General features: G+C 31.9%; 7 protein-coding genes across 9 annotated transcripts; 2 read left to right on the forward strand and 5 right to left on the reverse strand.

Moving 5' to 3' along the window:
• Window positions 1-3,346: 3,346 nt before the first annotated feature.
• On the reverse strand, window positions 3,347-5,743 carry LOC112527320 (axial regulator YABBY 5-like). The gene is made up of 7 exons (XM_025137900.1): window positions 5,621-5,743; window positions 5,339-5,503; window positions 5,123-5,243; window positions 4,140-4,188; window positions 3,932-4,007; window positions 3,600-3,680; window positions 3,347-3,424 (listed from the first exon to the last, which is right to left on the reverse strand). The coding sequence occupies exons 1-7, from the start codon at window positions 5,741-5,743 to the stop codon at window positions 3,347-3,349; spliced, it is 693 nt and encodes a 230-aa protein (XP_024993668.1).
• A 24,157-nt stretch (window positions 5,744-29,900) lies between these two features.
• LOC112528189 (auxin-responsive protein SAUR36-like) lies at window positions 29,901-30,734 on the forward strand. The gene has a single exon (XM_025139154.1). It carries the CDS (start codon window positions 30,106-30,108, stop codon window positions 30,601-30,603), a length of 498 nt encoding a protein of 165 aa, XP_024994922.1. The 5' UTR covers window positions 29,901-30,105; the 3' UTR covers window positions 30,604-30,734.
• Window positions 30,735-33,342: 2,608 nt separating this feature from the next.
• LOC112527527 (vacuolar-processing enzyme-like) lies at window positions 33,343-38,460 on the reverse strand. Of its 3 annotated transcripts, XM_025138212.1 has the most exons (10): window positions 38,306-38,460; window positions 37,924-38,089; window positions 37,683-37,847; window positions 35,009-35,165; window positions 34,816-34,901; window positions 34,480-34,679; window positions 34,346-34,394; window positions 34,055-34,258; window positions 33,754-33,960; window positions 33,343-33,652 (listed from the first exon to the last, which is right to left on the reverse strand). In XM_025138212.1, exons 3-10 carry the CDS (start codon window positions 37,776-37,778, stop codon window positions 33,467-33,469), a joined length of 1,185 nt encoding a protein of 394 aa, XP_024993980.1. In that variant the 5' UTR covers window positions 37,779-37,847; window positions 37,924-38,089; window positions 38,306-38,460; the 3' UTR covers window positions 33,343-33,466. The 3 variants fall into 3 exon arrangements, with proteins under 3 accessions (XP_024993980.1, XP_024993978.1, XP_024993979.1); XM_025138210.1 differs by having other exon boundaries at window positions 37,924-38,457; XM_025138211.1 differs by lacking the exons at window positions 37,683-37,847; window positions 38,306-38,460 and having other exon boundaries at window positions 37,924-38,265.
• Window positions 38,461-42,367: 3,907 nt separating this feature from the next.
• On the reverse strand, window positions 42,368-47,186 carry LOC112527457 (vacuolar-processing enzyme beta-isozyme-like). Its single transcript, XM_025138128.1, has 9 exons — window positions 46,947-47,186; window positions 44,641-44,805; window positions 44,372-44,528; window positions 44,196-44,281; window positions 43,901-44,100; window positions 43,625-43,673; window positions 43,270-43,479; window positions 42,854-43,054; window positions 42,368-42,753 (listed from the first exon to the last, which is right to left on the reverse strand). Exons 1-9 carry the CDS (start codon window positions 47,169-47,171, stop codon window positions 42,574-42,576), a joined length of 1,473 nt encoding a protein of 490 aa, XP_024993896.1. The 5' UTR covers window positions 47,172-47,186; the 3' UTR covers window positions 42,368-42,573.
• Window positions 47,187-48,389: 1,203 nt separating this feature from the next.
• Window positions 48,390-49,513, reverse strand: LOC112527459 (21 kDa protein-like). The gene has a single exon (XM_025138129.1). It carries the CDS (start codon window positions 49,197-49,199, stop codon window positions 48,588-48,590), a length of 612 nt encoding a protein of 203 aa, XP_024993897.1. The 5' UTR covers window positions 49,200-49,513; the 3' UTR covers window positions 48,390-48,587.
• A 2,551-nt stretch (window positions 49,514-52,064) lies between these two features.
• Window positions 52,065-54,602, reverse strand: LOC112527175. The gene is made up of 8 exons (XM_025137636.1): window positions 54,392-54,602; window positions 54,164-54,310; window positions 53,520-53,617; window positions 52,979-53,051; window positions 52,833-52,893; window positions 52,661-52,746; window positions 52,449-52,538; window positions 52,065-52,312 (listed from the first exon to the last, which is right to left on the reverse strand). The coding sequence occupies exons 1-8, from the start codon at window positions 54,533-54,535 to the stop codon at window positions 52,250-52,252; spliced, it is 762 nt and encodes a 253-aa protein (XP_024993404.1). The 5' UTR covers window positions 54,536-54,602; the 3' UTR covers window positions 52,065-52,249.
• A 13,507-nt stretch (window positions 54,603-68,109) lies between these two features.
• On the forward strand, window positions 68,110-70,225 carry LOC112527374 (protein ODORANT1-like). Its single transcript, XM_025137983.1, has 2 exons — window positions 68,110-68,372; window positions 69,625-70,225. The coding sequence occupies exons 1-2, from the start codon at window positions 68,110-68,112 to the stop codon at window positions 70,148-70,150; spliced, it is 789 nt and encodes a 262-aa protein (XP_024993751.1). The 3' UTR covers window positions 70,151-70,225.
• Window positions 70,226-72,089: the final 1,864 nt, after the last annotated feature.

The raw sequence follows: 72,089 nt of genomic DNA on the forward strand, positions 1-72,089 counted from the left end.
GGTGAGACGAAATTAAGCCTGAAGGACACGGCAAAGGGAAAGGGTCGCGCGCCTGCTTTAGTCATATGCTTGAACAAATCATGTGGTTTGGAAGCCATTGCATGTGATTAAAAACTATTTATGATTTACACAAAATAATTAATAATTGAACAAACGTATTTCAGTTTCTATGCTTACCATCATATAGATTTTGTAAAATTAAGAGTCTTGAAAAAATATATTGATTCAAGTTATAAGTCAAAATTATGAATAATTAAGTAACTATACACCAAAATACTAAAAATAAATAAATATTATGAATGTTTATTTATTTTTATACAGGTTGAAGATGTCGAGCGAGATTAAATGAGAAAGAGATTTGAATCGGAAATGTCAAGTGAGATTGAAAGGAAAAGAAATGTCAAGAACGAGGGATTAGATGTGAAATTAGACAGTACAAGGGCCTATTTTGCCAAATTTGCAAGACTGGTGGAATAGAAAAATAGAAAAAAAAAAAAAAAAAAACCAACCCAAATGCATCGGCAGAAGAAGTAAAATTCGGCATCGTCGCCTGGGAGTTTTATCTGAATAACATACTCCTAAAGTTACTTATTGTTTCGTTAGTAGTCGATTGAATTTTGTATGGATAAAACAGTTTATATAAATTAATTTGTTTGTATAAATTTGGAGAGATAAGTTAAAAAAAAAAACTTAATTTTCTGCATAAAACTTCTATAGAAGTTTAATGAATAAGTTATTTTTTATATCATTAAGTCATCATCAAAAAGTCATGTATAATTGACTAAATAAGATTTAAATCCTATTAAATTTATTAAGCTACTAATAAACCGGTGCTTGCAAGTAGTGATGGCCAAACCGGCCCGGAACCGGTAAGGACCAGTTATAGAACCGAAATTTGGGATCAATTATGGATTTGGGGTGTTTCGCGGGATCAGGACCGGTTATGGACCGGCCTGGCCTGACCCGATTTTTAAAAAATGTAGTTATTTTTTTTTTAAATGTAGCCGTTTTTGGCTCTTTTTTGTATTTTTTGCTTTCTGAACATTGTATATAAGTGTCTTGGTTGAAAGATTTACATACCAAGTTCTCAATTCGCAAAAAACGCAAAAAAACGTTCACAATTATCGGTTTTTCGCTACATTTTGTAAGACAATGTAATTTTAATGATAATAAAACGTATTTTTAAAGTGTATATGAGTGACCCAATTACAAATTTTATAATGTATTAAAAATATATATAAATTAAAAAAATAAAAATAAAAATAAAAAAAAAATAAAAATATTATTTTTTAATGACCGGGACCGGCAGCCCGTAACTAGTTACAATAAAGCTTCACCGGGCTCAACTTTTTAAACCGTGACCGGTTATTGTTGGTTATGAAATTTTTTGAGACCGGTTGGGACCGGCCCGGCTTGACCCAGCACCGGTTTTTGGCCACCACTACTTGCAAGTTGCATCTAATGAATTTTTATTTCTGGGTTGTTAATTAGTTTACTGTTGGGCTGCCACTCACGGTCCTCTACTGAGTAATGGGCCGTATGTAAAATGCATGTGTTGTTTTCATCTACCATCGGTTCAGTTTCAGTTTAAAAAACTCTCCACTCCATTTAGCAACATACATGTTGCTTCATCATCCATAACATTGGCTTTAAATATTTAATGCTTCATACCAAGTAAGAGATGACTACCCAGTCAGAGTCAGAGATGATGGTATTTACTATTACCTAATTAGTTAGTGTTTACAGAGTAAGAGACGATTATAGTATGCCATTTTGATTACCAGCAAATTTAACGGGATGTATGATAATTGAAGTTGACGACTAGTTCTTACTGGGTAAATGATTACCCTGTGCCGGTAAACGCTCCCTAATTAAACGATTCCTAAAGGTCATATATATGCTATTAACCAACATTAATATGAAGGTTAAATCTAAAAACAGTAGCGGTATAGGTATCTTCTTAATGTTTCACACCTTCTCCTACTGTAAATGCAAGGACAACTCCGATSGAGCTCTTTCGAGAGAAAAATATCAAACTACTTGGAATGGCCAACAAAAGCACACTGCGSGCAAAAACAAAAGATCTCAAATGGGTTCTTTAGTTCTTGGTTCATTTGTTTTTAAATTATCCAAAAAGCAACATTATGATAATGACAATTGACACCATGAGCATATAAGGGTGGACGTGTTGGGATAAATATGGGCGAATTAAAATCCGATAGAATAGGGATGCTCTTTTGCAGGAATTTACTTTGTGGTGGGGGAGAAGAGAGGAGCTTTAACAAATTACTTGAGTGATGATAAAAGTTGGTGTTATATATATATATATATATATATATGGGGAGGGGGGGAGGTTTAAAGCAGATAGAAGAACCCAAAATCATGTGCAAAATCAAATGTGCTTTTACATTAATGGTCAGTGCATAAGGGTGTGCATGCGACGTGACCCGCAACCTCAAGTTACGATCAAAAGCGCGTTAATCACATGTGATTTTATACATGATTTCAGTGTAAAATCACAAGTGACTCGATTGTTTTCTTAGACTATTATTTGATAACTATTCTCATATAAACTTGACTCTTTCTCTCTCTTTATATATATAAATCGTAATATGGTTGTTTTTATGTGAGATCATCATCCTACTTATATTAAACTAGTGTTTTGTTAGTTAAAGGAATTCTAGCTATGTGAAAAATGCATAAGAGTAACAATCCCCACTATGTATGAGTTCGAGTTAAAATATATTACTTTTTGTCAAAAAAATAAAATTTAATTGATAACTAATGTATTAAACATGACAAAAAAAAACTATAATATTGAAAAATATTGTATTTTTAGTAAATAAAATTATTTGTTAGATTCTTTCAAATCACTTCTAGATAAGTTGATTGATATAAATGACACTGAATATACTTGATATACCATAAAAGTATAACAATTTTAATCTATAAATTATCTTCTTCTCCCTCGGAACATAAATGCACATACAACAGTTGTCGTTGTTGTCTTTTTTGCTTTCACACAAAATGATTTGAAACAAATCAACACAATGCAAAATTTCAATCGGTTGCATTCGCTAGCTTCCCGATCTCTGTCTTGCTTGCAAATATACCTCATCTCGCTATTAATAAGTTGCGTGATTGATATGAAAGAGTTTGCAGGAGGAGAAGAGATGAAAGATTCATAGTTTCAAAGACGTTTCCATTGATAAGTTGGGCATGATAATTGAAGGTACAATTAAGGTAGATAAGCTCCATTAAAGCTAATTAATTAAGTAGGTAGATATTTGAGTAATGTATAATTCAACAAACAGATAGATAGACATATAGAGAGATACTATATATGCTAGTAAGGAGAGACACCCACATTTGCAGAAGCAGCAAATAAACCATCTTTCATGAAACCACGGTCTGTGTGATAATCCTGCAATATTCATTAAAACCCTCATCATTTCTAATGCATACATACATACATATACGTTTAATGCAATTAACATATCTTTAATGAGATTATTATGCTATTTAATTTAATTGAGAGCCATGACCATGCATGTAATGAAATGGAGGAGAGTGATCCAAGAGGTATATGAACAGTGTACCTGTTGGCGCATGCTGGTCTTGTTGGCAGCATTTGTCTGATCAGCCATCAGACCAAAGTGAATGTGTGGAAAGTGGGCCCACTGTTGGATAAAAACCAAATACATACATGCATCACATTGTAACATATAATATATAGCTTAACAAAAGACAATTAATTACGTACGATCAAGAGATCTTAATTTTAAATCTTACAGACAGAATCTAATGTCTCATATATACCAACATGCAAATCCTAGTTTTAGATACTAATTAAGGGGGCTTAATTAAAGTTGTGTCTTTTTATGATATAATGGTAAAAACCCTAAAAGTAATAAAGAGAAAGACATATTACATTCTTAGCAGCAGCACTGAAGGCTTCTCTATGACTGATGTCAGGGTTCCCAGCTTTGATCCTTTGAATCTCTTCCCTGCATTTTGACTGATTGATTAATTTCGTATTAATTAACAAGCTTCTTGTTTTTGTTATAATTAAGATAATTAATCTTACACAGAACAATATTTAATTACTTATAATTAACAAAAAGGAGATGAAAGCTGACTTGATGAATCGATTGTAGGCGGAGGGGACTCTCTGTCTCTTCTCTGGAGCTGACATTATAAAAAACAAAACCATCAAATTTCACTTTCTACTGTGTTTTCTCCTTCAATCCCCTATTTCTTTGTCTTTTGTCTCTTTAAATTTCATCCAACAATTATTTATTTTTGAAAGTTTAAGGAATATCTATAATGTCACTTCACACATCCTTTCCTATTTTTTCTACTTATGTACATTCTCTACCTCATTTACTTTCTATATTAACTATACCTGTATAATTCTTCATAAAATCTCAACATAAACAATTTTATTTTACTTATCTCTCTCTCCCTCTCTCTCTCTCTCTCTCTCTATATATATATATAAATGAATGTTGTTATTGATTAGGGATTTGGGGAAGAACTGAATGGGAAGCAAAAGAAACTGAGTAATTAAAGAATGAGAGAGAGAGAAAGAGGGATCACAAAAGTGGCTTTTGATTTTTAACATGAGGAGCTGAGCATGGAAATATGTGAAAAAGAAAGCTTTCATTGTTGCCTTTAAACATCAGTAATTCATCAAACATTTAATAGACCAGCTCATTTTAATTTAACTTTTACAGAAAGAAATTCCATACTATCAAGAAATTAATTCCTTTAACCATAAGATTTACTTTTGTATAAATGCTATATTCACATTTTCTCTCAAGAGTACGTGGGTAGAACTTCTTTCAAAATGTAGTATCTTTTTTAATTTCCTAAGGTTTGAAGGTTTTCGTTTAAAGAAAAATACAAGTTGATGATTAAGAAAAACTGCAAAAAGGGCATAGAAATTACGCTTATATTAATCTTTTTTTTAGTGGGGGATCATATATAGAGGTTTCAATAAAGAATTCATAAACCAAAAATGAAACAGAAGACCGGAAAAAACGATGTGAATATGTGTGATCAAACGAAATCAAGAAAAGATGCAATATATATTGACAAGAAAATGAAGAATTTCACTTACGTCTATTAGTCACAGGGGGCTTTGGAAGCTCCCTAAATCCTCCTCGGGCGGTCAACGAAAAATCATTTGCGTAATTTTGATTGATCAGAAAGTTTGATTCCCCATTTGGAATTTGATCATCCTACAAAAAGATTGAAATTTTAGATTAGTTGTATATCTACCGTACTAACAAAAAAAATCCTGAAGAAAAATGATGAATTCTATAATACAAATTACCAGCAGAGTATGAGTAGAAGGAGAGAAGAAATTAGTGTGACCAAAATGAAATTGATTCACGGGTGGTGGCAGCAGCAACCCAGGCATGTTCAACGGCAGAAGGTTGGTGCAGTGACCACATCGGACTGTCACTGTCTTGAACAAGCTGGTGCAAGGAACACTCACCTATATAAAAAAAATTATATAGATGAATTAAAAATAAGTAAGTAGAAATGAAACCCTAATTTTAAGAACCTAGAAAAGAAAGATGATAAGCAGCAGGGGCAAAGAGCTAGAGAATACGGCGAGGACGGTGTCGCAGTGGGTACAGTGAACATAGCAGAGCTGATCGGAGCACGAAGGAGGAGGAAGGTGGTGGAAGAGCTGTGGTACGGTGGGAGAGGTGGTGGAGGAGGAGATTGACATGTTTTGTTTAGTTTCTGAGGAGATTTATGTGGGGGTGGGGATGCTCGTGGTATGACTGATTGATTGATTTGAGTTGAGATGATTGATTGTAATGAATTGACAGATTAACAACCACCTTGGATCTGCTTTTGGGGGCTTATGAGTTAAGTTGAGCAAGAGGGGGGGGGGGGGTGTGCAGTAGAGAGAGAAATAAGAAGCCACAAGGGCCAAATTGCCTTTTCTTCTGGGGTGCTTAATGCTAATAATTAATGGGTCGGGTATGTATCCATGCATGAGTTGCATGTTATATATATGTGTGTGTATATATATATATAATGATAAAATTCATGGCTTTTACTCTACTAAAGTATAGTAGTTATACTCATCCTCAATTTTAAGAGCAATCCATAATATTCACCTTTATCTTTGCAGGATTAAGTTATTTAAGATTTAGAGTAATATCATTAAATTATACACACACTATATATATATATATATATATATATATATATATATATATATGTGTGTGTTTAAGCGGTAATTAATTAACAACTAATGAAACTGAGGTTGGTTAGTTTTGAAGTGTGGACAAGTAATATATATAAATCCACAATTACCATTTTCTTTCTTTAGGGTATTCTCCGGTTATCATAAAAAGAATAAGATAATTGTTAGGCATTAATTTAAAACGAATTACAAGTTAGCGGGTGTTTATGATTGTTTATAAAAACAACTTATTGACTTATTCCGTTGTGACACCGGTAATAAGGATTTTTGAGTGTTTTGATAAACAACTTATATCGGTGCCAAACCGGTAATAAGAAGTTTTTGAATAAGTTAAACCATAAGGACTTATAATAAGTTGATAAGTGCTTTTGTAGAAAATCATAAGTCGTTTCAAATAAGCAATCCTAAACAACCCGTTAAGAATACAATTCAATGTTGATTAATTATGGTTTTAGTGTGTGCATCATCTTATCTAAAATAAATATGTAGGTAGCATCTAGTGTTCAGGCCTGGTGAACCTTCTCAGCACATTATGTTTTAAATTGTATAACAAATTGGCTTCATGTCTTTATCATCCCCACCCATAAGTCGGTCGAGGTTGTATAGTATAGTAGCTAGCAAAGTCCCCCTACTTAGGTTTAGTGAATATATCAACCACCAGCTTAATATCCTTTGTAGCAAGCTAGGACTATGGTAATTGGTTGTACAAAGTACAATAGAATCTTTTCATGAACAAATTAAATGGCTTATCAAACGCAACATCAAAATGGAATGAACCTTGACTTTTCTTGCTTCACACAAAAACTAGAGTCTGCCAATTGCACTAATAGTATCATTCATGGATCTATACTGATCAATATAGTGTGTGTGTGTATATATATATATATATATATATGCATCTTAACTCATTATAATAATTAGTGTTCTTATAATCTTTTTATGAATGCGAGCACCCTAATATACAAGCGACTGCAACCCCCCTTGGTATGAGGTGATCATGAGGGCTCACTACAACAAATTATCACCCTCATCGCTACCACATCATGCATACATGTCGAGATGGTGTGAGTTTGCTACATTGGATCACTTTAGAGACCCTATGGGGTTACTTTTGACAAAATGTATAATTCCAACAATATGTTTTGCGTGGTCTTTTTTGCTGGAATGTTAAGACTGGGCCTTAATTTTCTCATGTTATATATGACACGTTTTCAAATAATAATCTCATTGAAATATAGATAGAGGTTTATAAGCATTCATTTCCTCATGACTATAACACATAAACTACTAATTGAACACATATTTTCAAGGATTATCATATAAAACATAATAGAAAACCCTTAGCTGAACTTTAAATCACCTATACTAAGGTTAGGAATAGTAACAATCAGTTTTGGCTTATTTTTTGAAGTAATTCATTAAAGGTGTTTGATGATTAGGCTATATACTAGCGTTTCAAGTAATGTTTCAAATGACGTTTCAAAAAGTTCTCGCCTTGAAGGTTTTCACCTTTTTCAATGTGCTTCTTTTATTTTTACTTAAATGACCAAAAGTTGTAGCATTTTACTTATATTTACATTTTTATTTAGCTTGTCAACCAATTTTTACTAAATGTGACTCTGTTGTTAGTCAATAACTAGGTTATCACATGATTTATGAAATATAGATAATAAAAGACAAATCTTACATTCTTATCCTTTCCCAAGACAAGCATTTACAAATCATGAAACCTTTCACTGGTGGATTCCACGGTGGTGCAAGTTTTCCGATTTAATTAGCAGCTGCTCTTTTTCTAAGTAAAGGACTGTATATGTCCAAATACTATACGACATATATATGTTTACATATAGATACATATGTGTGTATATATATATATATATATATATATATATATATATATATGCATGTATACAAATATCACAAGTCTAATAAGAGAGATATGTGCGAAAGGGACGTTTGCATGAGATCATATATCTTTACTCTCATTAGTCATCTGTTGCTTTCTCTGAATTTATTAATTAATCAAAAACCACTTTCCTCCATTTTTTTAAATTTTTATTATGAAAAATGGATTTTAGCTATACTTCATTTCAATTTTATACAAATTTTATTTTATTTGATTCTAATTTAATATATTGTACCCCAAAATATTATTTCCAGTGTAATAATTTTGATCGGTTTTAACATTACGTATCAAACACATACAAACTGAATTTCTGACCAAAAGCTCACTTCAATTCATCCAACAAAATCCACAACAGTTTTTCCTAAAGATTTTATTGTTTGAGATTTTCAATTGGTGAATCTCAAAATCATGATTACGTTCTATCTACTCAATTATTTGTTATGGATATTGGATGGGGTAGGCAACTCCTCTGGAAATAATTAATAAAGTTTTTAATAGATTTTGCAACTTTGTACCCCCCCGGACATTAAGCCCACTGTTGATCCCCTTCTTCTTAGGGTTCTCTCAGTCATGTGATAAGCAGCACCATCATTATGTTTCTATCTCTTCTCTCACAATTAGCTTATGTGTTGCATTTTTCGTTATCTAAAAGTATATTTTTTGATCATACACCCTTTTTGTAACAATTAGACTTTGTTACATGTTAAAACTAATAACTCAAATAATTAACTTCACATTATTTTGTATAGGGTAAAATTAAATAATAACGTAATTAATAAATAACTAAGTAACTTGAAGTCTTGCATCATTGATGACAATACTAATGTTATTTTTAACTAAAAATATCCACAATTAACATTAAACATTCTAAAAATATCACAAGTTATGTTAAACATTCTAGAAATACTACGATTTACATGAAACATTCTAAAAATGAAGGGATGGAATGTAAAATATTGTAAATAATTGTGTTCCTCAGAAGACATGAACAAAAAAGCTGTACCTTTAAATGACATGACCATTCAAACTCTCACCTCTTACACACGCAGAGAGAAGATCCAAGCTCAGTAGAAACATTTGCAGTTGACAGTCTACTATATGAATGAATTATGAATGCAAGCCAGTAGAAAACAGTCTATTAAATAAACCACTTTTTACCAACTGAAATTTTGTCCAATTTTTTAACATTCACGGGTTGTTTTTTTTATTTATCATTTATTAAGCATAAACACATGTGTGTGGCATAATATCATAATATTCCTCTTTGGATATTTATATTTTTGGCACTCTTAATTAATTGAAAAATCTTGTTTGGTTTAATCGTGCATAGTGACAGACTAGAGCTCGTATCTTATGAAACTTGATTTTGAAAATATCACTAATAAACAAATTCCCCAATTCAAAAAATTCTATTTTCTTTCTACTGGTGTTGCTAGTTTAGTTAGGTCCACATATATAGTTACACGCATTTCTAGGGTTTCTCTTTCTTCTTTTATGTATAATACCCAAAGCGTTGCTTCAACTTTAGAATTCCCACAATTACCTGTTTTATTCAACTTTCTTCAAATTTAAACTGTTGCCCTCACTTCTTCTACCGTGCCTTTGTCATTAAGTATTTGGCCAAATTATCAATCTGAGTCACAAGAACCATACTAAACAACCTTCATATAAACAATATAAATTTAGGATTCGTTTATCAAAAGTTTATCGGGTAAGTTTTTATCCTCAAAAGTCGTCATCTTTACTTACCTTATTTGGTAGCATTTTCGATCATTATATCAAAATGAAATGTTGGTTAACATCTTTCATCCGCTAAACACTTAATGGGTAAAAGTCTTATCTCTCACTTATTGGGTAACATTCTTGTTCCTTGTTATGCTTTCTACCGGATAAGATTCTTGGTTATTGTCAAGTTCACTCGGTAAAATAAATGATGCCTAATAAGCGTTTACCCAATAAGAATCTAGTAAACGACCACTAAGTCTAATTAAATAAAAGATATACAAGTTGCAGGTCTCGTCATTTAGGGTATATGCAAGTCTAAAAATATAAAAGATATAGACATATATATATATATATATATGTGTGTGTGTGTGTGTATGTAGAGAGAGAGGACTTTGATGAGGGAGGGAGATAGGGTGTCTTAGAATGAACCCACAATAGTGCCGCTGTATTATTCCTCCATCGAAGAGAAAAAAATTTACGTTCCTGAAAGCTGCAACCGTATTAATTTGTTGTGTGTCATCGTATGTATTTTGAAATAACAATGAGACAAGTTTTATTTGGTAGAGTTGGTTTGCAAAACTTTTCTTCCACCTCATACCCGAGTTTGAATTATGTAGTCTCATATTCTTAGTCAAACAGTGTCATTGCACTACAACAAAATTGGGTTTATAGAACACCTCCAATCTCTAAGTGTCCTAATAAACCGCTTTTTAGGACCAAAATATAAAGCGTCCTATCTAAAGGTGTTGTAATAAGTTTATACGACACTTTTGAGCGTCTTAACAAGTTTTTAAGGACATTTCTAATACAAAGTGTCGCATTAGCAACTTTATACAAATTGTCCTATAAACTCAATTTTTTATAGGACACTTGTTTTTATAGGATATTTTTTCAAATAGTGTCATATAAAGTTGATAATGAAATGTTTTATATTTAAAATGTCCTAAAAAACTTATTACGACATCAAAAAAGGTCATATAAACTTAATACAACACCATTAGATATGATACTTTATTTTTTTGATCCTATAAACTAAGTCCTATAAAGAGGTCTATTAGGACGCTTACAATTTGGGAATGTCGTATAAACCCGATTTTGTTGTAGTGTTGTTTAATTTTTTTTTTCCTATTTTGTTTCTTTTAGTCAAATGATGTCACAGTCTGATTTTTTTTTCTATATTTGTTTCTTATAGTCAAATGGTGCTACATTTTAGAAAAAAAAAAAAAACTATGGTCCGTAGGTGTTTCTAAAGTGTTTATGCAAAATGCAATATAAAAAACGTATTATTAATGATTGTATCAATTTTTGATTTGTAAGCTGAGTTAGGCGTTATTTATCTCTAAATTATTAACATCTGGTGGATTCTTTACCTTTGGGTCTGGAATTGTTAACTCAGGAAGTTTAGTTTGTTCTTCCTTTACTGTACAATTACATGTATCAAGGATCTTTTGTTTGTAGTGATAGGATCAGCTGTGCGCCTTACTTGGTCTATTTGATTCACTCATTAATTAATAATTCATGTTCATTTTAATTTAGTACTTCAATTCCAATATATATATATAGATCAGCAAGCAAAAAAAGTTTTATTATTGGTCAAAATGGCAGCGTTGCTTAAAGGCATAGTGCAGCCATTGATGATGATTCACATGCCTGTGGGGTACATAGTTACTGTGTAAATCCTACACAATATTAATTGTTTTTGCTGTTGAATGAAAAAAGTTGAAGTTATGTGTTGGGGGCTTTATAGACCATAAACATGGCAGATTCAGTAACTAAAGAACACACTGGATGGTTAGGTGATTTAGCTAAGAGAGACAAAGCATGGATAGAAAGTCAAATTTCCATAAGAGACATTATTGATGGATGCTCCCAAAGTACATTCCTAATATTTCCTTTTTATTTGATGTGAAGTAACATGTGTTTTTCCTTTTCTCTTTTCTTCAACATCTATAAAAATGAATTCATTTTCTGATCATTTAGTCATAAACAAACAAAGGCCTGTACTTCCCTCCAACCCCAGGACAAAACCATACATATAATTAATGACAACAAGATAAGGATATATGTGGGGCTTCTCAGTAGGAATCTTATGGATTACTTCTTCTTTTTTCAAATTTGAAAACCATTTATATATATATATATATATATATATATATATATTAATTAACAAAACATCTGTTTAATTGATTACACTCAGTAGTAATTAATAACTTATAAATTAATTAAGGAAACTATATATATAATCAGATGAAAAGCTCAACCCACCAGAATCATCAGAACAAACACAAACCATTTAAGGCCATAGTTGTTAATACTTTTAATTTAAAGATCAAGGAAGTTACAGTTGAATGCAAGTAAACTAGCTAGTGGGGAGTAGAATTATGTCTTCATTAGTAATTTTTCCCACAAACCCACATTTTAAATCTAACATTTACTCAAATACAATTAATATATACTGTTAAATTCTTCTAAACTATAAACTTTTCCCACCAGTCAACATGTACATCTTTCATTCTAAAGCTAATAAGTGTGGCTTCAATTTAGGGTTCTTGATAAGAAGAAGTCAAAGCTGATTATAAACTTGCACCTCATTAACTGCTAGCTGTAATTGAAGTTTGAAAAAGGGGGGGTTAAAAGCCAATGGAGAGAATCTATGGAATTATGTAAATTCTAAAACTAGTTTAATGACCAGAAATCTGACAAAGAATATAACCATTGGCTCAATTTAGACCATCTTCTTGTAGGTTAGATCCCAGACACTGATCCCTACACACCATCAGCCATTGCCAAGACCTGTTTTCAAAAGTCAACATAATTTTATTTGCATTTCTAATGTGTTTTTATGTTTCTTTTATGATTTTCGTTCCTCAATCTTCAAATTTGAATGGTATATATTCCGAATATCTACATGTAACTATAGATTTGATAGAACTAAAATAGTGACTTCTTCGATCGAACACATTATCGATAAAATGGATATCGAATGAAGCTAATATTAAAACCATTATAACTTTTTAGAAACATACAAAAATAAACAAAACTAATATGTTTAGTTAAAATAAAGAAAATGATATAGTTTATTGGGGCATCAACATATAGCTTTGTCTGTCTGTTGTTTTGAAGGTTCAGCTAGCAGCTATATATTACTAAAACAACCATCTACATGATATATTATACTTTAACGAAACATAATAAGCAAACCAATACATATACTAAAATCCAATTTACGACTAATTACTTGAAAGTTATCACATTAACATATTATAACATAGTTAAATTCTCTTAATATGTTTTTGGTCCATTCGATCGGTTTTTGGTTTTCAACGAGTTTCGCCTATCAATTTAAAAATGATAACTTAGCCAGCATCATTTGTAGATAAACATTCGAAATCAATCTATCCCTTCAACAAACGGTAACTATTAATCGTTAAGTGAGAAACATTGGAGTCTTTTCTTTCAAAATTTTATGTACTATAATATATAATATTTATATTTATATATACCATATACTATATACATACGTGTATGTTGGCGGAAGTTCAAAAGAGAACACTTGTTTTACAAAAGCACGATAACTTCCAAATTAATTAAACCATAATAAAAATTAGGATAATTAAAAATAAATTAGTATTTATCAGCAATTTTCTGTTATCTTAGATTCATCCATATCCCTTAAATATATGTACATGTAGTATCCTTGAAAATTTCTTATATCAATGTCTCCATTATCGATAATGATGTGATAATCCATTAATAAAATATATATACAAGTGTTATAAAAGGTTTATAAGACATTTTTAAACGTTTTAACAGATTTTTTAAGACGTTTTTAAAATAAAGTGTCATTAACTATTTTATTTGACACTATTTGAAAAAGATATCCTATAAACACAATTGTCATATAAAAAGATGTGTTTATAGGACATTTATCAAAAATGTCTTATAAATTAGCTAACACGACATTTTATTTTAAAAACATTCTAAAAAGTAAAAAGCTTGTTAAAACGTTAAAAAATGTCTTATAAATCTATTATAACTCTTTTAGATATGATGTTTTATAATTTGGTCATATAAATTGAAGTTCTACAAAGTATTCTATTAGGATGTTTAATAATTGTAGGCAACCTATAAAATTAATTTTGTCGTAGTGGATAAATCGAAAGCCAGATCACGTTCACAATTATCTGCCATATCTGTTTATGTGATTTGCAAATGATGTGATACATTAGCATGAGTAAATCACAAGTGTTCGTTTGGTCCCTTCCCCTATATGTGTATATATTATATTGGTTCTAATGAGAACGAAAGTTATAATGAAAAATATTAGAAGAGATCTTCTCGGTTGAATCAATCCTAATTAAATATCAATTAAGAATTCTATTCTAGAACTAATTCATGAGTTGTTTTGGAATTCAATAAGAATCACTGGATATCATGGACATTAATTAAAAGTAATCAAGGGTCCAAAACTCTTATTCTCGCACGATTATTCGTTTATATTATACATACATACACATACCATCTCTTTCTGTCTCTCTCTAAAGCATCCCAATGAACCACCGCAATGAAGCTCGGAGTTCCCGATGACTACCTTTGCCTAAACCTATGACTGCCACCTCTTTTTTCTGGTCATCACTCCCCTCCCCGATCACCATTTATGGCTTCCTCCTCTTCTACTTTCCCTAAACCAACCAGCAGTATCGGCCACTGTTCAGCTGTTCTTCCCTTTTTTTCTTTCTTTCATTCCCCACTTCATGAAACCATCTTTCTATGAATCAACCACCACCACAACAACATTTTCGTTGAGAAAACCATTTCATTTCGGTTGTGCACCCTCGATGCTGGATATGACATAACATAATATGGATCATTATTTCATGTTTACCAAAAATTTTATGTGGAACATACAGGAAATGAACAAAGTAGGAGGACATATATGGTCCATCCCACCTAATGGAACATGACGGGATAGATTTATATTTTACCAATACAACCTAAAAAAAAACCTAATTTTTTTTCTAAAATATCAAATAAGTCTCTATCTTTACATTATATTCTTTATTTAAATTTTATTTATTGTATTTTATGTTTTTAAGCTTTCATTTTATTGTCATGAAAATATTGTTTTTATACGGTTTTTATATTTGGATTAATTTATGCAATTTGTTAAATATTAGTACTAATTAAATAATATAAAACGTATAAAAATAAAAATTGAAAAAACTACATAAACTTTTTATTTTTGTGTCATTTTAGTTGTCTTCAAGAAAAATTTCTAATTATATATTTGTTATAAAAAAATATTTATTTTATTATAATTTAATAAATTACATTAATTAACCAAAATATATATACAACTCAATAGGAGTATATTGATCATTTTATTTGTTCTGCTCTATTTAGTTTTTTCTAACCAAATGTTGAACAATTGTTATGTCCTGTTTTGTTATGTTTTATTCTATCATATCCTGTTTGTATACCACTACAACAAAATTGGGTTTATAGGACACCCCTAATCTCTAAGCGTCCCAATATACCGTTTTATAAGACTTAATTTTTAGGACCAAAACATAAAGCGTCGTATCTGAAGGTGTTGTAATAAGTTTATATGACGCTTTTGGGTGTCTTAACAAGTTTTTAGGACATTTTTAATATAAATTGTCGCATTAGCAACTTTATAAGATACTTTTGAGAAAGTATCCTATAAACTCAATTTTTATAGAACAAATTTTCAAATAGTGTCCTATAAAGTTGTTAATGAGACGTTTTATATTAAAAGTGTCTTAAAAAACTTATTACGACGTCAAAAACATCATATAAACTTAATACTACATCTTTAGATATGACGTTTTATTTTTTTGGTTCCTATAAACTAATTCTTATAAAGAGGTCTATTAGGATGTTTAGAAATTAGGAGTGTCCTATGAACTCGATTTTGTTGTAGTATACCAGACACACCATTCACAAACTATATTTGTTGATATGGATCTAGATCAGCGGTTTTGATTTAGATTGGAGCTTTTGATTTGGTTTGATTTGGATTTGAGGTTTGCATCATTAATATTAAAAAAAGAAGATGTAATCAAACAAACAGAAAAAAAAACTAGTTTAAAGAAACCAAAACTGTAAATTCTAATGCCAAACGTTTTCACAAACCCACGATAGTGAAATTATAGCTTCTAAATTATTTAGACGAAACCACAAGGGTGGTGTCTGATTGATTTGAGCTTGGCTCCAAAGATCAAAAGTACCAGGAGGTCCCAGTTTCAAATCCAAGGAGGAAAAAAAATCCCCTTGTGGCCGTGGAGGTTCAAATGTAATGACTTCGGGCTATCTACAAAGCAGGTGGTCGCCCTGGAATTAGTCGACTCGTATAGAGAGTTAGATATTCAGGTTAATAAAAAAAAGTATTTAGACAAAAATCATCGAAAACGCAAAAGCAGATGGACCAAAAATGTAATTTAATTTATATAAAAAAGAGAAGAAATAAAGAGGGAAATAGGTAGGTTAGGATTAAAATGGGCGGGCAGTGCAGCAAAAGTTGTATTGAATGTATAGTAGAAAGCATACGGAGGGGGTTAGGACTTGGGAAAAAACTTGGAAGATACCTTCAAATTCTACTACCTTTTTCTGTTAAATATTTCTATTATCCAAATTCTAATAAGTTTGTATTTGTATTACTTTACACTAAAATGGTACTCGCGCAATGCAACGAGATATATCTCGATTCTAATAAGTTTGTGTTTTGATTTTTTTTATAATATAATATACGACTATAGATGTATTAAGGAAAAGCCCAAATGCAGCCCATAAAAACATTTAAATGGGCTTAATGAAAGCCCAACTCTCTCTCTAATAAACATGGATGGTTCTGGTTAAACAAATCTGGACAAGTTTCTGATAGTTTTTAAAAATGTCTCATTTGTACTATTTTTTGCATCAAAATGATATAAACTTTGATGCAAACAATAATTTATTTCCAACCTATTACAAATTTTTTAACACCAAATAAAATATTTAAAAGTATTATTTTTTGTAACTTATATATTTTCAATAATACCCTTATATTTATTAATTATTCTTTCTCAATCGATTAATTTTAAGCGATCATTTTCTCTCAATTGATCATTATCAAATTGATCCTCACATCTCTCAGTTGATGTATTTTAATAGATTTAAATGTATTAAATACCGTGAATGCTAATTATATAATTTAAATATATATTTCGTAATGATGATGAAGAAATATGTGAAATTGTATAAATTTATCTATAAATTCAATATTATAACCTTCTAATCGGTAAAATAGACAATTTAAACAAATTCAGATATTTATTAGTTTATAAAAACAAACAGTCTTATTGATTCAGATTTCAGACTTCAGCACCATCTCTTATTAATCAGAAGTGAAATAAGATTTCAGACTTCAGCACCATCTCTTGTTAATCAGAAGTGAAATAAGACTTCAGACTTCAGTATCTCTTAAAAAACAAACATCACCTTAGACTATTATTAACAGTGGTTATACCAATTAATTGAGAATACAACACGTAATAAAATTATAAAAATAAATAGATAGTTGCACAAATCAATAGCATGCATAGATTCTAATAACCAAATAAACCGCATCATTTAATCACATTGAAGCTATATTTTACATTGTTTTGAAAGGTCGCAAATTTATTAACAAGAAAATCAACAAGGAGATATAAGAGACCAACCCAAAGACAACGAAAGCGAAGGAGAACACTAAATCAAAAAAGGACGAAAACCATAAAACAAAAGACAGCCAAAAAGGCTCGAACAGAGGCACAAACCACCTCGAACGAGACGAGGGTTAACCACCTAGACAACCACCTGGACTGCAACATTAATCCACCCAAGAAATATGAATTTCTTATGCACAGTTAGATACCCACTGGAAGGAAAGAAGATGAATATCGAAAGGCAAGTCAGTCTGCAAAGGAGTCTGATATGATAAAACCACTTTGTCGCGGTACGTTCAAATCACGTACATTATAATGCAAAGCACCCCGTGCCATATCCCTTTTGAGAAGTTAGAGACCAAAGGAAGGTCTTCCAAAGAGAAAAACAACCGCTATAGAACTGAGGTGGAGCGAAATGAAGTCCCACCACCTGAACACTTTTGTCCATACATCTAAACTCTTCGTGCAACTAACGAAACAGTAATCAACTTAGGCATGGCAACGGGGAGGGGATGGGGCGTGTTTTGTAATCCCCGGCCCCGGTTTGTAATACCGTCCCCCGGCCCCGGTCCCCGACGGGTACGGGGATTATCATCCCGACCCCGATCAAATTCTAGCAATCCCCGGTAAACCTCGGCCAATCCCCGATAAAAAGTATGTTTTAGTTTGATTCTACCGGGGATCCCCGGCCCAGACCCCGGCCCCGGTTTAAGTAACATCCCCCGTCCCCGTCCCCGGTTTGAGTCTACCGGGGATCCTGGCCAATCCCTGGTAAAAAGTATGTTTTAGTTTGATTCGAACGGGTCGGGTGAACCGGGTTCCCCACTAGGTCGGGGCAAATCATCATCCCTAAATCAACTGTTTCAATTTCTTCTCCAGTAATTACATATGTATTACCCAAAAAATACCAGTAATTCGCTAAAATATGATGTTTTTCGAGAAAATACCATCAGTTCACCTTGAGAATACATGGGTAATTTATCGTTGATTTGAATTAGCCACCAATAATTTATCCACCAAATTTTTGTGACAGTTATATAACAAAACAAATCATCCTTTTAACGATGGATCTCCCAAAGAAAAATACTTTCCATTTAATAATGAATACAAACTTTTCTTAGAATCAATTTGGTCCATTGAGTGATGATGCCATGACCATGAGATGAGGAGCCAAGAAGATTCTTATCCACCAATTCTTTGATCCCCTTACCAAGAATACTCCATCCATCCTCACCAGACCCACTTGTTTTTCTCAGCCTAAAATGAGCTAAGATTAAGAAATAAACCCTCAAGTTCCTCCACTTCTCTTGGACACCTAACCCAACCCAACCCCACGACCAACACCATCCATTACCTCGCTATTCCAATTTATCCCTAGGGAACTTTTTTTGTGCAGAATGAAGTTCCCTAGCCCTTTATCTTCGATTGCTTGCTTTGCCAAACGACTCACTTCGGTTGATCCAAGCTTCTCAAGATGCCTCCCCACCCGAAAAATGTTTCTGCAAGTTCCCGCGAGAAGAGCTCTAATTAAGAAACCCCCTCCCCTTGAATTTCTGAATCAATCCCACCATCCACACCGCAAAAACTCTTCAACACCTTGACCCATAAAACATTCTCTTCTACCCTCAAAAGCCACCACCACTTCCGGAAGATTGATGTTTGAATTTCTAAGACTTCCTACTTTAAGCCCCCCAAACCGAAATTCTTTAAGTTACTGCCCCAATTAACCCAAGCCTGTTTTCAATTAGCATTAGATTCTCCCCAAAAGAAATTTCTCCTCACTGTCTCAGGAATATGCGGAACTCGAACCAGGGTGTGAAAAAGAGACAACTAGTATAGAGACAGACTTCCGAGAACAGATTTGACCAACGTTAATCTTCCGCCAAAAGATATCGTTTTAGATTTCCAGGACGATAACTTGTTTTTTAAACTTGTCAATGATTGGGATCTAATGCTCGACCTTGTTCATACGCCTCCCAGTTGGAATTCCTAGACAGGTGAATGCAGGGCCGTTCCTAGAGGAGGACGAGCCGGACGTATGCACAGGGCCCACAAAAATAAGGGGCCCAAATTTGTTTAGTATGTATAATAATAGTTCAAAAAAATTAGTAAATAGAAGAAACATAAAAAAAATTAGTATCTAATAATACCATAAAAGAATTTGGTACTACATTAACTACTAAAAGCCCGAACATGTATTTGTTAAACATATTCGAGAAGAAAATACATAAAAAAGTTAGTTTGTCGTTCATTATATAACATTGTTTAACGTTTCTCTAAGTATTTTTTTAACTAATACCAACGTCTAAAACTACTTGCCTCGAAAACTTTGATATATTCTCCATGATTCATCTTCTATCAACTCTTTTGATTATTCCATCATCGCATGAATTATATTTTTGTATTAGAATATAGTAGATTTTCTTGTTACTAGCTAACAAAACTCCTCATCTTTAAAAAAAATTATCAACCATACGAGACGTTACAACTTATATCTATATTTAGAATAATAAACTATAATTTTTTCATACTTGTTCTTTATTATCTAATATTGAGTGCATAAATCTTATGTACTCTTCTATCTCTAAAAGAAGAATAAGATCGCAAAGTATAACCAAAATAAGTTTTTTATTTATAAGATTGATGATTCCAGAAAAGTTTGTTTTAACCCTAACTCTATGTTCTTGAGTCTACTTTTACGAGGGAAAGAAAAATATTCTGTTCTCGAGATTTTTTTAAGGAAATGAAAAGAAAAGAAATTATATCAAAATTTATTTTTATTTCATTAATTTTTCTTCCTCTCTCTTCTCTATCAAAAACACAAATAAAAAACTTTAATTTTTTCCTTTCTTTTATTTTTCTTTTCCTTTCTCATTTTTTTCTTTCTTCCCAAATTCGAGAACATAGTATAAAAGTTTAAAATGGTGCTAAAAATATTAACATGAGATGACATGGAAAACCAATCTATTTACATTGATTCACATAGTGTTATTCGAAAATCAGAAAAATTAACATTGTGACCTCAAATGATGTCATTTTATGTACCAAAAAATATATCATATGATGTTTCTGATGATGGAATAAATTGATGATGTTACATAAAAATGTTCTAGTAGATAATATTAATTTAGAATTGATTATTGATTAATTTTGCGTCTAATAATACACAGGAAAAATAACAAGGGTGGTGCCTGATTGGTTTGAGTTTGGCTCCAAAGGTCAAAAGTACCAGGAGGTCTCAGGTTCAAATCCAAGGAGGAATAAAAATCCCCTTGTGGTCACGGAGGTTCAAATGCGGTGACTTCAGGCTATTCTGCAAAGCAGGTGGTCGCCATGGGATTAGTCAGCTCGCATAACGGGTTGGATATCCAGGTTAATAAAAAAAATACTCGAAAATACGGTTTTATATAAATATGATAAAAACAATATATTAAAAAAATATCGTACTTATAGGGACACATTTTCATATCTCGCTCAGGGCCTAAAAAATGTCAAGAACAGGCCTGAGTGAATGGTAAACTTCGTGGCTACAATTAAATCTATTTGCCATCTCATTTATTTTTATGTCCGACACTCCAACGCGGAATAATTTGCTCTTATTAAATTTACCTTCAATGCGAAAGCCATCTCATAACAATTCAAAATTCCTATAAGATTTGTCATGTTTCTGTAGCTCCACACCCCAAAGAAAATCGTGTCGTCAACACATTGAAGATGTGACTCATGAATATCGTTGTGACCAACCTTGACACCCTTGAAAAATGTCATGACATGTGGCTTCTTGAAGAGCCACATTAATCCCTTCGACTGTGATCGAGAAACAAGAAAGGTGATAGAGGATCTCCTTGTCTAATACCTTTTTGCAATTAGAATTATGCCACTTGCGAACCCAAACAGGCCATCATCCATCTACACCATTCGGCTCCAAAACCCATTTGCTGTATTAAGCAGCATAGAAAATCTCAATTAATGCAGTCGAAAGCCTTCTCGAAATCGAGTTTAACCTTAGTTACATGATTGTCTTTTTACATTAGAGCATCAACAATGTTAGAAAAATTTTACTCTAAGGTTTTTAACAACGTTTTTATTTAATAACATCGTCAATTTAACAATTTAAAAATCTCAACATATCTGGTTTACGACAAAACTTTTCTCAAAGTTTAAAAAAAAATATTTGGTCCTTTACAGTATCGTTTATATTCTTAGAAGGACAAAACCTGCCAAAGTCCCAAACATGTTAGAGGCCCGGTCTCCCACTTTGTCTAACCGAATCACACTAAACCCACCTTTCTCTAAACACAAGCAAAACCAATGGGAGACAAATACCTGCCATGTTTTGTTTTTGCCCTTCACTTTTCAGATTTGCCAAAACACCCCCTTTATTTATTTAATTATTTTTTTAATGCCCCTTTTAGATTTACTTTCGAGTTTCATCTATGTAAACCGGATCGAAAACAATTGTTTTGATTGTAACTTTAAATCTAAATTGCAATTATCACAAGATTTCATATGAATCATGTGTTTGAGTAATACATATATATTTTGATTGATAAAATCTAATATAAGTTGTCCTGAACATATATGACATATCACTTATATAAATGAACACTACAACTAAATCTCTTGGGAAATTAAATAATAATGGGTTGTTGCATAACTCTATAACATTAAATCTATTGGGAAATTAAATAACTATGCTTATAACTTAATTGGGAAGTACATTAGATGTCGATTTCTAAGATGTTTCGTTTATTCGTGCATCAAATTTTTAATACATGTGTATGTGTGTGTATATATAGTTTATAAAATTGAGAGTACAAGTGTGTGTATATATATATATATATATATATATATAGAGAGAGAGAGAGAGAGAGAGAGGGAACTTTCTTTTGAGAACTCAAAAAATTATGATAATCTTAAGAACTTGTGCATCAATAGTTATTTTATATGAATTCTTTTCATCCAAGACTAAGATTTAGAATATTGATTAACACACACACACATGAAGGATTATGTCAAAAGAGAATTAAAAGGTGAAAAGTGTAAGAAGAGATATCCACCGTTGATCACTTTTAATCTGATTGCCACCCATAATTGCATTTTAGAAGGTAACTGATCCAGTATATATCTCGCTACATTTCATTAGTATTGATTTTCAATTATGATTGATTTAAAGGTGGAGATCTCTTCTTATCTTTCTCACTCACTGGAACCCATCCCATATATATAAAAGGCTAGGTTTAGAGAAAACGCAAAATCAATAAAAAAACGGATAAAAAAATATATGAATATGGATATTAAATTAAAGAAGAAAAATATAATTGATTTTTTGGTATAATTTATTTCATCCGAATATTTCGTATTTTTTTTCGATTAAAAGAATAGGGGATGGGAGATTTCTTAATCTAAAAATAAAATTGTAACTGTCTCTTTATTCTCATCCGTTAAGGCTGTGTTTGGTACATGGGACGGGACAGGACGGGACAAAACCCACTGTCCCATGTTTGGCGCAGCATGAGACAGAACAAGAACCCACTGTCCCACGTTTGGCGCAACATGGGACAGGGACAAGAACTGGACAAGGTGAGACATCATGGGACAAAAGAGGTGTTTTCTTGTTCCACCAAAATAGGTGGAACAAGATGAGACAAAAATGAGACATAAACTAAAATATTACTAATCTATTCTAGTTTGATATATAACCTTAATATGATATTTGTTTTAATGGTCATCACCGCTATTTTCGGCCGCCGCCACCACTACCGGCGGTCACCGGCAAACACCTCCACCTCCTCTTCCACTACAACAACATCCTCCACCGCCTTCACGACCACCGTCCACCAAGTCTATTGCTACATCTACCATAGTCGACCACCGTTCAACATCGTCCTTTGCCACCACCACTACTACCATTCACCGCCTTCAACTCCTCCTCTACTGCAACAACCTCCTCCACGACCACCATCGGCCACCACCATTCATTACCACCTCACCTCCACCATAACCACCACCACCACTATCTTCACTACATCAACCACAACTACCATCTTCATGTCCTCTATAACCGCCACCATAACTATCACCGTTGTCAACCGCCATCACCACCACAATCTACCATCTTTATGTCATCTATAACCACCGTCGTCCACCAAGCACTACCGCCTCTACCTCCATAACCACTGTTGGCCACCAACCACCGCCGCCCGTTGCCACTATTACTACCGTCGGTCACCACCACCACCACTACTACCATCAATTATATCAAAATTTTCATTCAAATTTGGTATAAATATGAAAATTATATACAAATATTTATTCTTTAATTGTTTACTTTATTTTTGTTAATTATAATTATTATATAATATTTAAAATCATCAAATAACTTTTGGGGGTAGCTTGTCTAGTTCCGTCTCGTCCAGTCCTAGTCGTACCAAACACCAGGCATACTTCTGTTATATTCAGTCATGTCCCGTCCAGTCCAGTCCAGTCCAGTCCTACCCTCTTGTCATGTCCTGTCCAGTTCTGTCCAATTATGTATGCGTACCAAACGTTACCTAAATGAATTAATCAATCAGTTTTTTCATTTTTTATGAGGTTTTCTGTGAACTTAAACCCATATGTGTGTGTATATATATATATATATAGAGAGAGAGAGAGAGAGAGAGAGAGAGAGAGAGAGAGAGAGAGAAAAGTGAAGGGGAGTGAATGATGGGGGTTAGAAATACAATGAAGTGGTAATGCATCCGGAAATGAAGATCCTTGTATGGTGGAAAAGAAGGCACCTCTTGTCGTCTTGTTCTCTATATCACTTGCCAAGCTTTTTACACGACAATATTAATATTAATATTAATATTAATATTAATATTGTTATTGTTGTCGTCCCACGCATTGCTTTCATTTATTAATATATCTGCATTTATGACCAAGCATCTTCTCAATTATTATTTTTATTAATATTCCATACCAAATATTACTTCTTTACAAGCTTACGTCAATACTCTTCGTATCTCTGAATAATACGATTATTTTCATCCCGAGTTTAACGTTGTATCATTTGTATTTTTATCTCATACTTGGATCAATGATAAATGTCTTTCACTGTATCATTTGTAGTTTAACTATCTCGTTTCAGTTATCTCTTTGCATATTTTGTAATTACAAATGTTTTACCGTTATGGAGTGTACTTCTTTGCACTTTGTTTATACATTATTCTATACATCAACTTTGCAATCATCGTTCAATGATTTATAATTAATTAAGGTTGTTATCTTGTCTTTTTATTATTAAACCAGATGAAACAAAATATCTTTAAGATATTAGAGTTTGTTGATTATTATAAAACAACATATTTGAACTTGAAACGTAACACCTAACTACATATATAAATATAATTTTAAATTGACGGTAGAACTGTACTCTATGATATGAGCGACACGCAATTAAACACGTTTCTATCTATGTATCTATAAACAAACCTATACATTGTAGGCAAAATAAGCACATTGAAATCATTTTGGAATTTTCAAAAACGAATCCCTATCGGTATTGCTTAAATTTCGGCTTCTTACTTTTTAGAGGAATAATCTTTTCTTGCTTTATAGAAAAAGAAAAAAATTCCTAACTTAAATGTTGTTTTTCAATGATTTCTTGTACGTCTAATAATGTTAGTTTATCAACTTTAAATGAGGAAATCATAACAAATTTTAACTAAAAATAACAACATATCATGGAACTCAAATTCGAGTATCTTTAATAACTGTGTTATTTTTTAAAGAAAATATAAAGATTTATATTTTTTTTTGTAACAATTATATTAAACTCTTTTTTAAAATAAAAATAAAAGAATATAAAAATCTCCCATTATCGTTATTTTTTTAATACAAGCAAATAATAGAATACATAAGAAAAAAGGTCAAATAATAAAATAAAAGGATATAAAACGTTACCACTGGCCTGATGCCACGTGTGGATTTGCAAAGTCGATGGACGGCTTCTGACCTTTATTAGTGGTCCTCGGCTTCTTTTTTAAAAGCTATTTAGATTGTTTATTGGCATTTCTTTCAATTATGCATTTTATACTTTATATAAATGTTTTTCATATTTTTTTATATTTTTTTAAAACAACAATTTATCGAAACAAAAAAAAGAACAAGAGCCAAGAAAGAGAGAACCATCAAAAAAGAGAAAACCATCCGGAAACAAGAACCACGAAAAACCAAAAGCAACCAACAATAAGCTGTTAGAGACAAACCCAAGAGAAAGCAGACACGACTCAAAGGCTAGAGCTAACGGAAGTTACATGGAGGATGACAAAAGATTTGGTTTGGCAATCCACATACCTTACAGGATGGTTCCGTTCCGTAATCTTCTCGAGACTCATTTTATATGTAATTGTAACATGGTACCGACCAAGTGTTTTAACCTGATTAACCTCACTACAGAAAAAGTGAATTTGGTGACACGCCTTTAACGACGACATGTTATTCGTCACAAGCTATAGCGACTGACATGAGCTTTAACACACCCTCAAACGTGGCGATTAGGATTAGAAGCAAGTATACAAATAGCCTTAATATCATCTTTCAAGTAATAGAATAGTACAAGTATCAAGTATCGTTCACAGGGGTCAGAGTAAAAGCTTACTAAAAGTAGAACAAAAGAAATGGTTTCAGATGATGATTTTATAGACTTTAATTGGAGTAAGTTAATATTAAATTATAATAACATATAATAAAACAAGCAAGGGTGTAAGACTTTTTGGTGAGACTTAAACACAAATTCCAGCAGACCAATGTTATAGCAATGCTACAACGTACAGTAGGTCATAACTAGTTCCATCATCTATTTTGAGGGTATTCCTCTCGGACTTTCAACATTTGCATCAATGTTTAGATTCAACCACACATCTCTGTGTAGTATCATACTAGTGGTAATGCAAAATGAAGTCCTCAAAATATATGGACAACAGATCTCTTTGTATAAAATCACTCTCTCGAATGAATTTTCATATCATTCAAGTTGATGTGTTCCGAATGACTCATCTTTGAGTCCACTCCACCTTAACACTTCAATAAGTGACCAATTTGTTGAGAATTAACCAATTTGGAAATCATAGATAACAAATCTCTTTGTTAGTAATTTATCAAGTCTACTTCCATATCATTCAAATTGACATGCATTTGAGTGGATCATCTCTGAGTCCACGACACTTTAACACTTTTCAAAGTGATCAACATGTCAAGAAGTATCATTTGTTTTATACAACTTGAAATAAAATGGTGCAATATTGTTATTGCGAAACAACGTCCACCTTCCTTTGGTTTACAATCTCACATTTCCGTCTCACACCCAAACTAATAAGATTAGCTACTCAATAACGAAAAGTTAATTGCAAGAAATGTAAATGACAGAAATTATATGCATAAATATAAATGACTGAAAATAAATAGTGTAATGTAAAGAACTAAAAGCATAAATGAATAAAGAGCGTAAAATAATGTTGGAGCAAGACAATGTAAAGAATAACAGGTAAGAAAATACCACAATTAATATAATAAAGACACAAGTTAAATGACTTTAAAATATTAAACACAACCAGATCACATCTGATTATAAATCATGCAAAAAGTAAGAAGCAAAACCCCTCTATTTATATAATCCTAGAGGGGTAGAAAAGTAAAATCACATACTTAAAACCATCATGTCTAAAGTACACACAAAAGTGTTCTCTAAGCTTCCAACAAATTTTCTTTTAGCCACTCTCATTGGTTTTCAAGTTACCACCCTCCATCTCTAGTTGCTACCTTATGCTGCAGCAATGCTTCAACATGAACGATCTGTTAAAATAAGTAAGTTAATCATTTATTTATCCTAAAACAAGTAAATAATAACATTTAGCTCCAAGAAACAACAAATAAAAAATAAGAAGATAAAAGACTCAAAGTTGGGATGTAAATAAGAAAATAAGCTACTTTTAGGTAAATAAATAAGTGTGAAAACACTAAATTATTAGTGCATCCTGTCGTCGCTATAAATGGTTTGTGGTGATAAAATGGGATTTTAATGAGAAGGAAATTCGCCCCTGGAATCAATTGGCTTATACTTTTAAAATAACTTGAACACGTTGAGAATTTATAGACCATAGCCGTTGTGTTGGTACCCCAAGTCTCGAGGTTACACCAAAAAGAGTGTTACCCTAAATGAACTCTTATCAATTGCATGTTAACAAAACCCAAAATCAAGCCTTTTTCTAGGTTAGGCCCCAAGAAAATCGACCTAACCCGAAAAACCTATTATGCTCAACACAAAACAAAATTTGACCTACTGGAAGTTCATTATGAAACATCCTATCAAGAAAAAAGGGAAAAAAAAACCCCTATATTTTCATTCACTACTTTTAATGGTTAGTGCAAGTCCTTGTAGCATAGGCATTGAAAATAGGCAACGTCGTGGAGTTAAGGGGTCGGGATTTGGTGACGCCAAACCCACAGTAGGGTACATGCATTTGCCATCACAACCATGGTTACAACATTTAGTCCATACAAAAAAAATATTGATCCTTGGAGTTTTCGATATAGGTTTCGAGAGCTAGCCAATATTAGGTGTGCCTTAGCCTACCAAACCATGAACAACCTTGTGAGGATGATGGAAGACATGAGCGGCACTGGTTGTGCGAGGCAGTGTTGCGTGTGGGAGATAGCATGCATGATTTCAACCTTCAATTAGACTTAGACCCCATTTGATTTATAGGATTTGAAATTCAATTCCATTCAAATCCCATTTTTGTTTGAAGGATTGCTTGGACTTGGAATCCAATGAAATCCCACAAGCACTGGATTTAGAAATCTCATGGGGTTTGTTGGTATTTCGTAGGATTTCTTATGATTTATGTGTAATAATGTTTAAAAATGTGTTGAAACATTTGTTTTTTAATAATAAAATTAATAAAAAGGCAATTTGATTAATATTATAACTATTTATTAAAAAAATGGAATTCAATTTCATTTCAAATCCTACTAAACAAACACACCAATTATTTCAAATCCTTCTAGATCCAAATTCTTTCACAAAATTTGAATCCCCCAAAACCATTTCATCAAACCAAACGCCTCGAGTATCATTTAATGTAGTCAAGACTTTTGTGCATTTACTCCTCAACGTTCAATACAAGAAAGAGAAGATATAGAGAGTTCTTAAGCTTACATTTCGTCAAGTAAGAAGGATTTTAAGCTCATAATCGCATGGTAATAACTTATTATATACTCTTTTCGGTATTAATATATGAAACCACCATCTCCCCCCTTCTTGTATAGTGTATGTTCTACATAATTTTATCCAACCTGTACTTGAGAATTTGAGTTTAGAGTTTTTATGAGAGCATATGTTTACGGAATTGAAAATCAAGAAAAAGGTATATATGTTTGTTGGAAGATATGAAGTGTTTGTATTAACGTTTTTAATGATGAAAGTTAATATTTAATCTGATCATTAATCATATCTTAATAACGACATAACTCGTGAGTCCTATTTATTTTATTAAATTGATTTCAAATGAAAAAAATGGTGAAATGATTTTAAAATAGCAAGGTATCAACCTTGCTAATTTCTGTATATACTCTATCTTCAAAAAAATAAAATCCCTTTAGACAATTTACCATAAAAAAATATTCCATATTGAAACGACACACCTAGAAACAAACATAAAATTGAAAGGGTTAACAGATAAAATATTACATAATTACTCTATTTAATTATCGACTATAATAAAATTTTGGTGTGGTCATTAATATATTGATTGATACGTAGTAACGTAGAGAATGTGTCACTAGAAGAAAGGTACAAGAAGTACAAACGTAAGTAGGGACCATATTGGAAAAAAAATGATGGTGACGTACGTGACAAAAAAAGAATAACATCAAAACGCAAACAATATCACATAAAATCTACTACCTTGTTATATTTCTCTTGTTTTCATCCTTTGATTTTTTTTTATCAAGATTCCCCTCTTCAAAAACAATATAACGATTGATTCCATTAAATGTATTTTGAAAAATTAGATTATCAATCGTCAACAAACTTATGAGTTAGTTACTAAAACATAACCAGAATCTATAATATAAAAACAGATAAATTAAAATCTAAATCTACTTCTATTATTTTTTATTTTATTAATAAAACTGATCTTATTCCATATTTTAGATTTTTTTGAACCTTCCTCACATACAATAAAGAAGAATAAATAACGATTTTTATGAATTATTTGTGGGGGAAAATAGAAGCGAAAGGAAGAAAAGAGTTTGACCACAAAAAAGAGAAATTGGCAGGAAGCGTCCATGGAAGTTACACACAGATGCGTGCAAAGCTTTGACTTTTCCGTTTTCTATTTCTTAATGATTCCCCTTTCCGTTTTAATTATTTCCGTGCTTCCAAATCCCACCGGACCATCTTCCGACCACTCCCCACTTTCCCTCCGCATATTCCCATAAACAATCTCCATATAAATACACACACACTTGCATCCCTCCTCCTTCAAATCACCATGAACAAAATCCGAGGTTTTAGAATCAGACACAAGCTCGTAAAGCTCATCAAACGGGGACTTCATCGGAGACAAATTCATTCCGATTATCTACGATTAAACCCTCCAACTTACACCGCCAGAGCCATATCAAAACTCTGCGGATTCGCTCGTTCTTTGAAGAAAAATATATGCTGCCGGATATCGAATTCCAATTACATTCGCCTCGGGGAGGAAGAACAGAATCCGATTCCGAAAGGGCATTTGGCGGTCTACGTTGGTGAGAAAGAAGACGCTGCACATAGGGTTTTGGTGCCCGTGATTTACTTCAATCATCCATTATTTGGGGATTTGTTGAGAGAAGCAGAAAAGGTGTATGGGTTTAATCATCACGGCGGGATCCATGTACCTTGCCGGATATCTGAATTCGAGAACGTTCAAACCAAGATTAACGCCGCCGGTGGTTGTGGTGGATCGGACGGATTCCGTCCACGACGGAGCTGGCGTCTTACTCTGTGATGAAGATTTGTGGGTTTGCTAAATTCGAGTGTTTGTTTTTTTAGATTTTGTTTTTCGCCAGTTGTAAATAAGATCTGGATTTTCTATACAATAATACCCACCAAGTTATGATTTTAAATACATAATATTACATATTTTCTTAGATTTTATTCATACTTAACACTTAACAGCATCTTCATTTTCTTTAAATGGATGTAAAGATGTTTTGAAATTAGACAACGTTAATTTGCATTTATTCCGGACAAACTGAAACCGAAGCTGAAGCTGAAGCTGAAACTATTATAATACTCATAAAATATAAATAAAAAGAATTATATGTTTATTATATTAATTAAAAAAATTAATCTTCCCGTTAAATAAGAACCAAGAAAACTTTGTTGTATTTTGGCTTTACGTATCATCCACGTTCGATATATAACCTCTTAACTTATTTACTTTAATCTTGTTTGTTATACCTTTAATTAGAAGTAGTCCAATCGTTTTATGATTGCTAAAAAACAAATGTTGATAATTGGAATTGATGTTTCATTTGCTTGATTTTTTAGTATGAGAATATGTGCTCCATAGGTTATTAGTTCGGGTTTTTTAGGCTGCGTTTAGTACATGAGATGGGATGGGATAGGACAGAACGGGATAAAACCCACTGTCCCATGTTTGGCGCAGCATGAAACATAACAAGAATTCATTGTCCCACGTTTGGCGCGACATGGACAGAGACAAAAACTGGGACAAGGTGAGACAACATAGGACAAAAGAGGTTTTCTCGTGTTCCACCAAAATAGGTGGAACAAGATGGGACAAAAATGAGACAAAAACAAAAATATTACTAATCTACCCTAGTTTGATATATAACCTTAATATGATATTTGTTTTAATGGTCATTACCGCTAGTTTCGGCCGCCGCCACCACTGGCGGTCACCACCATTCATTTCCACCTCACCTCCACCATAACCACCACCACCACTATCTTCACTACATCAACTACAACTACCTCCTCCACCGTTGTCAACCGCCACCACCACTACAATCTACCATCTTCATGTCTTCTATAACCATCGTCGTCCACCAAGCACTACTACCTCTACCTTCATAACCATTGTCGGCCACCGACCACCACCACCCGTTGCCACTACCATCATAACCAAAACCGCTTCCACTACCACTACTACTACCATCAATTATATTAAATTTTTCATTCAAATTTGGTACAAATATCAATATTATGTACAAATATTTATTCTTTAATTATTTACTTTATTTGTGTTAATTATAACTATTATATAATATTTAAAATCATCAAATAATTTTTGGGGGTAGCTTGTCTAGTTCTGTTCCGTCCAGTCCTAGTCGTACCAAACACAAGACATACTTCTGTTATGTTCAGTCCTGTCTAGTCCTACCCTTTTGTCCTGTCATGTCCAATTATGTCTGCGTACCAAACGCTACCTTAATTTTCTGAAAATGTTTCTAACCATTTTTTAAGGCCCTGTAAAATTAGTTAAGGTGTATGCGAACTAACTTGAACACTTGGTTAACAAACAAAAAAGTTACATGAAATACTTATTGGTTTACGCAATTAAATGAAATACATAAAATCGTGATATATATGATGTTGATCACGAACTAATCATGCCTATTGTTAGGTTAAAAAGGGAAATATAGAATTTGAGTAGGCTACATAATTCATTACCTTTTTTTAAAAGATTGGCAATTATCGGTTACTAAAAAGTAGAATCTAATACAATATCATGATACATAACTTTCATATGCTACCTTCTTGAAAACGATAACTTCCAACTTATTAATCATCAAAATCAAGCGTCTAAACCATCACACTATTATAAAACAAAACCTACCCGTATTACAATAAAATTGATTTTATAGGACAAATTAAAATGTACAAGTGTCCTAAAATAATACTTAAGTTTATGGGACCAAACCAAAAAATCGTCATATCTAAAAGCGTAACAATAGGTTTATAAGATATGTTTACACCTCTTAACAAGTTTAGTTTTTGGGATATGTCTTTATAATAAATTGTGGTATTAATTATTTTATAAGAAATTGTCTTATAAAAAAAAATGAGATTATCATATACTTATCAAATGTGTCCTATACCAATAACTAACATGACACTTTATTTTAAAAACGTCTGAAAAAAAAACTTCTTATAAACTTATTGTAACACTTTTAGATATGATGTTTTATAGTTTGGTCCTATAAACTTAAGTTCTATAAACTATTCTATTAGTATGCTTAGACATCCTATAAAATCAAATTTTTTTGTATTGATTTGTGTAGAATGGATGAATGAAAAAACTTGGTTGATAAATACTATTTTTAAGTTCTACTGATTGGCGGCATTTGCAACACTTTTTACCACCGGTAATTCATCAATAATTTGGGAGATACTCTATAATGTCCTTCTTGTACCTAGATAAGGATGACATCGAGAGAACAAAACAACTAGTAGAGTAGGTGCCCCATCTCATTCCTGCTTTGTACGTCTACAGTAATTCAAAATGCTAGCTGATCAGAAGTATAAAGTGGACCCTCGCCTAAGTAATGTTTAATTCTAAAGAAACATATGCGATCATGATTTACGACATGTATCACTGACATAGAACCCACAAATTGTTGTAAAGTTACTACTAGCAACTTTTGACTGTAAGTTGCATGATCGATCTTGAAGGGACAAAAATATCTTACGTTTATAAGATATATATTTACAAGTATTTGATTCAAAGTAAAAGCAGCTCTAGAGATGTTATATTTACAATTATTTAGACCAACATCGACCGGCCTTTATATTTAGACAATCTTAGTATGCACAATAATCGTTTTTGTTTGTAACACAATGAATTAAGCACTATATCCCTTCTTCAATGGACTCCACTCGCCAATTTCATCATACCCACTACAAGCAGCTATAGAAGCTTCCTCCATGGCTGCCCCACTCACCTTATTGTTACAAATGTTGCCAAATGCTCTCATATGTTTCATCCCATATTCAGTCAATGCACCACAATGTGTCTCGTACACTCGAACCTATATAAATTAACGTTACAAAACACCAACAATTAGTTCTTAATACTCGAATATATATAATTGTAGCCAAATTAAGATAGATCGATGTCTTGATTAATTACCATAGATTTAAGGCATCCCCAATCATCGACCAATGGCTTTCCTTGAGCTCGAAGAGAACTAAGAACCAAGCGACCGCTTCCTGACCCAAATAGTCGCTCCCCAATCGCATCAACACTAGCATCCAGATGTAACCTATGGCTCTTTATGTCATTCATTTGCTTCAGCATATCCCTTTTTTCTTCCGATCCTTCCATCATTTTCTCGTACTATATATGTACGTATATATATAACGTTAGTATAAAGTAACTTTGGAATACTAAATTTAGATTCCATAAAACTATATAAATTAAGAATCATAACCTTTGTTTGGAAAAACACGAGATCTGCGTCTCTTTGATTAACGACTCCCATAGGAACATTAGTGTCGTCGTTAATAAACATGGAGATATTAGATGCACCAAAACCTTGATAAAGAGAAATGCTCTCCAATCTAATGTCCTTAGTACCATACTCCATTACATGAGATCCTTGGGAGCTATTGTTATTATAAGTCCTCAACTTTACCTAAAATCATTTCATAGTTATATATTAATCAAAGTTAATTAAAAAAATAACCTCTTAATTAATTAATGGTTGTCGATCGACGCTAACCTTCTTATATTGTTGCTCCAATGTTTCTCCGTTAGCTTCTTGTTGGTCACTAATTAATTAAGAGCATCGAAATTCCGTCATATAATTAGTTAGAATTAATGGAGGATGACATATATAGTAATCAATTAACGTACCTATCTTCCATCCAAGCAACACTATAGAGATCCCCTAAGCAAGTATCGTATTCGGGTGGAGGGGGAGGTTCCATACCCGGACAATAAGTTCCCCAACTGTTTTCGTCTGCATTTGAGGCTGTTGTGACATAAATGTTCATTTTTTCGTTCAGCAAACCTTCGAAGATGCTCCCACTCTCACAGGATTCCACATATATAACCTATATATACAAGTGACATTTGATGTCGATTACTTGGCTTCAAAGTAAGGTTCGATCGATATATGGTTATATATTAGTAATGAATTTATGAATTAAGTGTGTGTGTATATATATATATAAGGCGAGCTAGTAATACCATTTGTTTGTAAGTGGCAGCAGCATGCTTCTTTTCCAAAACCTGAATGAAGTCCTTGGCATATACATTTGGTGAGGTTGGCATTCCTATTTAATATATCAATTAATGATTATAAATTATCGTTTGAATAATTAAACCATGATAAATATCTCTGTAAAAGAAATTAAATTAAAATGAAAAGAAATATATATACCAAGTGTTCCTGGGCCTCCATGATCAGAGTAATATATGAAGATCCTGTCGTTTGCTTTACTATTCACCACCTTCCCACTTCCGCCTTTCACTGATCTTTTGTCACCAAGAATCACGCTATACAGATTGCTGCTTGTCACGCTCTCCCCAGTGTAATCCTTCAAATAACATATATGTTAATTAATTACATATATAGATATAATAATAATAATAATAATAATAATATCAAGACTTTTTTTTTTGAGAAAATATTATTATGTATATGGAGGCGAAAAAAAAAAAGAGGGATGAGGTTTCTTTCGGGTAAAACAGATCGTACATTTGTTTCTGTCTTTTGTTAGACAAGAACAATTGTGACTGCCTATGATTGAAGGGTGGTGAGGTATAATCGATCATATGATCCTTAATTAGGTCTTCATCCTTTTTGACTACCTCTAATTTAGGCATGGGAATCAGCTTCAACTCATCGGGGAAACCTATCCACCCGCTCCGGTTGGGGACGGAGATTCCCCACTAAATCGGGGATGGGGACGGGTATGATACTCCATGTCTATTCACTATGATGAAAAAAAATATATTTATTTTATTTTTTAATTTTATTTTTAATTATGAATTGGAGAAAAAAAAATTATCTTATTTTAAAATAAGTTTATTATTTAGTTAATTAAAAATAAAATAGTTATATTTAATTTAAAATAATGTACGAGAACACTTATTTTATGGAATATATGCAACTTGTGCGAGGACACATGCCTTTCAATTTCATATGACGTGATATCAATAGGTTACCAATAATTTCAGTTTCTTGATATTATATGTTACTTTTGATAATATATTCGAATTTAATAATTTTCATAAAAATATATTTATTTCTCACTAAAAATACACGACCAACTTTTTAGTCTATTCACTATGATGAAAAAAATCTTTAAAGATTTTAAAATATATAATTTTTATTATACAATTTAACAAGTTTTATCAACAAAAATAAATATAATATTTAACATAAGTGATATATCATTTTATTAGTCTTTTAATGTCATTTTTTTAAGTGGATATAAAATATACTTTGTAAAAGTTCGTAGAACCTCCCTCCCTCCTTCGGAATCATAGGCCATGGATAGGAGATCTCGACCCTTTGTCTCCCATTTCAGCAAGAGGCTATATAAATTGATTCAAAAAGAGAACCTAAAAATTCATCATCGTATAAAGGGCCAATTCAGAAAACCGGGGGCAGTGGTGGATCCAGGATTTTTGTCTACTGGGGTCATCTTTAAGGTAGACTAAAGATCCGCAAAATCGTCTTATGTGTTTTTAACCTAATTACAACATTTCGAGGGATTTTTAAAGTTTTTTTTGTTGATTTCGGGGGATTTTTTAGTGTTTTTGTCGATTTCGAATAACTTTTTTGGTTTTTTTGATTGATTTCAATAGATTTTTTGGTTAGAGTAACAGTTTGGATTGGGATTGGAGGCCCGTGGAAAAATATAACGGGGGGAAGTAAAAGGTAAATCATGTAAAACCTAAAATTTAACCTAGGATTTTTTTTTTTTTGAGTTTTTGACTGGGGTCCTTTCCCCGTCCTTTTTGCTACTGTGTCGCCACTGGGGGGTCATCGACCTCCTTTCCCTATTTTTCTAGTTTTGTAATATTTTGCACCACTCAAACAAACACAAACCCTCATCTATTAGGTGGATTTGTTTCGTAATAATTTGAATATAAGTTTGTTTTCATTTGGATATGAATTTGGTTTGTGTCCTATGATTTCAGTGGATATGTTTTTAGTTTGTTTGGGACGATTGTAGAGTGGGTGGGGCCGGTGTTTTTAAGAGAATTTTTTTAATAAAATAAAATAAGAAAAAGACAATATAAAAGAGTAAAAATACCAAAATACTCTTGAGTTAATAGAATTTTTTAACGGTACGTTAGTCACAGGGTTCAAAAGTATACTAAAGCGGCAACCATCATAACGAAAAATGTAATTTAATCTAAATTTAGAGGGTAGACATGTTTTCTAGAGGTGATTATAGATAACCATCTCTAGCTATAACACTTGTTATGTGAACCTACGTCCCATTAATTTCTTTTCAAACACATGCATGAGAATCACATTTTCTGTTAATTATTTGTCAACTTAATAAAAAAATAAAATAAATATCATTACCATCATTTAGTGATTGAACTTGGTATCTTAAAATTTCTTAATAATAATGATGAGTAGTTCATATAAACATAAATAAATATCAACAAGTCAACAACTTTTAAATTATAATGACACCAACAAACACTGATTGAAATAATGAACATCATCTTATTTAAATCGTTTTTCACAATATATTATCTTAAAATAAAAAAAAGACCACCAACTTCTTACATTACCTAATGAAAGTGGTATTCGTTAGGAGGTCTCTTTAACATCGATTAATAAAACTCGAAAGTAAGGTCTGCATTAATGGTGAGATGCATACATAGTTGGTCTCTATTCCAATAAGGTAGAGTGGTTAATTTTCGTGAATACCCTCTCTTTATGTAAGAGTGTTAGGATATGGTGAATTTTTGGTAATATATATAACCCATAACATAATAAATAGTTAATGTCGCTCCTTAAACTATGACAAAAACAATAATATAAAAACAATAATAGCATATAAATGAATAAATAAATAAAATTATACCTTAGGTACACCAGCATAGACATCATGACCTTTAGGGTGGTTGATTATTACCCCAGGCTTTGGGTTACTTTCATGATGTGCAATATCGTCATACATAAACACTACAATATTCTCATCCTTTAATCCTCCTCTTTTTAGTACTTGATACGCGTGACAAACGTCTGCCTAATATAACATGAAACTAGAATAAATCATATGGTTTATAAAAGGGAAACAATAAACATTCAGAAGAGATATTCACCTGGTGCCTATAGTTATAGTATCCATTTGAGCCAGCAACAAGAACCGCCCATGTCGTGCTATCATCTTCTGCATCTTGTGCCACGTTGAGTGAACATGATCCAATTAATTGACATGATGATCTACCACCTTCCAAGGATGGTGTGATTAGAATCAGTAGCAAAAGGCTGAAATTGAGAGCCAAATGCCAAGACACCATTGAGAAAGGAGAAATAATTGAGAGAGATTGTGAAAAAAGGAAAGGGAACACTGGTGCTTTATATTGTTGAAGTGGTTGAAAACTGATAATATAGTCAGTGTTATAAGTCTAAATCATCATAAACTTATACGTTATTCAGTAAATTATTAAAAATACCTCGATATATAAAAAACAAAACGTTTACCTTTATCTATAATTTCGTTTTCAGATGCTTCTAAAAAAACTAAGTGATGCATAGCAACAATAGAAGATGAGAAAGAGGGTGGCTTGAAAATGGCGATTCCAAACAAGAATTGTCATCACTGATAGAGAAGGTGATTGCTCCACAATTATATTGCTTCCCAATATGCCATTATTGCTCCACGCTGTTTTACCTCTTTTCTATCTCATAAGTGGAGGTTTCCAACTTTATATATATATATATATATATATATATAGAGAGAGAGAGAGAGAGAAGTGGTCATATGAAAACCGTCCTCATTTGTGTAAACTGTGCAAACCACCTTCATCTGTCGATTTCATTGTTTAATCTTATGAAATTTTTTCATGAAATTGTTTAATCTTGTGAAATTGTTTCATATAATACTTTTTTTTGATGAAGTTGTTTCATATATGGTTGTGAAATTGTTTCATATAATACTTAATGAAACTGTTTCATGTATTTCTCTAACATTAATGAAACTGTTTCATGTATTTCTCTAAAATTAAAATAATGAAGATGATAATATCTATGATTAACACCATCCACAATAAAAATGATTAATCAACCTCTCATAATTACAAAAAAATGAACAAAATGAAAAATTATGATTGGTTGAATGCGGTTTGCACGGTTTGTACAAATTGAGTGGTTTGCATTTGATCGCTCCCTATATATATATATATATATATATATAGTTTTGTTATCTGTTATTTTTATGATTACAATATTCACTATTTAACCGACTAAGTTCACATGATTCATATTCGTTACCATCCAGTTATGCATCCAACAAAGCTTCATTTACGGTTTTCATGCTTACATATCCATGGTTTATTTCCAAGATTCGTTTACAATCATAAGTGTAAGATATTTTGATATGTGATTGAAAATATATTATTATTATTAATAATAATGAAATATGATGAAAATACAAGAGATGTGGGCTATTGAATTATGTCATGTTTACACTTGATTGAAGCTGAAAAAGATGGGAAAGGAACTGGACATCACCCAATTCTATGGAATCCATCCATAATGATAATGATAATGGCAAAACAGATTCCATTTTATGTCTTATGAAAACGACCTTCATTAACACAAAAAGTCTTGTAAGGATGTGCATCTTCCACTATTTACAATCATTCTTAATGTCCTTTACCCACTATTAATATAACAACCAACTTCAAACTAATTAAAAATATGATCGGTTGGTCTTGGGAACGACTTGATTCCACTGCCATCTGGTGGATTTATAGGGGTGCATCATCCCTTGGCGGTGGTTTTGTTGGTGATCGAACAAGTGGATTTGTTGCAGCATATGGAGATGGTTGGCGTAGTTTAAATCGTCGGTTGAAAGGAGGAGAGGTGGGGGTCTCCTTTTTCTTTCTCCTCTGTTGTTCCTTTTCTTATAATAATATATAATTTTTAATAGACAATTTTATGGAATGATGAAAAAGACGATAGTATCTCTTGTTTGGTTGGATGTAACAGAAAAAACTAACGATGAAGGACCAAAACTGAATAAATTTACAAATGTCAAGAACAAATGTAGAATAAATAAAAGTTAGTAACGAGTTTGATCATATATGAAAATTGTGAGGACCAAATCTAAAACTTACTCACATAAATGATTAAATATCATCGCCTTATTTGTTATGAATAAATAATTGACCTTCTAAGACCCGTCCAACAAAATTATAATTTTACATGACGTGATGTAAACACATTTATTCGTATTTTATTTCAATTATGGTGATAATGAATGAAATACTTTTTGAACAGTTAATTAAGATAGAGTTATGAAGAAAAACGTAAAAAAAATATTTTCACCATTAGATGCATCTTAAAATGAGATTCATCAAGATGCATCGGATCAATCCTCATATTAAGCCAGAGGCGTACTCAAGAGGACTGCCAAGCCACCTCCAATACATGTCCAACCCCATTAAGCTTTGTTTTATAAAAAGATTTTAATATTAAATAAAGAGGCTCAACCCCCATATATATCACAATAGGTAAGTTAATTAGTATCGTGTGTGATACGAGGAGTGATTGGATGCATCACGGTGCATTTTATCGTAATGTGCATGCATCAAAAACTAGAGATTTCTTCTTACACTTTTCACCTTGACTCTTCTTCTCATCGGAGATCAATCCTTAGTAATATTTCTAGGAAATAACATAACTTTAAAAAAAAACTTAACTATTTAAACCTTGATTAATTAAAATTATTTGAATGTATACTCGAATATAATATTATAATGAAAAATATCTACATGTTAAAAAAATCCAAGCCCCAGCCAATCGTTGATCTTGAGATATTATAAGTTGTTTTTTAAAAGGTGGAATTAATTGAGAATATATCAGACTTGGACCATATTAACTTCATATCAGAGTACCATTTTAGTCCGAGTGTTCGCTATTACTTAACAAAGTGACGTTGAAAGATCGGACTCCCCTCATTCAAAATTCTTGGCTCCTCCTCTGTATCAAATGCGATTCATAGGTGAGTTTGAGATTGAAAGTGATCAAGAATTTAGATTCCTTCTTACACTTCTCACATTAACTATCTATCTCACACAAATCCTCGCCTCGTAAGGTATATATGTATATCATTTTTCCAAACAAGAAAATTATATTATATTTTCTTATTTTATAAAATACTAGCATCCTGTCTTTTTATTATTGTATGACAAGACATCCCAAATCCCAATAGTTGATAATCCAAACCCAATATCATATTAAAATATAAAAGCATTGCTTAATAAATTATTAACATAATTTTTAAAAGGCTTTTAAATTTTTAAAAGGTTTTTAATTTTTTATTAAAATTACTATTAATCTAATTAAATATTAAGTTATGAAGAAACACTTGAGAAAAAATGGCAACACCAAACTAATAATTAGATTCATATATCTTTCCATGAATATCCGATCCTTAACTAATAATTAGATTAGTATAACTTTCCACGAATATTCATTCGATCCTTACATATAAACTAATTACTAATCCAATCTTTGTATAAAAAGTATCCAAATTTTATATAAAATGAACAGAGGACAGTTTGATTGGTTTTCGACAAGTCATGTATGAATAAAACTATCTGCGTAGATTAATTAATCTCTTTGTATGGATTGATAAACTTTTTATTGGACTGGTTTTTCCATAGACAAAAGTAAAGTGGTTTTAATTGGAAGGGACAAGTTTGATAAAAACTTGACTTTCTATAGTAAGAGTGAATAAGCAATTTTATATATCATTAAGTCAGTGCACACCATCACATATATAGTTGACTCAAAATTATAAGTTTTATTGGATGATAATAGATAATCTTTTAAGTTAAAAAAAAAAAGGAATATATGCCAAATTTCAAAAGCTATATATCTTAATTGTATTTTATATCCCTGAGGTAGGCCCTATATGTATATTTGGCAACACATGCACTATGAGAGTATTATAGTAAAATTAAGATAAGATATAATAAATATTGAAATAAACTTGGAGATAAGATGGGATTTTAGGCCACTATCCATCCTAGTGCTTAATTAGTATACATCTTGAACTTGAAGCAACAAATATTGGCCTACATTCATCATCTTTATTGTCTCATTCTATTTTGGTATTTTCCCAAACACAAATTTATTGCATAATTTACATGACCAATTTTGTTGATATATAACTAAATATAGAAGAATGATTGTATGATAAACGAAGTTATGATAAGAATCGTAAAAGATCTGAATAAATAATCACTTTTAATATATGTAAGAAAAGTTTCATTTGAGAAGTAGTAAGTATTTGAGAAATAAATAAAAGATCTTAGCCCTTCATCTAGTCAACATTTACTTCTTTAACCATAAAACACCGAATAATTCGTGCAGAAGATAAATGGGTAATCTCGTAACTATTATAAATAGACCATAAATGGATTCGTATGTAAACTCATGTGATACACATATTTACATAAGTTAACCTCAGACACTTGCAATATGAGTCCACAATTCTTCAACAAATGGACCACTTGTGAGCACTGAACTCTTAACGGTTTCAAAGGATATTAAATGAATAAAGAATCGACGCGAATCTAACAACCTTAATTAAAACATAAATTTTGTGTTACAACTTCGAGGATATTCACATTGCTTACCTTATTTTAAAGGACAATAAGTAAAAGCAGACTATAATTAAACAACATGATGTCCTGGTGATAACATTAACATGAGATTTCATACGTAAACATTAATTGGCGTCAAACGCTATAAGCTCCGGTGGTTGCATATGACAATATATTCTTACCACCACACGTAGCTATAAACGCTTCCTCGATTACCTCCTTCCTGACCAACTCGTTGCAAATGTTTGCAAACGCTCGCATGTGCTTCATGCCATATTGAGTTAGCGACCCACAATGCTTCTCAAACAACCGAACCTACAACCCAACCAGTCTCCCATCATTTAGTTACCAAAACTACGTCTCAGCTAATATAATTAACCACAAAATTAATCTATGTAAGCAAAACATAAAATACCGTAGATTTAAGGCATTCCCAATCATCCACTAGAGGTAGCCCACGCCCTCTATTCGAGTGGAGGATCAAACGACCTTTTTCTGGTCCAAATAGAAGTATCCCTATCGTGTCAATGCTGCTATCTAAATGTGCCCTATGTGCCAACATCTCTGTTATTTTCTTCCCAACTTCAGTTCTATTTGATTCTGATGCCTTCTTGTACTGTATATGCGAAGATATATGAAACCCAATTAGATTACATCCCAAAACAGCCTCTGAAAAAGAAAAAGAAAAAGAAAAAGAAAAAGAACGAAGATTCCAATATATATGTATGTATATATATAGTGTGTGGGTGTAAGTGTCAAAACACGCCAATATAACCAGAAGCCTACCTCTTGTACCTGGAAAGCATAACAAAATCACAAATTAATACTCACTTTTTGCCACAAGAATATTAGATCAGCATCTCTTTGATTTACACCATCCATCTTCTTATGGAAGTCGATGCCATTAGCTGGGAGGTTTACCGTTTCCGGATCAAATCCTTGATACAAATAGACCTTCTCAGGTTTAATGTCTTTGTTACCATATTCCATCACATGTGACCCCGAATTGTAGGTGTCGTAATTTGATGTCCTCAACTTCACCTGTACACAGAAAATGTGTCTACTTAACAACAATCTTGACAACTACATATCAAAATGCTAAAAGAATATATTACACTTCATCAATCTTAAGCCAGTAAAGATAATACGACAATCGTGTATAGGAGTAGAAGATTTAGTCTCCAACCTTGTTGAATTGTTGCTCCAACGATTCTTTCTTCAGGTTATGTGTCTCGCTGGTGAAAATAAGCCGCAAAACTTCAATTAGGATATCCCATAAAACCTTAGAAACTATTGAAGACCAATTACATAAAATCTAGACAAACCAAAGGGTTAATAGCTGTCCCAGTGAATCCAGATTATCAGTAGATCTCAACCTCCTTAAGGTTAAGGGTTCAAGCATCACAAAGTGTGTGTGCAAGTTTTGTTGCATATATATAATTATTAAACAATTAGTACGGACCTATCTTCCATCCAAGCGACGCTATATAAATCTCCCAAGCAAGTTATATACTCGGGTGGAGGAGATGGATCCATCCCTGGACAATACGTTCCGTAACTACTCTCTTCAGCGTTTGATGCTGTTGTAACATATATATTCAGATCTTCAGGCATCATCCCTTCGAACATGCTTCCACTTTCGCATGCTTCTATATATATAACCTACAATATATAATTATTAATTTTAATTATTTCCGAGACCACGAGTTCTAAATAATGTCTTCGCATTATCAACATATTTAAGCATAATACATTACCATTTCTTTGTATGTGCCCATTGCGTGCTTCTTTTTCAAGACCTCAATCAAGTCGTTGGCTACAAGATAAGGCTGGTTCGGCATCCCTACAATCAAAGGTAGACTATATTAAATGCATCATGCATATCGTATATCATTCTTTGTTGTATTCTTGAATGAAATTCTTCAACACTTACCAAGCACTCCGGGACCGCCGTGATCTGAGTAGTAAAAAAAGATTCGGTCATTAGGTTTGCTATCGACAACCTTCCCACTTCCACCTTTCACAGAATTTTTGTCACCAAGAAGCACGGCAAACAAATTATCTACGGTAACATCCTCCCCAATGTAATCCTATAAAAATAATTTCCATCAGTTGTAACGATTACAGCCAAAAAACACATTCAACTGATGGACATATGTATGTATGTTCACTTAGCAATTGAGTTTTGTGATGAGAATGTACCTTTGGGACGCCAGCATAGACGTTATCGCCTTGCGGATGATTGATTATGACCCCAGGCCTTGGATTCATTTCACTTGTTGCAATATCGTCGTACATGAACACAACGATGTTTTCGTCTTTCAAACCTCCTTTTTTAAGTATTTGATAGGCATGACAAACGTCTGACTGTTGTACAAAAAAGATATGCCTTCAATAACACAAACCAACAAAATATAAAATCCCCCCACCCTCCTTCTCCTAGAGGGAACTCGCACCCAAAAGAACAGAATGGATTTAAATCTCATGCTACAAGTATTGTATATTTTGAACAGAATGGTATCAATTCTATTAATTCTAATCTTACGAGATGTTATGGATCAATTTTCAAATTGATTAAGCAAATAATTGAATACTTCAATAACGTGTCCTAAAGATGTGAGGAGCCGTTTACCAAATACTTACCCGTAAAATTTAACACTATCATTTACTTACCGGGTAAGATTTTAATCCACTAAAACGGTATCGTATGCAACAATTTACCCGGTAAGCACTTACCGTGGTAAGAGTCGTCGCCCTCACTTACTGGGTAAGACTCTTGGTCCTTGTCTCGCTCTTACCGGGTAAAATTCTTGGTCTATACTATATTCATTCGATAAGGTAATGTGACTTGGTGTTCACTTACCCGAGTAAGCGTTTGGTAAACGACCCCTGAGATTCTTCACAAAGTAGTTTTGAGTTGTACGGATTCAACCTCTTATTCAGTCATGAAGCATTTGGTTATTTGATAAGTAAAATTCTCTTTTACCCTTACCCTCTTAACTGCTCAGCATTGAACATCTTCCATTTTCCAGTTCGTTGCTGTACGTGTAACACATTGACAATTTCATGATTCGAGAAGACTACAATTACTAAGTGCTTATAACCTTCTTATTGGATAAGAGAGATTATGACCAACAAATGTTATTGGCCGAGATGCTGACTGAAGAGAGGCCTATTTACAGAGTCAGCATTTACGGGGTAGTCTGTGTCATTCGGACAAAAATCCTTTACTTAATCCAAATGCAAAATGAGAGTTCAACAAGTGTGTTATAATTGAACAGCTGAATTATTGAAAATTGTGATTTAACCTTTTGAATATAATTTAAATTTAAATTTAAATTTAAAAAAAAAACTAATTACCACTTTAAGTAAAGGAAACGGTAATTTAAATTAAAATCCTGCATTTTTTTATTTTCATTTATTTGTTTATTTTATTCATGAAATCATTAATAAAATATTTAAGACACTTCTTAATTACAATGAAACAAGAGTTTAATTTTTCATTTAAATTATTTTACTTGTTTTATTAAACCTTTTTCATTTAAATAATTTATAATAGGATTGAAATGATATTTTTTTGTCAATTAAACTTGTAATTCATTAGGTAAAGTTTGACACGGAGACATTATTGGACATGACTGCACATTATACAACAATGTCAGGTGTTTGGTACGACTAGAACCGAACATGATAGAACTAAACAACTTGCCTCCAAAAGTAATTTAATGATTTTATAATAGTTATAATTAACACAAATAAAATAAATGATTAAATAATTTAAATTACAAACATTTTTATACAATTTTTATATAAATAAATACATCTGTGGAGGTGATACCGGCCGATGGTACTAATGGTGGTGGGAACGGGTTGTGATGGTCGGTGGTCTATGGTGGAGGACATGAAAATGGTGGATAGTGGTAGTAGTGGCGGTCGACAATAGTTGACGGCCGATGGTGGTTGCGAAGAAAGCAGTGGAGGAGGAGATTGTAGTGAAAGATCATAGGCGGAGGTGGCTGACGATGGCCACCGGTGGTTGCTATGGCCACGACCCGCAGCAGTGACTACTAAAACAAATATCATAGGAAGGTTATATATCATACTGGTAGAGTAATATTCGTTCTCCCAAGATCTTGTTCCACCTATTTTGGTGAATCAAATAAAACCTTTTTTTAATATTAATATTTATATATTTTTTTAAAATTTTATTATATCTTTAAATTTATTTTTATTCAAAATTAAAAATATTGTTTTTTTAAATTATATCAAAAAAAAAAAACCAGAACATTAAAATAAAAATCATATCACTCTCGATTACGTAAATACCCATCTAGTATATAATTAATGGTTGGTATAATATAATTACATAAACGTGAAATTACTTCAGTATGTGTGTGTGTGTGTGTTATCCTATTAAGCTCAAGTACTCGACCAATGAACCAAATCCAATTGAATTAAACAAAAAGCATAATATATTTGCAAATAAATTAAGGCAACCGGAAGCTTACCTGATGGCGGTAATTCGCGTATCCACTGGAACCGGCCACCAGAACAGCCCATCTGGTCGCCCCATCTGCTTCAGCTTCATCCACATCTTCTTCCAGATCCACAGGTGAACGAATCAATGGCTCCCACCCCCAAAACCTCTTTTGCTCACCAAAACCACCTCCTTTTACGACCAATACAAAAACCAACAAGCATATAGCCACAGACCCAACCATCCAACTACCCATCGACACCAATTGCACTTCTATACTCAACTTCTGAATATATATATATATATACACAGTCTACAAAAGGAGAGGAGGTGAGGTGAGGTGAGGTGAGGTGAGGTGAGGTGACTGGTGAGATATGGCATGCAAATGAAGAAGCTAACATCTGTCAAAAAAGTGGGTCCTCAAAGTAGAGGTGTGTGCCAGGTGGGAATCATAAGATTCAAATCCCTGACATAATAACTTATGATACGTATATAATTTTATATCATATCCATCTACCGATGTAAATGGATATATAAATTTTAAATTCAACATTAAACTTTTATAAGAGTAGTTTCAGAGGTAGAGGGCCTTCTTGGGCCCAATTAGATTTTTGTTTCAGGCCTTTCCTCTTAATGGGTTTCCACATTGTCAGTCACACAATAGGCCCACTTTATCTCAACTCTCAATCTCATCTCATCTCATCTCATCTCGAGCAAGCATGAAGCATCACCAATTAATTTAGTGTTAAAGGAATAATGGTATGATGACTAGGGTTAAGATATTACAACTGGCCAGGGTTTCAATTGGCTATGACAATGATAGATTTTAGATGAAGTAATAACCGCATGATGACTTGGTGATGGTATGGATACGTGCCAAATAATGCTATGACCGACTAAGATTTAGGATTTGTGTTATGTTTCACTCGATCGTTATGTATTAATTACATATACTGTTTTAGCTCATAATCACATGAAACAATCATAAAGACATGCAAGATCTTAGATGTTTTCCTTTATTCAAATTTCAAGATCTAAATAATTTGAATAATTCGTATCAATTTATATTCTACTAACTCTTTACTATTTAAAAAGAAACATATTCTTTTATACGCATAAGGTGTCCCTAGTAGTTGGAAGAATCTTTGTTTTTGTCCCCCATGCAAATTATTGTAAACATAACAAAAAGTGAAACTTCAAGAACGTGAAACTAACATCATCAGATAGCTTTACAAAAACCAACGGGAGGAAGGTTGCATGATGGATAAAAATAAAGGGATGATAAAATCATAGAATCAACCTGAGCTCGAATCTTGCCATCTATACATGCACCTGTGGCCACTGAAAGATTTACCTCAGGGTTGTGGGTGAAACCTATTACCATGACTTCCCTAGGTTAATTTGGGTGAAGTGTGAGTTCATCTATTTCCAAAAACAAAAAAAAACAAAAAAAAAGCAAAATAAGACTTGGGCATAATTGAACATTTTGATACATTTTCACATACAAAGGTTAACAAAAAGTACTTGCTGTATAATACATACAATACAAATCTTTGTGACAAAAAGAAGTATACAAAAAGGATTACTTTTAGGCAAACAGACTAATCTATGTAGTATTTTACACAAGTTGGCACTTTTAGGGCAATCTTAAGTTCCATTTTTTTGTGAACACTTATGGCTTGTGGATGCCTTTTCTATGCCTTACAGCAAACCTGTTCAATAAAGCAAGTGCATTACTAGTAACTTGTGAAACATAAACCATTCTTTTAGTGATGGCATCCTTCACATGTCCATTAATGGAACCATCTGCTAATCCCCTGGCACACATGTTTTGATTAGTGAGAGCAGAAGCCACCCACGTTTCTACGTTGCTCATGTGCCACTCGAAAGCTTGACCCTTGAACCGACCCATCTGAGCCAGCTCCTGAACCGATTGGGTTAGACTCAACACACTGTTGGTCATGGTGCTGATACAGTCTCTCACGGCTTGGTACTCTCTGGGTTTTATTCCAGAGGTTCGGGCCAGTTTGGAAACAAAAGTGGCTGCTGCCTTGGTGTCTTTCAGGCTGACTGAAACAGCTGCTTTGGCGAGCTGGTGGTCGCTCCCTCGGATAGAGCTGGCATAAATTGAGAGACAGCGGACACACAGAGCAGGGTGCCGGGTGGTTCTGCAGGAGGTTCTGATGAATTCTGAGGTAGTGGGATTCGTGGCTCCAATGACAGAGGTGCACCGGAGGGTGACTACAAGAACTAGCAAGTGAAGGGAAAACGCAACTTTTTTCATATCTAAAGGAAGTTTTTGGAAGTTTTGTGGTGAGAGGGGAAAAGGTTTGTGATTTATGGAGGAAAGATTATGAGAGGTGAAGTAATGAAGTGATGAAGTTGATCAGAGGGATAGGAGGCTTTATATAGTGACTCTTGAGAAGATTTCATGCCACCTATTTGAGTTATTTCTGCACCTTCTATGACAGGGTTGACCAGCTCTGAGCAAGAGGAAAACTAGACAAGACTTGAGGGTTGTTTGGATGGTTTTCCATTAATTCCTGTATGGATATAACTCTCTATGTGGATTAATTTGTTTGTATAAATTGAGAAGGTTTTGTTTGGGAGAGTTTTTTTCATAGATGAAATTAGCATATTTTTTAATTGGGAAGGACAAGTTTAGATAAAACTTGGCTTTCTACATAAAGCTTCCCCTAGAAGCTTATTGCATACACCACTTTCTATATCGTTAAGCCACTACCAAACAGTCACCGAATAAGCTGTGAGTCTCATTAAGCTGCTAACAAACAGGCTCTTAAATGTGTGTGGTCCGAAGTACAGGATAGTATACTAACTTGTTGTCCCACCAAACAGAACCTGAGTGGGACAAAATGCAATTTGTTCTTTCCCACCAAAATAGGTGGAACAAGAATCAGCAAGACGGGACAAGATTGGTGGATTACTAAATTACCCATGTCAAATTAAACCCCTAAAACCTTCCAGAATTCTTTCGCCCATCTACCTCACTTTCATCCGTCCAGTCTTGTCCAGTTCCATCCGCGTACCAAACACACCCGGAAACCAGACCCGTCTTTAAGAACCCTGAATAGTTTTACGGTTTTACCTTTATGCGAGAGTTTTGACTATTGTCAAAGAGCTTAAACATAATCTAATAGTGACATAATAAAGAAAATCTTATAAACTGCAGCTAGCATAAATTGAAACAATAACAAGGCAAAGAGACAACCATTTCCTAAAAAAATGTTTTTAATTTTCATAATAAAAACTAAAATTGTTACATAATTCATGAGATTGAAACAATATGCAATCACATGGTTTCCTTTAATGTTCGTATCTTTAAATGCTTTTTGTCATCTATTAATTCTTGGCTTGAGATATGTATCAAAGTTGCCTACTCACAGTAAAGAGTTTGACTTTCTAATCACCCCTAAGCCAGGTCAAACTTTCAATTAATTTTCTAATTACCATGTGATAATATGAGCATGGGTGCTACTTAGAAGAACCTCCTAAGCAAAATAAATAGAGATAATCAAATGCAGAAAAGAAAAGCCTATACAGTAAAAAAAAACAGCAAGTGTGAGGTGCCAACTGTGCATGAGATAAATGTTGAATAACAGTCAAAGATTTACATACAAAGAATCTTCAATTACAATTAATATATAGTTGCTTAAACAGCTGGTTTATAGGCAATTGTGCAGAGTCTAAACTTAAATAATAGAGGTACATGTTTGTCGGTATTGAATACTAAAATAAAGAACTAAATATCTAACAAACATAAGAGACAAAAAGATGGTTTCATAACATTTAAGTGGGGATATATAAAACTCCAAGTCCAAGCTTCGTTCATCGTAAACTAAGACGATCTAAAGTCGTCCACTTCTCTTTGGATGTCTTAAAAACCTATCTACTGGTAATAAATAGCATATAAGCCAAGATTTTAGAGTGACAAGCTTCCACTATTTTATACATTTTTCTTCGTTTTATGAGTCATATAAAATCAATGAAACCAATAATCAGTATCGTCCAACGCTATATAAAGGGAACCACAAGCTATTCATATAGGGATCATATTAAATCATTGAAACCAGTAATCAGTATCGTCCAACGCTATATAAAGGGACCCACAAGTTATTCATATAGAGTAGGGAAGCAACTATGTGGTGCTAAGAAATATTTGATTATGCTAATTATAAATAAGTTAATCACGTTTCTGGTTTCTCCAGTCAGGTCATGCAGATGGGTAACACAATGATATATGAATCAATAATTAACAACCACCACATGATGCTTCCTGAATTTAAGGGAGAATAATGTCCAAGTTGATTTCCTAGGTTGCTACAATATCACGTAAGAACAAGATAAGCACAACTATAAAACAAGATTGGGACTAAAAGAAAGGCTTTGGACAAGATAGCTATGACTAATCTATGTGCTTCTATACTGCAACTATATGTTAATCCACCATGAAATATACACAAACAATGTTCTTTTTGGGATGCGTTAATCAACGGTTACCTGTTTCACCGTCAGTAATTATTGATATAACTGATTTTGGTCCAATCATTCCCGTATTTCATCACAATCAGTGGGTAATTTAGATGTTGGACTAATAGTCAAACCTTTCCATTAAACTATGTGTTGAGTCAAACATTGCATCTGTATTGGAACATAATGAGTATTTTTCATGTAGTAGCTGTATGATAAGAGCAGATGAATCGACAACTTGGTGTAATACTAAATTGGACGATATACAAGAATATCATACGAGAGTGACAGGTCCTTGTGCACATATACATGTACATTCGAGTTCAATCAAACTATCAGAAGTATTCTATGACAGCCACAATAAAGATCCCCTCATTTGTTTTCACTCATCTGGCTTATACAGGGGTAAGATTTGAATATTTTGTCACATATTGACATTAGTCACCCTTTTGGGATAAATTTAATTAGCTAGAGTATATGATGGTTTAATGGCCAACTTGATTTTCAATCTTAAATTGAAAATGGGTGTGAACTCTTGTAATCCTTCAGCTATTTTTACCGTGCTACGTTCTTTCCTATTAGATCTTTAGTGAGTTCCACCCTTTGATGGGTGTGCACTCTTGTAATCCTTCACCATGGTTCAGTTCTAGCAGCATCATGGACTAAGTTCAAGGTTACATTAGAAAATAAGAGGTACTTGTAAGCTGTAAATTTAACAGCATATTTAAATACAATATATTAGTAGTTTATATGTCACTACATGGACATGTCTGATATGTTGTAGCAGCACTCAAAACCAATTTTCAAGATATAGACAAATACTATTGCATACTTTCTACCTCAATACTAGACAGTAAAATACTTGCGCACAGCCCCACGAATCTTTTCCATGTATTCTGCTGCTTGTTTCTGCATGATGGAAAAAGGCATCCATATCAGCACAAAATAACTCGTAATTTCCAAGTGAAAGATAAAAGTCCATTTTTATGTATTTTAACTAATTCTACTTCAGAATATCTACTTCTATTTTACTAGCATCACTTACCTGGTTACCCTTGTGAGCACTTGCTATGTTTTCATCAAGAAGTGCCAATAGGGATCTATTAATCTCATTCTTTTCCACCATGTCCAGTAACTGTGTAAATAAAACGATATCATTTTAGTTTCGTAAAAGAAGTAATTATTTAAGAGAAACAAGCAGATTCTTGCTTCCCTTAAAAATTTTTAAGAGAAGTTATATGTAGTAGAGTCACGTACAGTTGCTTTCACATCCTTTGATGTAAAAATTTTGGTTAGGTTCTCTCTTGCCTTCACTATGTTTGCTTGCAATTTATCATAGGCTTCTGCAAAAGATAAAAGGAAGATATTTTTAGAGTTTACAAATAAAGTATCTAGATGAATTTAAAAATATCATTACATAGCCAATAACCTGTTCCTTCAAGAAGAGCCTTTTGTAATGCTTCCAATTCAATCACTCTGTCCTCCATATCCTACAAGGATCATCGGTCATTACATCAAAATTAGAATTCATTAGTCTGGGATGCACTTAATTTAAGCATGTAGTAGAAAGCAAACCTCAGTCTTTGACACAGCAAACCGCAGCTGCCCTAGTTCAAACTTCAAGTGGTTGAAAAACTCATCATTCAACCTGAAAATATAGATGTTAATATGGCTTTTGAGGGTGACATTACAGTAAATTCAAGTTATTCAACCATGAGCCTTGTTGATGACATGATTATATGAAGACATTGAAAAGGTAAAGTGTGACCTTTGAGATCAATGAACTAATGATAACTTCCAAACTGATCTGTAACTTAAATATGTTTACAAATAAGATAACTATATTACCTTTGGTAACAATTTAATGATGTCAATAGAAAAATGTCGTTAAACATTATGTAACAAGGTTCAAAACAATTCTGTTTTAACTCCAAAGGGGAAGTGTATCTCCATTATTGAAACTGCAGGGAGTTTTCTTGGTGTTAAGGCAAGCAGTACCTTATATAATAAAGCACCAATAAGAAGCCAAAGAAACAGAAACTCAACAAGCTGTCAACATATACTCACTCATATTCATTTAACATACAAGCATAACGTGTCAAATGGAAGAACTTACATAGGTCTCGTTCTTGCAATCTCAAGTTCAAGCTCCTGAGCTTCAGTATCCAGAAAATACTCAACCAACTCTGTAGGACTACTCGGAGGTTGCCGAGACTATAAGAACATACAGTAAAACAAACATAAGGATCAACCCATATCCAGATCGTCAATTTCTAAACACAAAATCTCAATTTGATCATTTGTAGTGAAGAGCGCCTATTTCCATCTTTCTAGCTAATATGAATCCACTTGCATTGTCAAGAACTGTACATACGATCATGATCTTACTTACTCGTTTATCATTCGCTGACAGGTTAAGAAAACATATAACATGGGAGAAACTAAATGTTACAGATCTCATTATCATAAGTTTCACAAGGATTATATTGCACAAACTGTTATGATCATATATCACACAAGCCAACAATTGAAGAAAATGAAAAATCAAGACACATGTTGAAGTGGTTCAATAATTTGACTACATTTATAGAAGTTGTTTAACAGATGACCAGATAAATTGAACTTGTGCTTTAGAATACGAGTTTCAATCCTATCAAGTAGTCAAGTTTTCTTGCATCAAGTGTACAGTACGTGCCCTTTAAAACTAAAGAATAAGGAAATGCAAATGATGCAATTTCAGAAAATCCAGATAGAATTTACATCACGCAAAGCCCGGCGACGCTCCTTTTCTTCTTGGACTTGACGTTGGAATTCTTCGCGGGCGTCGGCATCTTTCTCGAGGCGTCTATTGAACTCACGTCTGGCTAAGTGGCCTGTGCTCGGTGGCCCTAATATCCCTTCCGGATCCTTCCTTCGCACAATCAGATAAGAAACGTAAGAGCGAAAAGTAATTTAAATGGTAACTAAGCCAAGAGATCGAGTGGATACCCATCCTATGCATCGAATTTTGGTTCTGAAGTTGCGGGAAGTTCTGCAACGATTGATAGTTGCGGTAGTGAACGCCGCGGTGGAGGTGGAGGTGGAGGCGGAGGCGGAGACGATGGCGATGCCGAGAGCGAGAGTACCGGCCATAACGTCGGTTGTGGTGGTGACCGCTGGTTGAAAGTTTATCCGTTCGAATTGGCGCACAAAACGTTATCGTCTAATTACGGTAATTGAACTCTGATATTGGGCTCTGCCAAGTACTTACACCAAATATCACTTCATGGGCCTGCAGATATTGCATAGAAACATATTATTATATAAGTGGACCAGCCCAATGGGCTAGGCTAAATATTCCAATGTGAATTGTGGAAAATGTATTATCAATTAAATTGATCAGGTCACGGTCTAGGGATGGCCAAAAACCGATCCCAGGCCGGTCCCAATCGGGCCTTGACCTTTCCATGATCGTCACACGACCGTTGATTGTTAGGGTTTAGATATCGTATATATTTTTAGCGACTCAGGTTTTTCCATATACAAATGTCGCCGCCGCCTTCCTCACCTTTTTTCGTCTTTAAAACCCAAATCAATCCAGATCTGCAGATCACACAGTCTTTCTTATCAATTTTTCAGTTTAGAGCTTGAGTTTGCTTCGGTTCCTCAAAAACCATACAACCAGCCCTATCAGTGTAGATGATTACAACAACCCCCTAGTCTTGACTCTATGTCTCACGATAAAGGAAGTATGGAGTCTAAACAACCCTTTTTAAATTATCTGCTCCAACGCATCTACATCTTCAAAGAAGATACAACCTTCCTCAACAATCTTCATTTTGGTCATGGCAACACCACATCGCGAGTCTTCATGGAGATAGAAACCGTGCATCGGTCTCTCTTGAGATTTGGAAGCACATCGTCAATGTTCATAACATTTCATAAAAACGTGGTTTTTCCCGAAAGGTAAATTTGCAAAACACATTTATTTATAATGTTTTTTCTATACATGAAGATACAGATTGATATGAAATGATGAATATGTTTTAAATAAGGGAAAAAATGAGTTTCAAATTTGTTTGGCTTTTCCAAATCATTTCATTGGTATTTCAGTGAAGAGTATATTGCAATTTTTGGTTCTTGTGGTTTACACAAAACTACAAAATCGGTCCTTAAATATCAGTAAGTACATAAATGATCACTTTAGTGACAAGGTTTTTTTTTTTACATCAGATTGAAAGGCTGGAATATGTTGTGCCCTAGTCTATGTGAAGCAAGTGATCCTTTCCATTCGATGAAAGATGGTCTGCAATATTTGCTGTATTGAGCCTCATATATGTAGACACATATGCCGCATAGATAGGGCCTTTCATTCTTACATGGATGGGACAATAAGAGGAACCATTGGTCTAGATGCAGAGTATTATTGTTGGCGCTGTGATGCAAGGGCTAACATGATTCCACATGTCAAGAATCTTCTCCAGAATGGTGAATCTATTTCTTTTCATGGAGGGGGTTTAGGGGTGTTTGAGATTGCTTATTTGAAACAACTTATGTTTTTCTATAAAATTGTTTATCAACTTTTTATAAGTTGGAATGCTTTAACTTCTTCAAAAACTTCTTATTACCATTTTGTCACTGGTATAAGTTGTTTATCCAAATACTTAAAAATGCTTATTACCGGTGTCACACCGGAATAAGTCAATAAGTTGTTTTTATAAGCAATCTCAAACACCCCCTTAGTGAAAGGGGGTCGGGAAAGGGTATGAGTTGTTAGAGCATCTTAAACAAAATGCAGATTTTGGGGGGTTTTACTCCACAAATTCCTCAAAACCTTCTCCAAACGAAGAAAGTAGAAGATGATGAGATTCTCCAAAGGATAACTCTCCAGAAATGATTACCTGAGAAATATAATATTTTTTATTCTTTCGACCAATGAGAAAATTCATGAATTAAATGTATAGAATCGAGGAATTATATTTTATAATACATTTCATATTGTAATATCCAAAGTAGAGAATTGTTGGAAATGAATGTAAATTTTCTTTTGAAATGTTAACTTTTGATTCTTTATTTTAAATAATCCGTTGGAGATGCTCTTGTTATGTGTGTGTATCAGTGTATGTATTAAATGAAAGCTTATAAACTTCATTTTTGGTCCTTGTAATTTGACAAAATGGAAAAAAAAATACAAAAAGACTAAAATATCATCAAACTTAACAGTAAAAGCTCTTACAAAAACCTCACTTTCTATTTTTTTTTTTAATTTATAAATTTAATTTTATTATAGATTGTTATACAAATACAATATATATATATATATATATATTATAAAATTATAAAAAAATAAAATTTAATTTATTCATTTTCACTTTTCTATATTAATTCAATTTAAACTTATTAATATAAATTTAATAGTATACGAAATCTAAACATAATAATATAATGAAATAATTAAAAATTAGACTTATTGATACAAAAACCTGTATAAAAATTTACAAGAAAAGAAAAATAAAACTAAATTAAAAAAATTATATCATGATAATTAATTTAGATTTTTTCTAATCAATTTTAACTTATATGCTTTATAGACTTATAAAGATAAAATAAAATATTTTAAAAAACTAATAACAAAAAATAAATACATACAAGAACATGGGTTTTTGTTCAAGCAATTGAGTTGTATAAGAACTTGTGACCGGACAAAAACTTTTGTCACGTATTAGAGATTCTTGTAAAACCCTTGTGAGAAACCTGAATAGGCATTTTCATTATGGATGGATGCTCTTATCTTATAAAACCTCAAATCAAACTTCTAATATGATGGATACTAAAAAGTACTTCATCCGTCCCAAAATAAGTGTCCATATATGTTTCTATTTGTGTTTATCTCAAAATAAGTGTCCATTTTTAAAAGTAAATAATCAAATTCACAAATTTGCTCTTAATTAATGGATACATATTTAAGAGCTATGAAGAGAGAGAGAGATGAAACAAAAGTAAAGATATTATTTGGTTAACAAAAAATGTAATAATTATGATTGTCTAAAATTATGTGTCATTTCAATTGAAAACACTCATTTTAAGATAAAAATAACAATAATTATGGATCATCTTACATAATTTATGTAAAAGGAATACAATTGTGAATTAGAATGAAACAGTAAATGGCATTGAGTACAACTTACAATGGTTAAGTTACAAGTCATCTCAAAAGGATAAGATTAGTGAAAGAAGTTTAGGAGAGTGGTTGAACAGAAGATATTGATTTTGTTGACCAAAACCAAATTAGAGTTAATTTCAAGATTTCCACTAACCATAATTTTGAAAAATTGGCAACCATTAACTCCCTTCAAGGTCCATGTTTTCTTCACCACTCATCACCGACTTGATGCTAACCTTTACCTTTCTTCTAAAACATTAAGTACTTGTCTATTATCATTTGTTAACCACATAATTAATGTTAACTCTACAAGCCACCTTAGATCAATCAAATACTAAATCTTTTTCTTGTTGCATCACACGTCTTAGCTAATGCGTAGGGTTAGTTTTGTACTTTGTAATTTTTTTAATAAATGGTTATATAATCATTAATTTGCAGTTAATTATGACAGTAATTTGTGTTTTTCTATGTTCATAAGTGAATCATCAAGACATATGTGAACATTATATATTTAAAGTATGTTCATGTGTGAACATGTTTTTATGTGAACCTCTAACAAGTTCGTTTTCGTAAAAGGTGTTCGTTTGTGAATTTATATGAATAAAAAATATCCCAAAATGAACTACGTTTCCTAAATCAACTTTTTTCTTCAACTTATAAAAATACCCTTTATTCACTTTATGATTCCCGAAACGAATGTGTGTTTCATTTACAAAACATTATAATATTGCCACTAATTCAATTTGATCCGATGATTGAAAATTTTAGTGGATGAGATTAATTAACAAAGTTTTCACTATATGTTTGATTAACAAATGAAGATGCCTCCATCTATCTTTATCTATATATATATATATATAGAGAGAGAGAGAGAGAGAGAGAGAGAGAGAGAGGGGATTTACTTTGCAACCATGTTTTTTATACAAACCAATTACATTCATTTATTTTCATGATCAAAGGCTACGATTATAACATGTTATTTTAGTAAGTAAAAAAAATAAAAGAACATAAATTATTATTGTTTTCAACAAGAAAGGGCAAAACAGGAATACATTGTAAAACTATTGCGATCATTGAAATCATTTTTCCCGCATCCAATCATGTGAACATGTTTCATTGGACACTATAAATTGTTAATGATGGGACAATAAGCTATTTAGAAGTGTTAATGATGAAACATAATGAAACTGTTAATGATGAAATAGAATGAAATTGTGGCATTAGACAGAATGAAACTGTTAATAATGAATGTGTTAATGATAAAACGTAATGAAACTGTTAATGATGAATATGTTAATGATGAAACAGATTGAAACTTTTAGTAATGAAACAGAATGAGACTGTTAATGATGAAACAAAATAAAACTATGGCATTGGACAAAATGAAATCGTTATTAATGAAACTGTTAATGATAAAATAGAGTTACCTAAAACGATAAAATGCGGGATATTCTAACAAATGACGAAACATAAAAATATTCTTTAATCAATAATTATTGTACATTTTTCAAAGATGACAATTTGTATCAACATATATAATGAATAAATCAACTAAATATTTACTAAAAATGTATTAGCTAATCAAAATATAATTCATATTTATATAAAATTAAAGAATTACCAAACTTATTATTAATATTAAATACCTACCAAACATAACTATGATAATCTCAAAAGACCATTATTCCCTTATAAAATTAAAAATAAAGAAAAACAAATGGATTTATGTGATTGGTTGTTATTAGTTTGTATGGATTTTATAAATTAAGACAGTTTGTATTTGGACGCTCCCCTCTCTCTCTCTCTCTCTCTCTCTCTATATATATATATATATGAAAGATGTTTATTTGAAACTCATAAAGCTCGGGTCCATTACAAGGTTAGGAGTGTTACATTGTATTATATAAATGAGTGATATGAATTACGGTCGTTGAAAAATAATATTGTGATCAGTTGTCATAATATTCTAATTCCTAAAACGATATCAAACCTAATATTTAACCATATGGTTACCCCATCATAAATGGTGATCAAAATAACTAATCCTAATGCGACATTCCATTAAAAAATCCAATACTTTTAAAATTAAATGCGAGGTGGCAATAAAACCATTTGATTTTTCAATATCTCCGGTATTAATCCTTTTAATTACACAACCAAAGTAACCATTGAACCCATAAATAATTAATATTCACAATATTTATTGATGCTATTTAACATTAAAACAACAACAAAACTTGTGTATAAATTTCAAGAATTTGGCTCATACGTCGCTATTTAAGACAACTTATATATCATGAAATGATATATATTGTTGGCTTTTGATACTCATCGTATTCACAAGTGGGTGGGTGAGTGAGACACTTGGATAAATTCATGACAAATGATTAAACAATAAATAAGTAATTAAAAACAATATTAATCATATATATAAATGAGTGAGACAATATCAATCATACGATTAAAAACATTACTAATCGTATATATCTTTAAAAAAAAGTAATCATATCATTGCAAGAAAATCTGGTTTATAGAACTCTTTTAAACGTTCTAATAGACCGTTTTATAGGATTAAAAAATAAAGTGTTATATGCAAAAGCGTTGTAATAAGTTTATAGAACGTTTTTAACGTCTTAATAAGTTTTGTAGAACATTTTTAATACAAAGCGTCTCATTAGCAATTTTATAATACACTATTTGAAAATTTGTTTTTATAAAAATAAGTGTCCTATAAAAAATGAGTTTATAAGAATTTTTTTCAAAAGTGTCGTATAAAATTGCTAATGTGGCGCTTTGTATTAAAGGTGTCCTAAAAACTTATTACAACGCTTTTACATATAACACTTTATTTTTTTAATCCTATAAAACGGTCTATTGGAACGTTTAAAAGTGTCATATAAACTTTGGTAGTTCCAAATTTTTTTTTATTAAAGTTAATCGATGAAACCAGAAATTGAATAAGATAACTAAAAAGTTTAAGCAAACTTATAAGTGAAACACTGATATTTGTTTATAGTTCGATTTTGTTACAAAATGATAAATGAAGTAGATAATTAAGAAATGTGATAATTGAAAAAGCTAACAAGCGGGGCTCTCGATCTCCTCTATGAATCCACCATTGCAAATCACGGCAAAATAAAGATGAATCTTGAATTGCAATTACCACCGTAAATTTTCAAAACCCAAAATTGTTGTCTCGTCGTCGTCTCCCTCCCTTGTCTCAGGTATATTTTCTGCCCTAATCTACTTCTTCATACTCTGCTACCTTTCACTCGTTTCAGGTGTGTTTTCTTCCCTAATATGTTTCATCGACTGCCCTAATAAATAAAAAGGACCCAAGTTTTTTTTTTTAGTTTCTAATAAGAACCAAAAAGAATTTAGCATTATATTAAGGACTCAAATATGTTTAATAATTATATTGAAGAAGAAAATATGTGAAAAAAATAATTGGTTGTTCATTTATAGTATTCCTTATTGTTTTATCTAAAAAAATATCTACTATTAAAATCTAAAACTACCTTGCTTAGAAAACACTGAAATATCCTCCCATCATTTATCTAACACCAACTCTTTTGATTTCTCTTCACATGAATTCTATTTTTGTATTATAATATAGTAGATTTATTGTTATTAACTAAGAAAAGTCCTACCTTTTGAAGGAAAAAAATCAATCATATGAGACGATTCAATTTATATTTACATTTAGGATTTGGAAATTACCCTTATTTTTTCGTATATTATTTCTATTTATTATTTAATACTGGATGCATGAATTTTAAGTACTCTCATATCTCTAAAATAAAAATAAGATCTCAAATTATATCTAAAATGGACTTTTGATTCTAAGATTGATGGTTTTTAAAAAAATTGTTTTAACCTAAAAAATTTCAAATTTGCTATAAAAACAATAACATGATGTGACATGGAAACATAATGATTTATATTGATTTATATAAAGTGTTACTCTGAATATTCAGCATGATGACCTCAAATGATGTTAATCTATATACTAAAGGTATATTATAGAATACGTTTGGTTGTGGAACGGATTTACGATGCTATCTAAAAATGATATGGTAAATAATATTAATTTATAAGTAATCATTGATTGATTTTGTGTCTAAGAATACTTGGGAAAAAAAGGTTTATACGAATCATTAGTATTTTCTGAATTCAATGTTATTTCTGATGATAAAAATAATAAATTGTAAAAAAAAGCGTACTTAACGAGGGCCCCTTTTCATATCTTGTCACGACCTATAAACTGTGAAGAAAGGGCCTGGATGGAAACTGATATTTTGAAGCTGATCAGAGACGACCTAGAATAGATCAGCAATGGAGACTGATGTCTAGAACATATTGGCTACATAAAGGATTTCACAAACGTTTCTATAGGGCTTCTTCACTCTGGCAGGGGAGCGATGGGTGAGGCAGGAGAGCGATGGAGGGTTAATTGATGAATCCCATTTTTTGGATTAAAAACCCCTAAAATGCCCTTCCACTTTCAAATTAGAGGTGAGATAAGACATGATTTTCACAAATATTACAAAAGATACCATGTTTAATGACATTTGATTAAATTCCTTGGATTATTGAGACTGGCCCTCACGGTTCTCCATCTTTGGTCAACACATAATATTTAACCCTAAAAATTGTATCTTATTTTTTATTTTTTGGAGTAAATTACATGTTTCGTCTATTTGATTATATGTTTTAGTTGTCCTTGTCTCATTTTCTGAAGTTCAACGGATCATGTCCTTGTGTTCTCATTTTTACAACGATCTGGGTTCTTCAAGTAACCACATGGACCTAGATTCATAAAAAAAAATGCAACCACAAGTATGTATTTTATTAATAAAAAAAACAACCACAAGTACACGTTTCATACTACTGTTGAATTTTATTTAAAAAAAAAAGACAAGAACTGGTAAAAAACCTAACCACATGGACATAACATGTAATTTACTCTAGTTTTTAACAGTGGACACCATAACTATGACAGGTGATTTAACGATAATATGTAATTTTATTATTTCATGAAACAAGAGTTGGTGAACTTTCGATTTTGTTTAGTGTTAAGTTCTCTGGCTTTATTATATATCATAATAATTTTTAATACATGTGAACATACGACTTGTGTTGTCAACCAGTCAAATAGGTGATTATAGAAAATAAAATTACAAAGAATCTTAAACCCGCTTTAAGACAAAAATTAGATCTTTCAAGTACACAAAAGTCTCATCCAATTGACATATGTGTTTGGTAGCTAGATTGTACACAAATACATAATACATATCCACCGAAGGATATTATATTAAAGTTAAACATATGATCATTAAAATAAAATATCGATACTTATCGAAATAAATATGTTCATATTGGGTTGTTTGACAGTTACTGAATGGTTTGCTGTTGAATGATTAAGTGGTCAGAATGATTAAGAAGCTCTCATGATATAGTGTAAAATGAAATATAATTATTTTATAATTATTTACAATGAAATGAGGGCGCTGAATGGTTAAGAGAGACCTATGATACAAAATCATTCAGAGGGTTTTAGAACCATTAAGAGACAAAAAAAAATTTGCCAAACAAGATTCACCTCTTAACGATTCAGAGTCTGACTCTTAATGGAACTATTAAGAGGTAAACAAACAACCTTTAAGTTGGAAAAAACATGACTCACACTGTTAAAAATAAACTTTATGATATAAAAAATTAAATTTTCTTTAACAGTTGTTCCTAACGTTTCTGATAACGACATTGACAAGATCCGTAACGAATGTAAACCATGAGGTCGTTGGTGTAATTTATTGAACACAAGAAAGGAAAACTAGAGTTTCCTCAAAATATATTGAGGATTTTTGTACTACACTATCATATCAAACATAACAACATGACTAAAAGTGTGTATTAAATCAGTCATGTAGTTTAAACGTTTTTAGGGTTGGGTTCATGTGATATCAGATTATTTTCTTGAGATCTGTAAGATCATATTTTTACATTTGAAACTTTACAAGGTAAAAAAAATCTGAACCTTCACAGTAAAATCAATGCGAAAGTTATATTTACAGTGTTTTGTTGTGAATTTCAAGTATAAAAAGTGGTATAACAGATTTCACGAAAACAGTCTAGTCTCATATTATCTCAAGTCAATATCTTTACGCATAAAACTTAAATAATGGTTAATAATAAAATAATTTATATTTTGCATGTCGAATATGTAGATGATTCAAAGTATATCAAGTGTGAAGATGGAAAGATAATTTTGTATGGTTAACTTAACTGTCAATAAAGTTTGGTTTTTCATGAATTTTTCTCAAAAGTCACTTATTTGAGTCACACAAGATTTTAAGGTTTTTTTTACCTAGTTTTCTAAAACTTATAATTAGTCGAAGTACGCATAAGGTGACCGATACAACTGTGATTAAGGGGTTGTTTATTTATCTCTTAATAGTTTCATTAAGGGGCTGTTTGGATAGCTCTTAATGGTAACATTAAGAGGAAACCTCTTAATCGGTAAGAGGTAAAAGATGTTTGGCAAAAAAAAAATGACCTATTAATGGTTACTAAAGCCTCTTAACGATTTGGTGTTTAGGGAGCTCCTAAATGATTCAGAGGGATCTTCTTCCATTTTTGCCCTCTCAAAATTCTACAGTCGCCTACTCCTCCTTCCCCCTTCCTTCTTCCTCCTTCCTCCTTCCTTCTCGGATTGGAAGACGAATCTAGGATCTTGCTCGAATGGAAAGTCGCAGCTAGGGTTTGAAGTTCAAGGTTGTGACTCTCCAGCGGAAAAAACGGAACAACGGCCGTGTAAACCGGAAAGTTTTTGAGCTTAATCTTGCAAAAACATGGCGATGAGGATGGGTGAATGACGGAGCGAGCAACTTTTGACGCAACAGGTATCCTGAGGGCGAGATTGCCGACTGTAAGGCGAACAAAAGGACAGGGGTCCATTATTCGCCGGCGATTGAAAGGGCGACAGTGATAATGTTCAGGTTAAAAGGAAGCAGAAGAAGAAGCCATGGAGAAACGTGAAGATGGTGATTGCCATTTTTGGGTGAAGCTTTATTTGTTCAATCTGAATCGATGATTCTTTTGTTGATTGAATCTGAATCTTGATTTATAGATTTAACCAACTTGAGATTTCAGTAGGTGGTGTGTTCTTGGGTGTTTATGGTTGTTGACTTTTCTTTAGGGGTTGATTTTGGATGAACTAGTTGATTCTTTCGGTGATTCTTTGATTTTCTTGAAGAACTCATAATTAAAAATTGTGGGATTTTGGCTTTGCTGAAAGATAGAGCTATCTTTTTTATAGATGTAAACCCATTGTTATTAATTATCAAGCCTGGTTATACCCCATTGTTATTGATTCACAAGTCTGCTGTATGTGCACTTCAATTTCATGGGTTTATGCACACTGTATGTTGAAATTATGGGTTTATGCACAAAGGGTTAAAATGGTAATTTACTCTCATTCAGAGAACAGTTACCAAACAACATTATTTCATTCAGCACTTAACCATTCTGGCCCTCTTAACCATTCTGATCATTTAACTATTATGTATAAATCATTTAGCAACTGCCAAACAGCCCCTGAGAGGCAATATCTGAATCGTTAAGAGGTGAATATTGTTTGGGAAAAAAAATCTACTTCTTAATGGTTCTAAAACCTTCTGAATGATTTTGTATCATGTATCTCCCTTAACCATTAAGAACCCTAATTTCATTGTACACAATTACCAAACAATTATATTTCATTTTGCACTATATTATGAGAATCTCTTAATCATTTTGACCACTTAATTATTCTATACCAAACCATTCAGCAATTGTCAAACAGCTTTTAAGAAAAAAAAATTATAAAAAAAATCGTGGCTACTTTAAAATAACTAAAAGAAATAGTAAAATCATGACGAAAGCAGTGAGGTTATGGTAGAGTAAGAGAGAGAGAGAAGACTTCTAGAGTAAACTTTATGGGAATTGCAATTCAACCCCTCTACTTACATATTATTTCACAATTAGACCTTCAAATTATATCATGTGCTTGCAGTTGCAATTTGCACTGCATAATTACATAGTCGTATTTTATAAATTGTAAATGGATTTATAATTATTAAATTTATTGTAATATTTTTAAATTTATATTTATCTTATGTTTTTACATTATATGTGATATTATTAGTGATTTATTTTAATTATATTAAAAAATATTAGGGTTATTTGTAATTTTTTTAATTGTTAATTTTTGTTATTTTATATTTCTCAAATAACTTATCAGCTATTTTTTTTTTATCAAACATAAAATTAGTTTATATTAGTTTTTTAAGTATCAATTAATTGAACAACTAGCAACTAATCTATCAGCTTAAATTATAATAAAGTGTTATAAAAATAGTTGCAGTTTAATTTTTTTTGTCATATCTAGTACTTCAACTATCATAGCAAGTTTGAATGATGCGACTAATTGATTTAATGACGAAAGATTATGTGTGAATAAAATTTAAGATGAGAAACATGAAAAGAAATCTGGATCCTTTATCACCTTTAATCTCAAACCAAATCATGAATCATTCTTAAACCGATGATTGATCTGGTGCATCTTATACTAATGTACATCCAAAGATGAAGATTTTTTCTTACATTTCTCGGTCTCACTCATCTTCATTGAAACCCAATCCTTGATATAAAATAACCACATAATTCCCTCCTTTTGAAATTTTTGGTTACCATAATAGCCAGGTGCAAGATTATTTTTGCAGGGAAATTTACGTAAATGGTTATTTTATAAAATGACTTTCACTTTTTAGTCATTTTAAAAACTCATTTTCTCAAATAGCTAAAGTTTAAAAAAGAACTTTAAGTGGAAAAGAATTTTCTATGTAAAGTTTATTTTCAGATAAAAAAAAAAGTTAAAAAAAGAGTTTATGCAAAAAAAACTTTACACAGAAAAAAAATTTCTATATTTTACATTAGGTAAAAAAAAAAGGTTAAAAAATGATTTTACGAAGAAAAAAAAAATGGCACTTTGCGCGAAAAACTTTACACAAAAAGTTCCATTTTTTATTTTTCTTTTCTTTACGCGTAAACTCCCTAATTTTTGCATAAAATTCCATTTTTATTTTTGTTTTTATTTTTTCCCTGAAAATAAATTTCACGCAAAAAAATCTTTTTTTATGTATAGTTTTTTTTTATATAAACTTTGACTATAAAATGATTAAAAAATAAAAATCCTTTTATAAAATAATTTTTTAAATTTGCCACTTCTTCAAATATGTAAAAGTTAAAGGTACCTTAAAAGGACATGCCCAATTCTCCCTCATGACACCATCTAGCGAAAATTTTGAAAAATAGATAAAACAATTATATATATGCATACACATATATATATATATATATATATATAGAGAGAGAGAGAGAGAGAGATAGATTGGTTATTATACAACCTTTGATATTTGAGCAACCAATACAACCCAACCTCAATCGTCCATTTCATTTGATTAATATGTGATTTCATAGAAGTTTTGATTGTTTCATAATATAAAGTATTGATCATAATTAATGAACCATATTTATCTTTCATAAATATTCAAATCATAATAAATGAACTATCATCATTTTCATAAAAATCTTCATTTATTGGGTTGTATTGGTTGTACAAATACGATGTGTTGTATTTGAAACAAACTCTCTCTCTCTCTCTCTCTCTCTCTATATATATATATATATATATATGTCTAATCATTTAGTTTATGAGATCCTTGAAAATTCTTATCTTAAGGTCTTGTTTTACATAATCTTTTTTCATCTAAGTTGTTTCACAATGTGTTTATCTCATATGTATTCAGTTAAACAAAGTGAATTTTTTTACATATATTTTTTGTTTCAGAAACATGTAAAAAAAGTTCACATTGTGAATCGAGTACACGTGAAACATTCACATTGTGAAATCAATACATTAAATTTTAACTATAAATGAAAAAAAAAATCATATGAAATATCACATAATGCATTAGTTGTCTTAAGATTATCACAATTTCATAAATTTTTAAAATAAAATATCTATATAATAACATACTATAAATCACATGCATGTTTATCATTTATTTAAATATAATTATATCAGTTATATTAATTTAGTCAAATTGTAATAATATAGGTTAATATTCCATGAAGGTGATAAATCAAGTATTCTTAATCAAAAATAAAAGTTGCATGTCACTCTATTTTGGTGGCAGAAAGAATCCATAATTGTTTTAAAAAAATAAAAGCCGTTGAATTTAAAAAACGCAAATATTTAAGGAAAAAAACACAAGTATTTTATGTTGCAATAATATATATAACGCGGGACCCGGCCCTTATCTTTCAAATTCAATTCCTCTTTACATCAACTTTTTACCATCCGAAACGGGTTGCGGTTCACCCGTATCTTTCATCTATGAACGGTGGGACCACTCTCTTTCTCTCTGTAATGTGTATGTATATGTATATATATAATTGTTGGTTGGTGTGGTAGTAAAGTTGGTTAAGAGGGGTTTATTAACAACTGGTGGTGTTGGTGGTAATGGGTAGACAACCGTGCTGCGATAAAGTAGGAGTGAAGAAAGGGCCGTGGACGGCGGAGGAAGACAAGAAACTGATCAAGTTTATGTTGAGCAAGGGGCCATGTTGTTGGCGAACCCTCCCTAAGTTGGCAGGTCTCCGCCGCTGTGGCAAGAGTTGCCGACTTCGCTGGACCAACTACCTCCGCCCAGACTTGAAACGCGGCCTACTCACTCAACCGGAGGAACAACTTGTGATTGACCTCCATGCCCGTCTCGGTAATCGGTACGCATCTTCTTACTCTTCTTTTATATATATATATGGTTAGATTCATGTGAAATCAGCATGTTTTCGTAAGACCCGTAATAAAATCATTTTTTACAATTTAAACTTTACAGTAAAACGCTATAAAAAAACCTAACCTTCACACCAAAACACTGTGGAAGGTTAAATAAAAAAAGCTGAACCTTCATAACAGCGTTTTACTGTGAATTTCAAGTGTAAAAAGGTGATTTCACACAATCCTGTATGTATATATATAATTTTTTAAAGGTTTATAAGATGATTCCCCATTTGGTAATATCATGATTTCAATCTTTTTCCAATTATAGATTAACACACGAGAAGAAATTAAAAAAGATGGTGCTTTTCAAAAGACCCATGAGAATTTTTATTATTTTGATAATTCAGTTGATAGTAATAAAAATAAAAACTTCTTGAACAAAAAACACAGGGTCGTATATCACGGGAATTTGTAGGTTCTAATTATATAATGCAAATAACAAATACAAATAGTTTTTAAATTCGATGTTATAACTACGTGTAAACTTTGTTTATGATAATTTAAATGTTTTAAGCTTCAAACTTAATACGGTTGCACCTTTCATGAACCTAATTTTTTAAACATTTGATGAAAGAATAATATAATAGCACGTGTCATCTATACCACCAAAGTAGGTCCGTCCCTGTATTTAACTAGTATTGATCATATATATTAATAAAAAGAAGTTCGCAGTAAAAGTCGTGATGTACGCATAAAAAATGCTTCTCCTTAGAGAACTCTTAAGCATGATGTCAGGTGTTGGAAATAGAAGAATCTTACAAAAATTTATAAAAATGTCATTATTTTGAGACATATATATATATATATATAGGTTGGATCGGGTTCCGATTAAAAGAGAAGTTATGATGAGAAATGTAATAAAAGATCATACACTTTGACTAATCTTAATTGATATCAACACTAATTAATAAGGTGTACTGAAATACACTAAATTAATTCCTTTTCTAAAGAACAATTCAAAGATGAGCATGAGATTAAACGTGATAGTTAAGGGTTCAACTCTCTTCTTACACTTCTCATCATAATTTCTCTTCTGAAACGATACTTTAGCACATATATAATATTCATGCAATACTGCAGGTAACATGTATTGTTTGAACTGAGATTACATTAGCTTTATTAGTTTTGTTTTGTTTCTGGGAGCTTATAATATGCATATGAAAGTAACGAGATGCAATTAATATACATATATAGGTGGTCAAAGATCGCATCACATTTACCAGGCCGAACTGATAACGAGATAAAAAATCACTGGAATACACACATCAAGAAAAAACTTATAAAAATGGGACTCGATCCGGTGACCCACGAGCCTCTTCAGAATGAAACTAATCAGTCATCATCTTCAACTAAAGAACAATCTCCATCTCCATCTGAAATTAGCAACAGTCCTACCGAAAGCACGAATAAATCTGGAATCTCAAAGGAGACCTGCTCACAAATATCTGAAAACAGTATGAAACCTTTGTTCGAAAGCCTTTGTGACGATGAAAACTTCCTAAGTTATCTGTTAGGCGACAATGAACCCGATTCTCTAGTCGATCCACTGTCGAACTCCAAGAACGATAACTGTAGGGAGATGTTTGCATCATGGGATGAATGTGCAACATGGCTAATGGATTGTCAAGATTTTGGAGTTGAAGATTTTGGGTTGGATTTTCTTAACGAAATTGAGATGATCAGTTTCTCAAATGCATCAGACAACCACAGAGATCCATGAAGAATTATATAATTACATAATAACTAATTGTTTCATATATGAATCTTATTACACACCCATGAAATTAAACTTATTTCATGTGTAGATCTCTAATAAGTACATATGTGTGTATATATATATATATATATCTTGAAAGCAATTAAGATTGGAGTACTGTTGTCATAATCTTGTCTGCGAGACATAACAAAGATCAAAACTCTTACTTGATAAGTGTTTTGCGGTAAAAATTGTTTGTGAGTTTGCAGCTAAACGCTAACCACTTGTGAAATCTAACTTTATGTAATATATATATATATATATATAGAGAGAGAGAGAGAGGGGGGTTGGTTATTATACAACCCTTGACGTTTGTGCAACCAATACAACCCAATCTCAACCATTCATTTTATTTAATTAATATGTGATTTCATAGAGGTTTTGATTATTTTCTAATATAAAGTATTGATCATAATTAATAAATCATATTCATCTTCCATAAATATTCAAATTATAATAAATGAACTCTCATTATTTCTATAAATATATCAATTTATTRGGTTGCATTGGTTGTACAAATGCGACGGGTTGTATTTGAAACAATCTCCCTCTTTCTATATATATATTCATGTGTAGACGATATAACATCGATACGATACTCCGTCATTTTCCAGTTAACTTAGAAAATATTTTAAGAAAAGTATGGACAAAGCAATCCAAAAGTCATATAATAAATCATTTATCATTAATTACAATTTCTATTTCCATTTTGTATATAATTACGTGTACTTGTTTTAGGTTATGCTTAATTATTCATAAAGAATTAATGATTTGATGGTTTAACTGTTCATATCGTTAATTTCAATACACTACTAGCTTACTATAACAAAATTTGGTTTATAGAAAAAAAATGTATGAGTGTTATAATACATTATTTTATAGAATTTAAGTTTGTAAGATCAAACATTTTTATTTTATATTTTAAAGTGTTGTAATAAGTTTAAATGATGTTTTTAACGTCTTAATAAGTTTTTAAAAACACTTTTAAAACTAAAATATGTCTTGTGAAACAAGTATGTTATAAAAAGAAGTGTCATATAAAAAGACTAATATGACATTTTATTTCAAAAGTGTCCTAGATATCTTAATAAAACGCAAAACATTGTATACAATATTTTCAGATAGAAAACACAAAATGTTTAATCTTATAAATTAACAGATAATCTAGTTGATACGTGATAAGCTATTGATATATAAGCTAACTGATAACTAATAGCTAACTGATGAATAAATTATGTTTGTCAAAAAATAACTTACGAACATGTAAAATGATTAAAAAATGCGTCTTCAAAAAAAGTCAATTAAAAATATTTGATAATATGATTCAAATAAAATTTTCTAATAATAAAGTTAAATAAGTTTCTAATAATATAATATGTTAATTAATACAAACGAGATAGTAAAAAAAATTAAATAATATAATATGTTATTTGAAATAATTTAAAATCAATTATTATAGAGTGAATTACACTAGTGGTCTTTATGGTTTCCCAAATTTTGGATTTGTTATCTAAACAAACTATCTATACTAGTGGTCTCTAACTTTTCATTTTCTTATAGTTATGATCCTTCCACTTAACAATACTAGTTATCAACAATTGTGAAGGATTCATTGGTCTTTAAACAACTTTAGGGACCAAAAATGCAATTTGCTATAATATATAATATAATTCATTTTTTTATTAAAAAAATATTTTATATATTCATTTATAAATCATATATCTTAAATAAAGTACATATTAAATAAAAATCTTTATATTTATTAAAAAAATATAGACTTCACAAAAAAATAGGGTTAAAAAATTTCATGTTTAGAAAAAAAAAATCGAAATAAATTGACATATCTTTTGAGTTAAGAATTAAAATATGCGAGCAAAAAATATTAAAAGTTAAGCTCGGTTAA

This window comes from Cynara cardunculus (assembly GCF_001531365.2).
Source record: "Cynara cardunculus var. scolymus isolate 2C chromosome LG 15, CcrdV1, whole genome shotgun sequence".
In the NCBI taxonomy this organism is placed as follows: domain Eukaryota; kingdom Viridiplantae; phylum Streptophyta; class Magnoliopsida; order Asterales; family Asteraceae; genus Cynara; species Cynara cardunculus.

Excerpts from the sequence above, each read along its gene's own strand:
- LOC112527320 (XM_025137900.1), bottom strand. The coding sequence starts at position 5,743 with ATGTCAATCTCCTCCTCCACCACCTCTCCCACCGTACCACAGCTCTTC. Across the intron at positions 5,244-5,338 it reads CTTCTACTCATACTCTGCTG|GATGATCAAATTCCAAATGG; the intron begins GTAATTTGTATT and ends ATCTTTTTGTAG. Across the intron at positions 4,189-5,122 it reads GCCCCCTGTGACTAATAGAC|CTCCAGAGAAGAGACAGAGA; the intron begins GTAAGTGAAATT and ends TTATAATGTCAG.
- LOC112528189 (XM_025139154.1), top strand. The coding sequence starts at position 30,106 with ATGAACAAAATCCGAGGTTTTAGAATCAGACACAAGCTCGTAAAGCTC.
- LOC112527527 (XM_025138210.1), bottom strand. The coding sequence starts at position 38,121 with ATGGTGTCTTGGCATTTGGCTCTCAATTTCAGCCTTTTGCTACTGATT. Across the intron at positions 35,166-37,682 it reads TCTATGCTGGTGTACCTAAG|GATTACACTGGGGAGAGCGT; the intron begins GTATAATTTTAT and ends TGTTATTTGAAG. Across the intron at positions 34,259-34,345 it reads TGGAGCAACAATATAAGAAG|GTAAAGTTGAGGACTTATAA; the intron begins GTTAGCGTCGAT and ends AAATGATTTTAG.
- LOC112527457 (XM_025138128.1), bottom strand. The coding sequence starts at position 47,171 with ATGGGTAGTTGGATGGTTGGGTCTGTGGCTATATGCTTGTTGGTTTTT. Across the intron at positions 44,806-46,946 it reads ACGCGAATTACCGCCATCAG|TCAGACGTTTGTCATGCCTA; the intron begins GTAAGCTTCCGG and ends TTTGTACAACAG. Across the intron at positions 44,282-44,371 it reads CGGCGGTCCCGGAGTGCTTG|GGATGCCGAACCAGCCTTAT; the intron begins GTAAGTGTTGAA and ends CTTTGATTGTAG.
- LOC112527459 (XM_025138129.1), bottom strand. The coding sequence starts at position 49,199 with ATGAAAAAAGTTGCGTTTTCCCTTCACTTGCTAGTTCTTGTAGTCACC.
- LOC112527175 (XM_025137636.1), bottom strand. The coding sequence starts at position 54,535 with ATGGCCGGTACTCTCGCTCTCGGCATCGCCATCGTCTCCGCCTCCGCC. Across the intron at positions 52,894-52,978 it reads TTGCTGTGTCAAAGACTGAG|GATATGGAGGACAGAGTGAT; the intron begins GTTTGCTTTCTA and ends TGATCCTTGTAG. Across the intron at positions 52,313-52,448 it reads GTGCTCACAAGGGTAACCAG|AAACAAGCAGCAGAATACAT; the intron begins GTAAGTGATGCT and ends TCCATCATGCAG.
- LOC112527374 (XM_025137983.1), top strand. The coding sequence starts at position 68,110 with ATGGGTAGACAACCGTGCTGCGATAAAGTAGGAGTGAAGAAAGGGCCG. Across the intron at positions 68,373-69,624 it reads CATGCCCGTCTCGGTAATCG|GTGGTCAAAGATCGCATCAC; the intron begins GTACGCATCTTC and ends ATACATATATAG.